This window comes from Zea mays, chromosome 3 (assembly GCF_902167145.1).
Source record: "Zea mays cultivar B73 chromosome 3, Zm-B73-REFERENCE-NAM-5.0, whole genome shotgun sequence".
NCBI lineage: Eukaryota > Viridiplantae > Streptophyta > Magnoliopsida > Poales > Poaceae > Zea > Zea mays.
In genome coordinates this window covers 221,004-291,764 of record NC_050098.1, presented here as the reverse complement: position 1 = coordinate 291,764, position 70,761 = coordinate 221,004, and the positions used below count along the sequence as shown (strand labels likewise).

General features: G+C 47.9%; 2 protein-coding genes and 1 pseudogene across 6 annotated transcripts; 1 reads left to right on the top strand and 2 right to left on the bottom strand.

Annotated features, from left to right (window-relative positions):
- Nucleotides 1-23,739: 23,739 nt before the first annotated feature.
- Nucleotides 23,740-55,186, bottom strand: LOC103649511 (calcium permeable stress-gated cation channel 1). Of its 3 annotated transcripts, XM_020546180.2 has the most exons (16): nt 51,685-55,186; nt 50,389-50,509; nt 50,174-50,294; nt 49,539-49,769; nt 49,059-49,430; nt 47,490-47,847; nt 46,774-46,920; nt 46,224-46,359; nt 45,925-46,026; nt 45,413-45,532; nt 45,212-45,292; nt 26,645-26,985; nt 25,691-25,936; nt 24,675-24,999; nt 24,257-24,490; nt 23,740-24,111 (listed from the first exon to the last, which is right to left on the bottom strand). In XM_020546180.2, the coding sequence occupies exons 6-16, from the start codon at nt 47,801-47,803 to the stop codon at nt 23,851-23,853; spliced, it is 2,307 nt and encodes a 768-aa protein (XP_020401769.1). In that variant the 5' UTR covers nt 47,804-47,847; nt 49,059-49,430; nt 49,539-49,769; nt 50,174-50,294; nt 50,389-50,509; nt 51,685-55,186; the 3' UTR covers nt 23,740-23,850. The 3 variants fall into 3 exon arrangements, with proteins under 3 accessions (XP_020401769.1, XP_035822007.1, XP_035822005.1); XM_035966114.1 differs by lacking the exons at nt 49,059-49,430; nt 49,539-49,769; nt 50,174-50,294; nt 50,389-50,509; nt 51,685-55,186 and adding an exon at nt 48,311-48,426; XM_035966112.1 differs by lacking the exons at nt 49,059-49,430; nt 49,539-49,769; nt 50,174-50,294; nt 50,389-50,509; nt 51,685-55,186 and adding an exon at nt 47,946-47,983.
- Nucleotides 39,125-42,726, top strand: LOC109943273 (uncharacterized). 3 transcript variants are annotated; one of them, XM_035966111.1, is made up of 4 exons: nt 39,125-39,663; nt 39,754-41,696; nt 41,778-41,896; nt 42,007-42,726. In XM_035966111.1, exons 2-4 carry the CDS (start codon nt 39,821-39,823, stop codon nt 42,493-42,495), a joined length of 2,484 nt encoding a protein of 827 aa, XP_035822004.1. In that variant the 5' UTR covers nt 39,125-39,663; nt 39,754-39,820; the 3' UTR covers nt 42,496-42,726. The 3 variants fall into 3 exon arrangements, with proteins under 3 accessions (XP_035822004.1, XP_020401771.1, XP_035822003.1); XM_020546182.2 differs by having other exon boundaries at nt 39,130-39,663; nt 39,754-41,896; XM_035966110.1 differs by lacking the exon at nt 39,125-39,663 and having other exon boundaries at nt 39,672-41,896.
- On the bottom strand, nt 48,088-50,509 carry LOC118476618 (rho GTPase-activating protein 1-like; annotated as a pseudogene).
- Nucleotides 55,187-70,761: the final 15,575 nt, after the last annotated feature.

The following is a 70,761-nucleotide window of genomic DNA, read 5'->3' as shown; positions in this document are numbered from 1 at the left end:
TTCATGACCTTCGTCTGAAGATCATTATATCCCAAGGGATATAATGCTATGAAGGACGAAGGGCATTAATCATTAACCTTTTTTGTGTTGCCTTGTTCTTAATTCATAGCACTTGAGAACAAGTCCCCAACAGCAATCCTACCCGAGGCCTCTCGGCACTGGATGATCTCTCCCAGGGGGAAGGATGACACCACAGTTACCGGATGAGACTCGAAGTAGTGTCGCAGCTTCCGTCGCGTTAGGATCACCGCGTACAGCAGCTTCTGGACTTGTGGGTAGCGGATCTTGGTTTTGGACAGTACCTCGCTGACGAAGTAGATTGGCCTCTGAACGGGCAATGCATGCCCCTCTTCTTGCCTCTCGACCACAATCGCGGCGCTAACCACCTGGGTGGTCGCGGCGACGTAGACCAGGAGGGCTTCTCCGGCAGCTGGGGGCACCAAGATAGGCGCCTTTGTGAGGAGCGCCTTCAGGTTCCCGAGGGCTTCCTCAGCCTCAGGGGTCCAAGTGAAGCACTCGGCCTTCCTTAAGAGGCGGTACAGAGGTAGACCTCTTTCGCCGAGGCGTGAGATGAAACGTCTCAGAGCCGCGAGGCATCCCATGACCCTCTGTACGCCTTTCAAGTCCTTGATGGGCCCCATGCTGGTAATGGCTGCGATCTTTTCCGGGTTGGCTTCGGTGCCCCACTCGGAGATGATGAACCCCAAGAGCATGCCTCGGGGCACCCCGAAGACACACTTTTCGGGATTGAGCTTGACGCCTTTCGCCTTGAGACATCGGAATGTCGTTTCAAGGTTGGAAAGGAGGTCGGAGGCTTTCCTCGTCTTGACTACGATGTCATCGATGTAGGCCTCGACCTTGCGGCCAATGTGTTCGCCGAACACATGGTTCATGCACCGCTGGTACGTCGCGCCCGCATTCCTCAAACCGAACGGCATGGTGACATAGCAGTACATGCCGAAGGGTGTGATGAAAGAATTCGCGAGCTGGTCGGACTCTTTCATCTTGATTTGATGATACCCTGAGTAGGCATCGAGGAAAGACAGGGTTTCGCACCCAGCAGTGGAATCCACGATCTGGTCGATGCGAGGCAGAGGGTAGGGAACCTTCGGACATGCTTTGTTGAGACCAGTGTAGTCTACACACATCCGCCATTTCCCCCCTTTCTTTCTCACAAGCATAGGGTTGGCAAGCCATTCGGGATAGAATACCTCTTTGATGAACCCTGCCGCCATTAGCTTGTGAATCTCCTCGCCAATAGCTCTGCGCTTCTCCTCGTCGAATCGGCGCAGCGGCTGCTTGACGGGTCGGGCTCCGGCTCGGATGTCCAGCGAGTGCTCGGCGACATTCCTCGGTACGCCGGGCATGTCCGAGGGACTCCACGCAAAGACGTCGGCGTTCGCGCGGAGAAAGTCGACGAGCACTGCTTCCTATTTGGGATCGAACCCGGAGCCGATCCGGATCTGCTTGGAGGTGTCGCCGCTGGGGTCGAGGGGGACGGACTTAACCGTCTCTGCTGGCTCAAAGTTGCCGGCATGACGCTTCACGTCTGGCACCTCCTTAGAGAGGCCCTCTAGGTCGGCGATGAGGGTCTCGGACTCGGCGAGGGCCTCGGCGTACTCCACGCACTCCACGTCGCATTCGAACGCGTGTTTGTACGTAGGGCCGACGGTGATGACCCCGTTGGGGCCCGGCATCTTGAGCTTCAGGTAGGTGTAGTTGGGGACGGCCATGAACTTAGCGTAGCATGGCCTCCCTAGTACCGCGTGGTAGGTTCCTCGGAACCCGACCACCTCGAACGTCAGGGTCTCCCTTCGGAAGTTGGAGGGTGTTCCGAAGCAGACGGGAAGGTCGAGCTGTCCGAGGGGTTGGACGCGCTTCCCGGGGATGATCCCATGGAAGGGCGCAGCGCCCGCCCGGACAGAGGACAGATCCACACGCAGGAGCCCGAGGGTCTCGGCGTAGATGATGTTGAGGCTGCTGCCTCCGTCCATGAGGACCTTGGTGAGCCTGACGTCGCCGATGACGGGGTCGACGACGAGCGGGTATTTCCCCGGGCTCGGCACATGGTCGGGGTGATCGTCTCGGTCGAAGGTGATGGGCTTGTCGGACCAGTCTAGATAGACTGGCGCCACCACCTTGACCGAGCAGACCTCTCGGCGCTCTTGCTTGCGGTGCCGAGCCGAGGCGTTCGCCGCTTGCCCACCATAGATCATGAAGCAGTCGCGGACCTCGGGGAACTCTCCTGCCTGGTGATCTTCCTTCTTGTCGTCGTCGCGGGCCTTGCCACCCTCCGTGGGTGGCCCGGCCCTATGGAAGTGGTGCCGAAGCATGACGCACTCCTCAAGGGTGTGCTTGACCGGTCCCTAGTGATAGGGGCACGGCTCCTTGAGCATCTTGTCGAAGAGGTTGGCACCTCCGGGGGGCTTCCGAGGGTTCTTGTACTCGGCGGCGGCGACAAGGTCCGCGTCGGTGGCGTCGCGTTTCGCTTGCGACTTCTTCTTGCCCTTCTTCTTGGCGCTGCGCTGAGTTGACGCCTCGGGAGTACCTTCCGATGGGCGGCCCTGGGGCTGCTTGTCCTTTCGGAAGATAGCCTCGACCGCCTCCTGGCCGGAGGCGAACTTGGTGGCGATGTCCATCAGCTCGCTCGCCCTGGTTGGGGTCTTGCGGCCCAGCTTGCTCACCAGGTCGCGGTAGGTGGTGCCAGCGAGGAACGCGCCGATGACATCTGAGTCGGTGATGTTGAGCAGCTCAGTGCGCTGCTTCGAGAATCACCGGATGTAGTCTCAGAGAGACTCTCCCGGCTGCTGTCGGCAGCTTCGGAGGTCCCAGGAATTCCCGGGGCGCACATACGTGCCCTGGAAATTGCCGGCGAAAGCTTGGACTAGGTCGTCCTAGTTGGAGATCTACCCCGGAGGCAGGTGCTCCAACCAGGCGCGAGCGGAGTCGGAGAGGAACAGGGGGAGGTTGCGGATGATGAGGTTGTCATCGTCCGTTCCACCCAGCTGGCAGGCCAGACGGTAGTCCGCGAGCCACAGTTCCGGTCTCGTCTCCCCCGAATACTTTGTGATAGTAGCCGGGGGTCGGAACCGGGTCGGGAACGGCGCCCGTCGGATGGCTCGGCTGAAGGCTTGTGGACCGGGTGGTTCGGGCGAGGGACTCCGATCCTCCCCGCTGTCGTAGCGTCCCCCACGCCTGGGGTGGTAGCCTCGGCACACCCTCTCGTCGAGGTGGGCCCGTCGGTCGCGGTGGTGGTGCTCGTTGCCGAGGCGACCCGGGGCCGCAGGCACGGTGTTGCGCGTGCGCCCGGTGTAGACCGAGGCTTCCCGCATGAATCGGGAAGTCGCGGCATGAGGTTCTGAGGGGTACCCCTGCCTTCAGGAGGCAGAGCTCTCGGCCCGTCGGACCGCGGCGCCTTCCAGGAGATTCTTGAGTTCTCCCTGGATTCGCCGCCCCTCGGTGGTTCATGGCTCTGGCATCGCGCGAAGAAGCATTGCTGCTGCCGCCAGGTTCTGGCCGACTCCACTGGATGCGGGTGGTGGCCTGAGCCTGACGTCGTCGGCGATGCGGTGCTGGAAGCCCTGGGGTAGATGACGTATTTCTCCGGCCAGAGGTTGGCCCGCCCATGCCTGCCCGACGTCCCGACGGATCGGCTCCAGCGCTCCTGCTCCCTCGTCGAGCCTGGCCTGCACCCCGCAGATTTGCTCGAGCTGTGGGTCATGACCCCCCGCCTGAACGGGGACCACAGCTAGCTCCCGTGGGATGTCAACGCGAGGCACCGGCCTAGGGAGGTCACCGTCCTCCGGCATGCCGAGATGGCTGCCTTCGGGGGGACCCCCTAGATCGACGTGGAAGCATTCGCGACTTGGGCCGCGATCCTCGTCGCCGAGGCTTCGGCTACCGTTGGAACAGTCGGAAAGGCAGTAGTCGCATGCGGTCATGAAGTCCCGCATGGCACTGGGGTTACCAAGTCCAGAGAAATCCCAACAGATGCTGGGTTCATCGTCTTCCTCGGACCCAGAGGGCCCGTAGGTCGAGACGTCCATCAGCCGGTCCCAAGGTGACCGCACACGAAACCCTAGAGGGTCTGGATTTGCCTCTACGAGAGCGCCCACCAAAGCGAAGTCGCTAGACAGGTTGAGGTTGAACCCGAAAGACGCGGGATAGGAATCGATCGGTACCTTTTGGTCGACGGGCGGTGATAAGGTCGCGTCGGGGACTGACTACGCCGTCGTCTCAGGTACGAGGGTGACGTCCAGCAAGCTTTTCGCGAGCGTGCTGGCGTCGTCCGCTTGCTCGGGATTGGCGTGTCGCGGGGAGACGGCGCTCGCCTTCGTCTCAAACGCGAGGTCGACGCCCGGTGCGCCCCCCGTTGGGGTGCCGGGACCATCGACTCGCTCGACAGCCGACGAGGCGCTGCCTCCTGCTTGGCCTTGGTTGCCCCGCCTCCTCCTCCGTCGACGGGGGAGAGGACGGGGTGAGCTCGAAGGTTGCTCTTCCACCATGCGGGGAAGACGTCGCCGATTCCGCCGCTGGCAGGCGGGTTGTCGGCCGCCACTATTGTTGTCGCACGGCGGTGGAGGGAGTATCATGTTGTAGCTGCCGTCGAGGGATATGAACTCGAGACTCCCGAAACGGAGCACCGTCCCGGGTTGGAGAGGTTGCTGGAGACTGCCCATCTGGAGCTTGACGGGAAGCTGTTCGTCAACACGCAGCAGGCCCCTACCTGGCGCGCCAACTGTCGGCGTTCCGAGACCGGGGGGTCCCTAGGCCGACGAGTGAATGTCGTCGCGTGCCCCAGCCCAGATGGGTCGAGCGCGAGGGCGAGCGTGAAGGGGGGAGAGCGAGGCGGCCGGAGACCGACGTGAGAGAGGTGGGAATCCCGCGGCCTTCGTGTTCGTCCCACGCCCAGGTTGGGTGCGCTTGCAGTAGGGGGTTACAAGCGTCCACGCGGGAGAGGGAGCGAGCGGCTCCAGGCGAACGCCTGTTCTCGTCCTCGTCCCTACGCGGCCTACCTTCTCTAAGGAGGCCCTGGTCCTCCCTTTTATAGGCGTAAGGAGAGGATCCAGGTGTACAATGGGGGTGTAGCAGGATGCTACGTGTCTAGCGGAGGTGAGCTAGCGCCCTAGGTACATGCCGTTGTGGCAGCCGGAGAGATCTTGGCACCCAGCTGGTGTGATGTCGTGGCCGTCGAAGGAGCGATGGAGCTTGGCGGAGGGACAGCTGTCGGAGCGGTTGGGTCCTTGCTGACGTCCTCTTGCTTCCGTAAGGGGGCTGAGAGCCGCCGTCGTCACCGAGCATGCGGGGCGCCATCATTGCCTATCTGGCGGTGCGAGCCAGATGGGACGCCGGTCTTGTTCCCTGCGGCCCGAGTCAGCTCGGGGTAGGGTGATGATGGCGCCTCCTGTTGACGTGGCTGGTCTATGCCCTAGGTTGGGCGATGTGGAGATCGTCGTCTTCTGGGACTTAGCCCGAGTCTGAGCCCTGGGTCGGGCGAGGCGGAGATCGTCGTCTTCTGGGGCCGAGCCCAAGTCCGAGCCCTGGGTCGGGTGAGGCGGAGATCGTCGTCTTCTGGGGCCGAGCCCAAGTCCGAGCCCTGGGTCGGACGGGGCGGAGTTCGCCGTCTTCCGGGACTTAGCCCGAGTCCGAGCCCTGGGTCGGGCGGAGTTCGTCGTCTTCCGGGACTTGGCCCGAGTCCGAGCCCTTGGTCAGGCGAAGCGGAGCTTCCTATGGTGCCTCCGGCAGGGCCTGACTGCTTGTCAGTCTTACTCTGTCCAGTGGCACTGCAGTCGGTGTGGCGTATGCGGCGCTGTCCTTCTGTCAGGCCGGTCAGTGGAGCGGCGAAGTGACGGTGGTCACTTCGGCTTTGTCGGCGGGGGGTGCGCACCAGGATAAGGGTGTCAGGCCACCTTTGCACTAAATGCTCCTGCGACTTGGTCGGTCGGTGCGGCGATTTGGTCAGGGTTGCTTCTTAGCGAAGGCAGGGCCTCGGGCGAGCCGGGAATATGTTCGCCGCTGAAGGGGGGCCTCGGGCGAGACGGAAATCCTCTAGGGTCGGCTGCCCTTGTCCGAGGCTAGGCTCGGGTGAGGCGTGATCGTGTCCCTCGAATGGACTGATCCCTGACTTAATCGCACCCATCAGGCCTTTGCAGCTTTATGCTGATGGGGGTTACCAGCTGAGAATTAGGAGCCTTGAGGGTACCCCTAATTATGGTCCCCGACAATTCTATATGTCTAAATGAATATTTATGAGTGCAAATGACATGATGTAATGTATCGTGCAGATGAATATCGGGACACATATTCAAAAACCATAATCATAGACCTTCATCACCTTGGGAATGATTCAAATCTTTCTGCCGTTTACTTTTCGGCTTCACCGTTTATTTTTCGGTGTATCAGCGTTGACTTTTCGTTGTAAGCCTCCCTTAGGAGCTTCTTCGCCTTTTACTTTCAGCGGAATCAGCGTTGACTTTTCGTTGTAAGCGTCCCTTAGGAGCTTCTTCGCCTTCTACTTTCGGCGGAATCAGCGTTGACTTTTCACTGTAAGCTCTGCATTCCCTTAGGAACGACTTTTGAGCTTCTCCTTGTTTTCTTTTCTTTTTCCTTTGCATTTACATTTTTGGGGGATATCATTCTTATATAATTGAAATAAGGAAAATTACATGTTGTGGCCCCATTAAAAACCTTTCTCCCCCATTGGAAAGGAAAAGGGTGCCACAAAAAAGAATAGAAAAAATTACATCAAGCTAAACATAATATCGTCGAAGCTCATCCGCATTCCACGATCTAGGGATATCGTTGCCATCCATATCCTTTAATCTGTAGGAACCGGGTCTTGACGAAGATACTACTAAAAAAGGGCCTTCCCACTTCAGCTGTAGTTTGCCTACTGTGTCTGGGTTGGCCACTCTTCGAAGCACCAAATGTCCTGGCTTAATGTTCTTCAACCGAACCTTTCTATCACGCCATTTTATTGTTTTGGCTTGGTATTTATTGATGTTTTCCACAGCCTGAAGCCTGATCCCCTCTATAGCATCTTTTTCCACAGAGCAGTCAGCTTCATCTTCGCCTTTTGCCGAAGCTATTGTTCTTATTGATCCTGCTTTGGCTTCTTCCGGGGTTATTGCTTCGTCACCAAACAATAGTTTGAATGGCGTAAAGCCTGTTGATCTTGACGCTGTTGTGTTATGGCTCCACACCACTTTGATTAATTCTTCTAGCCACTTTCCCCTGGGCTGATTGAAGATTGACTTCATTATTCCTGTCATGATGATCCCATTAGCTCTTTCGACTAGTCCATTTGATTCTGGATGTCGAACTGACGCAAAATGGATCTTCGTGCCAATTAGGTCACAAAACTCTTTAAAAGCTTCGGAGTCAAACTGCGTTCCATTGTCCACAGTAATGGCCTTCGGCACTCCGAAGCGACAAACAATGTTTTGCCAGAAAAACTTTTGGACAGTGACCGAAGTTATTGTGACTAAAGGCTTTGCCTCAATCCATTTAGAAAAATATTCCACTGCCACTACAACATATCTTAAATTTCCTTGTGCTGGTGGTAGCGGACCTAACAAATCAAGGCCCCACCTTTGCAACGGCCAACTGGGTTGTATTAACTGAGTTAGAGACGAAGGTTGTTTTTTATCTCTTGCACATTTCTGACAACCTTCGCACTTTTGCACTAGTTCCGCTGCATCCGAATCTGCTTTTGGCCAATAAAATCCTTGGCGAAAAACTTTTCCCAACAAAGGCCTAGGTCCAATATGAGATCCACACAGGCCTGCATGTATTTCCTTCATCAATTCTATGCCTTCAGCTCTGGATAAACACTTGAGCAACAGGGAACAGACCCCACGCTTGTATAATTCCCCTTCTATAATGACATATGGTCGAGCTCTTGCTTCTATCCTCCTGTTATAAGCTTCGTCATCTGAAAGAAAATTACCCTGAAGGAAAGAGATGATTTCAGTTCTCCAATCTTCACTATAGACAGGGGATATGTTGAGGACCGCTCTTTCAAGAAGCTCGACCGAAGGTGCTTTTATTGTTTCGAAAAATACTTCCGAAGGTAAAGGCAGCCCCTGTGCTGCTGACTTGGCTAATAGATCAGCATATTCATTTTCTCCACGAGGAATGTTTTTAACAGAGAATCCTTCAAAGGAAGCCTCAATCCTTCGGACTGTATCTAAATATTTTTCAAGCTTCGGATCTCTTGCCTTATAGCTCTTGTCAATATGACCAGAAATAACTTGGGAATCAGTTTTAAGAATGCCCCTTCTGATTCCCATTGCCTTTAACTTCCGAAGACCCAAGAGCAGACCTTCGTACTCAGCAATATTGTTTGTGCAACTGAAATCAAGTCTTGCCGCATAACAAGTTTTAACTTTGGAAGGTGAAACCAACACAGCAGCTGCTCCTGCTCCGAAGGTTCCCCAAGACCCATCGCAAAACACTGTCCATGCTTCGGCATCTTTATTCGTTTCTTCCTCCTGAGCCCCTGGCGTCTAGTCAGCAATGAAGTCTGCCAACGCCTGGGACTGAATCGAAGATCTATGAACATAATCAATACAAAATTCATTGAGCTCTGCAGCCCATTTTCCAATCCTTCCAGTAGCTTCTCGGTTTCTCATAATATCCTTCAACGGTTGTGAAGAAGGAACAATTATATTATAAGCTTGAAAATAATGCCGAAGCTTCCTGGAGGCCATCAAAACAGCATACAGTACCTTCTCCAATTCTGTATAATTTTTCTTTGATAAACTAAGAACTTCGGATACAAAGTATATTGGGGCCTGCTTTTTGACTTGGCCTTCAAGCTTCTCCTGAACAAGTGCTGCACTTACCGCTGAGTGCGAAGCTGCCACATATAATAACAAAGGAGCCCCTGGCGTTGGTGGAGTTAGTGTTGTTAGATCTATTAAATATTGCTTCAGCTCTTCGAAGGCTTTCTGCTGGACTGGTCCCCATTGGAAAACTTCGGCTGACTTCAGCACTTCGAAAAATGGCAAATTTCTCTCTGCTGATCTAGATATGAATCTGTTGAGAGATGCCAGTCTTCCTGTCAATCTTTGAGCCCCCTTCTTTGTACTTGGTGGTTCCATTCGAAGGATAGCTTCGATTTTGTTTGGATTAGCCTCAATTCCTTTTGTTGAAACTAGACAACCAAGAAATTTCCCCTTCTTCACTCCGAAGACACATTTTTCTGGATTCAGCTTTAAACCAGCCTATCTAAAATTAGCGAAGGTCTCCTGCAGATCAGCAATGTGATTATCTTGCTTCGTGCTTTTCACAATGATATCATCAACATAAGTTAGCACATTCCTGCCTATCTGAGAATGGAGAACCTTCGCTGTCATTATGCTGAAGCTTCCTCCAACATTTTTAAGCCCTTCAGGCATCCGAAGGTAACAATATGTTCCACTAGGGGTTATGAAGCTGGTCTTCGGCTCATCCTCCTTCTTCATCCAGATTTGATGATAGCCTGAATAACAATCCAACAGACTCATGAGCTCTGATGAAGCTGCTGCATCAACTAAGGAATCTATCCTCGACAATGGAAACTCGTCCTTCGGACAGGCCTTATTGAGATCAGTAAAGTCGATACACATCCTCCATTTACCATTGGCCTTCTTTACCATAACAGTGTTAGCCAGCCATTCTGGGTATTTTACCTCTCTGATAACTCCGGCACTGAGGAGTCTTTTCACTTCATTCCGAGCACCTTCAGCCTTATCATCAGACATCTTCCGAAGCCTCTGCTTCCTGGGTCTGAATGATGGATCAACATTAAGCGAGTGTTCAATAACATCCCTGTTAACTCCGCAAAGATCATTAGCTGACCAAGCAAAGACATCTTTATTGTTGAACAAAAACCTTATCAAGGTTTCCTCCTGTTCTTCGGACAATTGAGATCCCAATAGTACCTTCTGCTCTGCTATATCTTCACATAAGAGCATGGGCTTCGGCTGATCAGCCGAAGCAGCTTTTTCCCTTCTGAACTTGTACTGCTCACAAGCTTCAGCTCCATCTATGTTATGGATTGCTTTTGAATCTGTCCAATTTCCTTCGGCCCTTCTGGTAGCTTCCTGACTTCCATGAATAGCAATGGGCCCTTGGTCCGAAGGTATCTTCATGCAAAGGTAAGCTGGATGAAGAATTGCTTCGAAGGCATTGAGAGTACCACGACCAATGATAGCATTGTAAGGATACTCCATATCAACAATGTCAAACACAATTTGCTCAGTCCTTGTGTTGTTGACAAATCTGAAGGTTACTGGCATGGTAATCTTCCCAAGTGCTACAATTTGCCGCCCTCCGAAGCCACAAAGAGGGTGCGTAGCATCATGGATCTTGTCTTCGGGCTCTTGCATTTGTCTAAAAGCCTTAGCAAATATGATATCTGCTGCACTGCCTGTATCGACCAAAACATTATGGACCAGAAATCCTTTGATCACACAAGACATAACCATAGCATCTTTGTGTGGGTAGTCCTTGAGTTGAAGATCTTCTTGAGAGAAGGTAATTGGAATGTGAGACCATCTTGACTTGATGAAGGGTCCTTGCACCTCGACATGCTGTACCCTTCTCTGTGCCTCCTTCTTCTGCTTCTTGTTAGCTGGCTCTGAGCATGAACCGCCTGTTATGGGGAATACCAGCTTCGGAGCCGAAGCAGCTCCAACTTGATCGTTGAACGAAGCCATTATCTCAAAAAAAAGTGGAAGTGAGTTGACCGGAGGTGGGCGCCAATGTTGGGGACTTGTTCTCAAATGCTATGAATCAAGAACAAGGCAACACAAAGATGTTAAATATCAAATGCCCTTCGTCCGCTGAAGCATTATCTCCTCAAGGGTTTAATGAACTTCGAACGAAGGCCACAAACATAATATTACGAAGGTGACAAAGATAATATAAAACGATGTAAAATGTAGAACATTAAAGATAAATATGTTGGAGATAAATGGCATCATTCACATATTTTATTATCTGAATCTAAAATGCTTGAATACAATGTTTAAGGTATGCTTATACCTTCGCCTTGACAAGTAATAATTCCCGAGTGATGCACTTGCAATTATAGGAATGCGTGAACAGTAAAGGAATACTGTTCACTATTTATAGGCACAGGACACAGCCTGTGAGGAATTACAATCATGCCCTTCATAAAAGTTTACAACAATGACTCAGACCCCTACAGGCTAAAAGGTTATTTTATCTTTAAGTCGGTTCGACCCTTCATCTTCGGATATGTTATAATTCCGAAGCTTCATGAATGATACCTTCGTCGTCACGTACGAGCAGCTTCAGCCGCAGCTGTTTCTTTCTGCAGGACCTTCGGCAACGAAGCATGGTCCCAACAGACAGCATGATGGATGAGTAGTTGAAATTTGGGGTGATCGGATGATCGATAAATAGTAACGATGAATAGCGACGACAGAAAAAGTTACCATAAATATCATTGATGAATAGTAACGGTAAATAGTGATAATGAATAGTAACGGTGAATAGTAATGGTGAATAGTTTGTATGAATGAACGATGAACGATGAATAGGAACTATGAACGAACGGACGAACGAACGATCGGAATTTCGGCAGCATAACGGTGGGACAAAGATTATCTGGAAGAACGCTGAATAGGGACTATGAACGAACGATGAACGATGAATAGGAACTATGAATGAACGAACGAACGATCAAATGATCGAACGAACGATCGGAATTTCGGCAGCATAACGGCAGGAAAAAGATTATTTGGACGAACGAACGATCGGACGAACGAACAAACAAACTAAGAACAGGGGGACGAACGATCGAAGAACGACCGAACGATCCTTGTGCTAGTGGGTGCTTGTGTGGGAGGTGGAGTGGCGTGTGGGGGGAGTGGACAGAGTTGCCATGAAATGGCTTGGGGTGGGATGAGAGGAGGCCCTTGCCCCTCTATTTATAGCCATGGTGGGGGGATTAGGGGGAGGGATGAGAGGATTAGTGGGAGGATGAGAGGATTAGTGGGAGATTAGCATGGATTTATCTTATATGAGTGTAATTAGCTTGTAGAGCTCACCATATGACACTTGTTGGGGACTTGTTCTCAAATGCTATGAATTAAGAACAAGGCAACATAAAATGTTAAATGATACTGTCCTTCGTCCGTGAAGCATTATTCCTTTGAGGATAATGGGTCTAGGACGAAGGTTGATAAGAGTCTTATTACGAAGTTGAACCTTCGTAATGAACTTTCAAGAAACATTGTAAGATAATACAAAATAAAAGGTATAAAACGGATAAATGTTTCACAGATACATTATATCATATTCACTTAATACATTGAATCATTAAATACAATAATACCTATGCCTTGACAAAGGTTGTATTCCGAGAGATGCGATTGCGAAAATCAGAATGCGTGAACAGTAACGGAATACTGTTCACTATTTATAGGCACAGGTCACAGCCTGTGAGGAATTACAAGTATGCCCCTTATAAAAACTTACAACATTGACTCAGACATTTATGGACTAAAAGGTCATTCTATCTTTAAGTCGGTTTGCAATGCCGAAGCTTTACGAAGAGGGACCTTCGGCTATCTTATACAAACAGCTTCATCCGGGGATAGCTTCTCCCTATAAGACCTTCGGCGACGAAGCATGGACCCAACAGTAGCCCCTTTCGCGGTGCTAGATCGTTTTTCGTAACGAGCTTGATCCGTGAAAAAAGTTTCTTAAGCTTCGGAGCGCCGAAGGTCTCAAAAACACCTTCCCTGAGCTCGTTGTCGAGAAACGATTCAATTTCCCTGCGCGTGGCGGCCCCACCGTGCAGAATTACTGTTCAGTCTTTGCGGCCCACCGTACAGCGAGTGCGAGCGGGTGTCCGCCTGGTGTAAAACTTCTGGCGCTTCGCCTTCTTACCTGCGGCACTATATAAACAGACGAGTAGGTGTGAAGTTACCACAGCATTTACTGCTATTTGCACTGTTTTGCTGCCAAAATTTTTAACCATCGCCGAAGCTTGTTTGTCAGAATTGAACGAAGCTCGATCTTGAAGCCTGCTTCGGAGAAAAAAGTATTAAAGTTTCACAAGTTCATAGCTAAATGGCCAGAGTCCGCTCTACCGCCAGAGTTGAACGTGAGGGGGACGAAACGGAAGCTTCGGAGACTGTCCCTATCTCCGAAGCCATGCAACGATCCGGGTTAGTGACTTCGGAAAGGGCTCCTATTGATGATGCAGAACAAACAATTGCTGAAGCAGAAGGAGAAGATGCTGAGGAAACTGACCCCGAAGATGATTATCACCTTGCTACGCCAAGCAAACCCAGCCATTTGGACTTCGGGAAATCTACTGTTTCGAAGGCTGATTTGTCCAAGATGGTAAAGTCAGGCTATTTCACTGAAAATCAAAAGAAGCTACTACGCTTCGGGGGAGAAGAGACTACCCCAAAGCCGGAGAAAGATGAAATTGTTATTTTTAAAAGCTTCTTAAAGGCTGGGTTGAGATTCCCCCTTCATGGGATTGTTGCAGAGATATTGAAGAATTTTGGAATCTATTTTCACCACCTGACCCCCAACGCTATCGTTAGGCTCAATGTTTATATCTGGGCACTCCGAAGCCAGGCGATGGAACCGTTTGCGGACAGCTTCTGCCGGGTTCACGAATTGCACTATCAGACAAAGGCTAGAAAAGATGGATTACATGAGAATTTTGGTTGCTATAATTTTGCTTATCGGAAAACTACGAAGTATCCTGTGATCAGCTACCGAAGCAAATGGGCAGCAGGGTGGAAATCGGAATGGTTCTACGTCAAGGTTGATGACGATAAGGAAAAGCTTGTACAGAGTCCACTTGAATTGACCTTCGGAGAAACCCGCCCCCAGTGCCACATGTTACCAGAGGGTCCGACTCAAAAAGCAATGTATGAATTCAAAATAATTGCAGAGAATATCAGTACAAGGGACCTGGTCCAGGAATTCTTGGCTTTCAAGGTTTTCCCTAGTGTAAAAGAGTGGGAAATGCCGAAGCTGGAGGGGGAAAAGAAAAAAGGTGAACTTGTACGTTTGCCTTACTACTTCAAATTTAAGAAATACTTTAAAGCTCCTTGCCAAGAGTGGCTGGACACGATTGAAGTGATGTGCAACGAAATACTTGGTAATTATTCCAAGAAAGAAGATCAATTGATGACTGCAGCCTTCGGCACCCGTCCAAAACGAAGGTTGAATCGAGTGTTGGACGCCTTGGGCTTCGAATACCCAGACTACGAAGATCTGAACAAAGGTGCCGGGGGCCAAAAAAGGAAAAGGGCAACTGAAGCCTTAGATGAAGGTGAAAAGAGCCAATAAAGAAGAAAATTCAAAAGAAAAGGAAAGCTTCCTCTCCGAAGCAACAAATATCCGAAGTAGAAGAAACCCCCGCATCGCCTTCTGCTGCTGTTGTTGAGGAAATTCTGAAGGTAATGACTGAATCCTTACCTGCAAAGCTAAGTCCACTGGGTCATCAACTGACAAAATTTTTTCAGAAGGACAAGGAGCCCGAGAAATCAAGGAAAACAATCAAGGCAAAGAAACAAAGAATCATTACCGTGACAGAGGTAATTGACAAGACACCGCCGAGAGCTTCGGCCCAAAAAACACAAACAGCTGCAGAGGGAGCAGATACTGAAATTGTACCTTCGGAGGCCACAGCTGCCGAAGTTGCCTCAGCTGAGGATGTGAATTTGGAGAGCACGATTGAACATATTGACCAAATGCTGCTAGACATGGCTGCAGAAGAAGCTGCCACCGTTGCCGAAGAGACTGTGACCGTAGCGTCAAAGAAAGGAAAAGAAATTGCTGACGAAGCTTCAGAAAACGAAGCCTTCGCGTTCCAAAACTTAATTGGAGAACATCTAACAAAAGCTGAAATAGAAGAGCTTAAAGAGTATGCCCAATCCTGTGGATACAAACCTGGGGCACTCCTCTTTGGAGGCGTTGATGATGAGAAATTAGAGTGTATTCGAGACCAAACAGGGGCCAAAGTTATCAGTACTCTGTCCAAAAGTATTGGATTCCCGAAGCTAGAAGCAGATATCAGCCGCTACCGACGACAGCATGTCGTTGGTAGTTTGTTTTATTCCAACTTCAAGGTGAATGACGTCTATTAACCTTTATTGCTTCTAATAAAAACATGTCTAACGAAGGTTGTGTTTGTGTAGAGTATGTTATTGAGCAAAGCCTTGCAAATGCAGCAAGATCTTGAAGATAAAAAGCATGAAATTATAATCGAAAATTTGGAAAACAAAATAAAGGAGCAATCAGATGCTTTTGAGAAAAAGAACTTTGAGCTCCAGGCAGCCGAAGGCTTACTGGCGGAAGCTGAAGCAAAAATATCAGAACTAAACTCGAAGCTTCTCCGCCAGTCTGAGCAGTTCGAACGAGAAAAACAAGATCTCAATGAAAAACTTGAAGCCGAAGCTCAGCAGAATTCGGATTTGAGAAAACTACTGACAAATCTTCAAGAAAAATGCCTGGAATTTAGCAACAAGTGCATTCAACGATTAAGAAAGATTTTTTACTCGGTTGGAGCTAGCAGCGAAAAATTTACCCCCTCAGCTGAAGACCTACCAAAAACCTTCGAACACATTGAGGGGGAGATTGACGAGCTCGACGAAGTCATAGCTGGGCATGGTGACTTCTGTGCCTGGGTGGCTTCTCGAGGGACTGCTGCAGCCTTCATGAAGGCTGGCTGTGATCATGGGAAAATTGTCAATAGGCCAAATTTTACTTTGTCACCATCAATCCTGGATGACATCCCTGATCTCGCCCGAAGCATCTCGAATCGATTTGTAAAAATGATATGGACAAAAGGTGGTCGAGAGAAAGCTGGAGACGAAGCTCGTAGCCACCTTGATCCAGTAAGAAATCATACCTTGTGCTTACCTTTTCCTATGAACTTGATTCTGACTTCCAATGACCTTATTCATGTAGGATGACGAAGCCGAAGCTGATGATCAAAAATAACGCCGAAGCCGAAGCTCTTTGGTGGTTTAGATAGTAGACTGCAGACAGTACTTGAAAAACTTTTGAGATAACTTTTGTAAATGTAAACAAAACTTCCATGTATACTATCCATACCTTGTAATATATCCTTAACCTTTTGACTGATGTATGAGAAATGCTTTGATGTGGACGAAATCTCCTTTTTTGAGCCGAAGGCGAAAAAACACCTTCCCTTCTTTTCGTACGCAACGAAGCATAGAAAACAACATTTTCCTTTTTGCCGAAGCTCTCCTTCATAAAAACAACAGTTTCCCTTCTTTTTTGTGTACGAAGCTCTTTTTCCCTTTCTTTTTCCTTTTCTTGCCGAAGTAACCATTTTATGTGATGAAGATGATTATCCTACATATGCCTAGATGAATGTTTATGAATGCAAATGCTATGATGTAATGTGTTGTGCAAATGAATGGCCAAACACGTATCCGAAGCTAAATTCATAGCCGTTATTTTCTTAAAAACAATCACACCTCAGCTCTGCATTCCCTTAGGAACGACTTTGGAGCTTCTTCGCCTTTACTTTTGGCGGAATCAGCGTTGACTTTTCGCTGTAAGCTCTGCATTCCCTTAGGAACGTCTTTGGAGCTTCTTCGCCTTTTACTTAGGCGGTATAAGCTCTGCATTCCCTTAGGAACGTCTTTGGAGCTTCTTCGTTTTTACTTTTCGGCACTCGATGGTGCGCTCTCAGCTTTTACATTTACATTCTTTGGGGGATTTTGCTCTTATAAGACTAAAAAAGGAAATTACATATGCTGGCCCCATTAAAAACCTTTCTCCCCCTTTGGAAAGGAAAAGGGTGCCATGAAAGAAAAAGTAAAAATGTGAAAAATTACATCGAATTATACATAATATCGCCGAAGCTCATCCGCATTCCAAGACCTAGGAATGTCATTGCCGTCCATATCTTTCAATCTGTATGAACCGGGCCTTGACGAAGATGCTACTAAGAAAGGCCCGTCCCATTTCAACTGCAATTTGCCCACTGTTTCCGGGTTGGCCACCCTCCGAAGTACCAAGTGCCCTGGCTCAATATTTTTTAGCCGAACCTTTCTATCCCGCCATTTGACTGTTTCAGCTTGATATTTATTAATATTCTCCACGGCTTGCAGTCTGATCCCTTCTAAAGCATCTTTTTCTATAGAATAAGCAGCTTCGGAATCTGATTCTGCCGAAGCTACTATCCTTATTGATCCGGCTTTAGCCTCCTCTGGAGTTATTGCTTCGTCACCGAATAATAACTTAAATGGAGTGAAGCCTGTAGACCTTGATGTTGTCGTGTTGTGGCTCCACACCACTTTGGTTAGCTGATCTGGCCATTTTCCTCTAGGTTGATTGAAGATTAGCTTCATTATTCCTGTCATTATAATGTCGTTGGCTCTTTCAACGAGTCCATTTGACTCCGGGTGCCTGACTGATGCAAAATGGATCTTCGTACCAATTTGGTCACAGAAATCCTTGAAAGCTTCGGAGTCAAACTGTGTTCCATTGTCCACAGTGATAGCCTTTGGCACCCCGAAACGACAAACAATATTCTGCCAGAAAAACTTTTGGACGGTAGCCGAAGTTATTGTGGCTAAAGGCTTCGCCTCAATCCATTTAGAAAAATATTCCACAGCTACCACAACATATCTCAAGTTCCCTTGGGCCGGTGGCAACGGACCTAACAAGTCAATGCCCCACCTTTGTAATGGCCAAGTGGGTTGTATGAGCTGTGTCAAGGACGAAGGTTGTTTTTGATCTCTTGCACATTTCTGACAACCTTCGCACTTTTGAACCAATTCTGCTGCATCCGAAGCTGCCTTCGGCCAATAAAATCCTTGACGGAAAATTTTTCCAAGTAACGGCCTAGATCCGATGTGAGATCCACACAGGCCTGCATGTATTTCTTTCATTAACTCTATACCTTCGGTTCTGGATAAGCATTTGAGCAACGGAGCACAAACTCCATGTTTGTACAACTCCCCTTCTATCATGACATATGGACGAGCTCTTGCCTCTATTCTCTTGTTATAAGCTTCGTCATCTGAAAGAAATTTACCCTGAAGGTAAGAGATGATCTCAGTTCTCCAATCTTCACTAAAAACAGGAGATATATTAAGAACTGCTCTTTCAAGGAGTTCCACCGAAGGTGCTTTTATTGTTTCAAAGAACACATCCGAAGGTAAAGGCAGCCCCTGTGCTGCTGACTTAGCTAGCAGATCAGCATGCTCATTTTGTCCTCGAGGGATATTCTTGACAGAAAACCCTTCGAAGGAAGCTTCGATTCTTCGAACCATATCCAGATATTTTTCAAGCTTCGGATCCTTAGCCTTACAACTTTTGTCAATATGACCCGAAACAACCTGGGAATCAGTTTTAAGTATGGCCCTTCTGATTCCCATTGCTTTTAACTTCCGAAGACCTAAAATCAATGCTTCGTACTCAGCAATGTTATTTGTGCAATTAAAATCAAGTTTTGCCGCATAACAGGTTTTGACTTTGGAAGGTGAAACCAACACAGCAGCCGCTCCTGCTCCGAAGGTTCCCCAAGATCCATCACAAAACACTATCCAGGCTTCGTTGTCTTTATTTGTTTCCTCCTCCTCAGCCCCTGGTGTCCAATCAGCAATAAAGTCTGCCAGTGCCTGCGACTGAATCGAAGATCTATGAACATATTCAATACAAAATTCATTGAGCTCTGCAGCCCATTTTCCAATCCTTCCAGTAGCTTCTCTGTTCCTCATAATATCCTTCAGAGGTTGTGATGAAGGAACAATTATGTTGTAAGCTTGGAAATAGTGCCGAAGCTTCCTGGAGGCCATCAAGACAGCATACAGTATCTTCTCCAACTCTGTATAATTTTTCTTTGATAAACTAAGGACCTCGGAAACAAAATATATTGGGGCCTGCCTTTTGACTTGACCATCAAGCTTCTCCTGAACAAGTGCTGCACTTACCGCCGAGTGCGAAGCTGCCACATATAACAATAAAGGAGCCCCTGGCATTGGTGGAGTCAATGTTGTTAGATCTATCAAATACTGTTTCAGTTCTTCGAAAGCCTTCTGCTGGATTGGTCCCCATTGAAAGACTTCGGCCGATTTCAGCACTTCGAAGAATGGTAAATTTCTCTCTGCCGATCTGGATATGAATCTATTGAGAGATGCCAACCTTCCTGTCAATCTTTGAGCCCCCTTCTTTGTAGTTGGTGGCTCCATCCGAAGTATAGCTTCAATTTTACTTGGATTGGCTTCAATTCCCTTTGTTGAAACCAAGCATCCAAGAAATTTCCCCTTCTTCACTCCGAAGACACATTTTTCTGGATTTAACTTTAAGCCAGCTTGCCTGAAACTGGCGAAGGTCTCCTGCAGATCAGCAATATGATTCTCCTGCTTCGTGCTTTTGACAATGATGCCATCAACATAAGTTAACACATTTCTGCCTATTTGAGATTGAAGAACCTTCGCAGTCATTCGGCTGAAACTTCCTCCAGCGTTTTTGAGCCCCTCAGGCATCCGAAGATAGCAATATGTGCCACTTGGAGTGATGAAGCTAGTCTTCGGCTCATCTTCCTTCTTCATCCAAATTTGGTGATAGCCTGAATAGCAGTCTAACAGACTCATGAGCTCTGACGAAGCTGCTGCATCAACTAAAGAGTCTATCCTTGGTAGTGGGAATTCATCCTTCGGACAAGCCTTGTTAAGATCTGTAAAATCGATGCACATTCGCCACTTGCCATTGGCCTTTTTTACCATAACAGTGTTAGCCAGCCATTCTGGGTACTTCACTTCTCTAATAACTCCTGCACTGAGGAGTCTTTTGACTTCGTTGCGAGCACCTTCGGCCTTATCATCTGACATTTTCCGAAGCCTTTGCTTTCTGGGTCTGAAGGATGGATCGACATTGAGCGAGTGCTCAATAACATCCCTATTAACTCCGCATAGATCATTGGCTGACCATGCAAAAACATCTTTGTTATTGAACAAAAACCTTATCAAGGTTTTTTCCTGCTCTTCAGATAATTGAGAGCCTAACAGCACCTTCTGCTCTGCTATGTCCTCACATAATAGCATAGGCTTCGGCTGATCTGCTGAAGCTGCTTTCTCCCTTCTGAATTTGTACTGTTCACAAGCTTCGGCTCCATCTATATTATGGATTGCTTTGGAGTCAGTCCAGTTACCTTCGGCCCTTCTTGCGGCTTCCTGACTTCCATGGATAGCAATGGGTCCCTGTTCCGAAGGTATCTTCATGCAAAGATAAGCAGGATGAAGGATTGCTTCGAAGGCATTAAGAGTACCACGACCAACAATTGCATTGTAAGGATATTCCATGTCAACAATGTCAAACACAACTTGCTCAGTTCTAGTGTTGTTGATGAATCCGAAGGTCACTGACATGGTGATCTTGCCCAGTGCTACAATCTGTCTTCCTCCGAAGCCACAGAGAGGATGTGTAGCATCATGAATCTTATCTTCTGGCTCTTGCATTTGTCTGAAGGCTTTAGCAAATATGATGTCAGCTGCACTGCCTGTGTCAACCAAGACATTGTGGACCAGAAATCCTTTGATAACACAAGAGATAACCATGGCATCGTTGTGTGGGTAATCTTTGAGCTGAAGGTCCTCTTGGGAGAAGGTAATAGGAATGTGAGACCATCTTGTCTTGATGAAGGGTCCTTGCACCCCAACATGCTGTACCCTTCTGTGTGCTTCCTTCTTCTGTTTCTTGTTAGCTGGCTCTGAGGACGAGCCACCTGTGATCGGTAGCACCAGCTTCGGGTCCGAAGCAGCTCCAGCTTGGTCGTTGAACGAAGCCATCAGCTCAAAAAGTGGAAGTGAGTTCACCGGAGGTGGGCGCCAATGTTGGGGACTTGTTCTCAAATGCTATGAATTAAGAACAAGGCAACATAAAATGTTAAATGATACTGTCCTTCGTCCGTGAAGCATTATTCCTTTGAGGATAATGGGTCTAGGACGAAGGTTGATAAGAGTCTTATTACGAAGTTGAACCTTCGTAATGAACTTTCAAGAAACATTGTAAGATAATACAAAATAAAAGGTATAAAACGGATAAATGTTTCACAGATACATTATATCATATTCACTTAATACATTGAATCATTAAATACAATAATACCTATGCCTTGACAAAGGTTGTATTCCGAGAGATGCGATTGCGAAAATCAGAATGCGTGAACAGTAACGGAATACTGTTCACTATTTATAGGCACAGGTCACAGCCTGTGAGGAATTACAAGTATGCCCCTTATAAAAACTTACAACATTGACTCAGACATTTATGGACTAAAAGGTCATTCTATCTTTAAGTCGGTTTGCAATGCCGAAGCTTTACGAAGAGGGACCTTCGGCTATCTTATACAAACAGCTTCATCCGGGGATAGCTTCTCCCTATAAGACCTTCGGCGACGAAGCATGGACCCAACAACACTGGAGGCATACGTATAAGTATGAGCATGAGGAAAGTTATGAAGAAAATATTTATAGGGACTTGAAAAATGATTCTGAAGGTATTTCTCAAGAGGAAAAATACTTGGAGATATATTGGTGGAATATTTGGATAGTATTTCTGGAAAGAACTTGAAGGGGATTACTCGGGAAATATCTGGGCAGTATCTCTGAAAAGAATTTGAGGGTGGTCACTGGGGAAATGTTTGTAGGATATTTTGAGGAGGATTTTGGAGAGAATATAGACCACTATAATTTATTTGTTGATATCAACTTGCAAACAAACATTTTGAAATGAAATTTGAAATTCATTTTGAATTTAGAGCGATTTTAAGAAAATTTCAAGATTTGAATTTTTGGGATGCTACACGTGATGATAGAAGCATCAGGGATGCGAGGTATAGTACCTCACACCTTGGTGAAGCGAGAGATAAATGTACGGAGAGTTTCTCTGGGCTCTTGTCTCACTGCGTGGAGGTGGGCCTCCACGCCGTGTTGTTGGTAAGCACTGGTGATGTTTGTTGTGAACCGTGCGCGGAGCTCTTCCCAGAAGTAGATTGATCCTGGAGCAAGGTTCATGAGCCAAGTCCGGGCTGGCCCAGACAAGGCGACATGAAAATATGTCGCCATCACAGCGGTGTTTCCACCTGCTGCTGTGATAGCGGTGACGTATACCTGCAGAAATTCCGACGGTTTTGACGTACCGTCGTACTTTTCCGGCAAGTGCGGTCGGAACTTGGATGGCCAAGATGCCGCGCGAAGATGATCCAAGAGAGCGACGCAGCCTACGCCAGCCAATGGGACACCGGCCTGGATCCGAGCACCCGCCGGCGTTTGCGGTGTTACCGCTGCAAAGTCTTGATCGAGGTTACGCCCCTCGATGTTTTGTCGGCGCTCTTGCGCCCTCTCCAGGGAGACGCGGGCATCCTCGCCCGCACGTCTGCGGTTGAGTTCTACTCGTAGGTCATTAGACTTCTCCAGAGAGACCGGAGCGCCCTCCGCCGCGCGTCGGCGGTTGAGCTTCGCCCTCAGGTCCTCAATTGGTGCTGCCCTCACCGAGGGTGAGCGCACAGACGCCGACGCCTCATGCTGACGCCGGGATGACCGAGGCCTGGGCCTGGTTGAGGCAGAGTGCGCCATGCCAAGAAGGCGATCCACGTCGTCGCGCCACTGCTTCATGGCACTTGGAGAGGTCGTGGAGCTTGGAGGGTGGCGCAGCAACTCCCTTGCTGCTGACAGCGCCCCAGGCGCTGCCCTAGACGCCCTGGACGCCTGCGTGGGAGTGTGCTGTCGTGCAGAGTGCACAGCTGCCGCCGCACCAGGCGCCGGGAGGTTGGTGGCCCGCGGAGCGGAAGAGGCAGCTTCCTCCTCCAGCATATAGTCCTCGGGCATGAAATCTTGGTGCTCGACGATATGGACCATGGCGTCGAGCAGGAAAACAAGCAAAAACTTCAAGCCTACCCCCTACCTGGCGCGCCAAATGTCGGAAAGGAAATTCTCCGGCCGGGTGGCGGAGTGCACCCGCCCTAAGTCCTAAGATGTGTAGGGGGCTTAAGCGTTTTGTCTGTTGCGAGATGTAGGAATGAACACAAGAACACGCAAGAGTTTAGAGTGGTTCGGGCCACCGGAGCGTAATACCCTACTCCACTGTGTGTTGTATTGCTTGAGAGAGCCTAAGTCTATCCTTCTTGGATGACCTCCCCTTGTAACGTTGCATGCTCCCCTTTTATACCTCAACTGCTCACGAGGTATCTTTGGGGCTGTTCTCCGCGCGGCTAGGGGTAGCCACACAGGCATCGTGTCTTCATACCGTAGTAAGGGGTACCCCTGATCCAAAGTGCCGACAGTACTGATAAGTGATAAGTAAGCAAGTTACTGTAATGATTTAAACTAGATTGTTTTGAAAGAAAATGGAAAGGATAAAGCAAATTAAACTTTGTATTAAGTTACCTGATTCATGAAAAATGGTACTAACCTTCTTCCAACGTTTTCTATGTTTCTCATTTCACTCGCTGCATTTTCAGTTACAACTACACTGCATATGCTGGCAGATTTATTCATATATTACTCCTGCTGACATTTTCACTATCGCAGCAGTATCTCTATTACTATTTTTTTTATATAAATATTTTTTATCATATTGATTTCGTAGCAACACATAGACATGTTCCTAGTTCAATATATAAACAATACAGTCTACCGTGCAAAACAGTATTCTGCATGACCATATATCGCAAGTGCGAAAGAAATAATCCAAGACAATTGGCACAAGAGGACAAAGAACCACACGCATGAATATATTGGCCATCACTGCTTTTACTAGTATTAACTGGAGGCATTCGAAAGCATTATTGTATCCTTAATATACATAGGAAAACTGTAGACATCTTTATAGCCGTTGGTCATTTACAATTTCAGGAAGCGAAGGTGATTCCGACCCATTGTATTTACTGGGCACGGGGGTGTTCCGCCTGGACTGCCGCTTGGTTGCCACCAGGACTTGCTCGGCTTCTGGTTGATCAACGACTGAGAACTTGTCGTCGTCCCCATCACCTTTGAACACCGGGTGGATGTAGGCATTCATTAGGTATCCTTTGAGGTCAAATCCTGGCTCTCTGGCACGTTCCAGGGTATCCTTCTTCATCGCCTCCTGGTAACGAAATGGAAATGTGTTGGTAGTCATGCTCCATGGTGCAACCGTTTTAAACATGGTTTGAATTTATGCCATTTTTAATGATCTAACTGTATTTAGGTCACACATTTATTCACCTCCCAGAGTTTTGAAGGAAACATACCTGCAATGGGCATTTCACAAAAGTCGGCTTGTAGCGGTTGTTGCAGTACTTGTGGAAATAGAAGGTCACTACAGGAAGAACAAGGAGCACAGGTGTTGACTGGCCAGCGCCTTTTGTGCTAAGTAACCCAAGGAGAAGCAGCTGTGATACAATCAACGCTGTGATTATGCGTCCATGAACACTTGGCCAAAATGCTGCTGCACTCTCGTATTCTTGATTATACACATTTATTATCTGAAACAGTTAAGCTGTGTAAGTTATGCATCAGGGTAAGTCAATTTCTAACCAAACAAATGCAACACACTAACTAATATGTATAATTATGCGCATGCAAATGTAGCACAGCACGATAAACAACACAATGCCAGATGCAATGCTAAAGAAAACACATGAGGACATTTATGATATGCTTGCTTACCTGGTGGCGGTATACAACGTACGCAAACCCAAAGAATATCAATACAAAAGGGAGCAAAAATGGTGTCACTGCCGCATAGACAAGACCAAGTAAGAAATACAGCTGAATTTGAGGTTCGCTTGAGTCAAAACCAATACTTCCAGGGTCCATTGCCTCTTCCCTGTCTTTCTCAGTCTTGACCAAGAAAAAGTTTTTCAGGTGGAAGATCACTAGTGGCTTCAATCTCAATATCTCACCAGCTACCCCAGCCCAACCATCAACCATTGTATATGTTATAAAAAAGGTTGCCTTCATTGGAATTGCTTCACCAATCGTCCTTGGTATTCTGTAAACGAGGAAAAATAGACAATATAAATAAATTCATACACGCAAAAGGAGAAACGAAAGGGCTTAAATATACCTTCAAATTAGTGACATACCAGAAAACAAAGGAGAATACACTGAGAATTAGCATGCCTAAGATAATTTCAAAACCAAGGATATCCGAATATTGTTACCCCTTATACAGTAAGTAAATATATGAACAATTTTAGGGATATTTTCTGCATCCATATTATGTACATACTGTGAGCATTTAAAGTACAGTTACATCATGGCAAACTTATAAAATCCTAGGTTCTGCAACACTGTGCAACATTCAGAGTACTGGTAGATCCAATGTACCCAGTCAGACAATAGCAAAATTTTGTTGCTACAGCTCCAGAAAAATACTTCCACCTATGTGCTATATCCAAACACCAACATATCAACTGCTCTAATAGCTACTTCTACTAATGGTTGGTCACTGTTCATATGTTATCGATGATAAATATTTCTATCTTAAATATATTTATCTCAAAGCATTATGTTAATGCATCTCTATGATTATCCCAAATCTTTTCATCAAGCCAGATGGGATACATGATGAATAATTCCCCAAGTTGTAATTATTTAATGCATCTCTATAATGTATCAGTACACAATACAAGGATTAGAATGATGAATGGCATGACATAAAAGGCTAGCCAAAGACATACTCATTTGCTGACTGATGAATATAGCTTTTTAGCTGCTCTAAAGCAGATCCTGCAATAATGCTTGCCAGAAATACATTGAAGAATATGAAAATATAATACTTTGATGCAGATCTTCTCTCCAGTGAAGATATTGAGGTCAATCCTTCAACCTTAGACATAAACATTAATATGCTTGGGAGCAATATAAGGAAGATCTTCAGAGCAATTCCCGGAAGGAAACCTTGGATGAATGATTTAATAGTATGCCTGAAGAAAAGAAAAATACAATTCAACTAAAAGGTTTCAGAGATAAGAAACATGCCCATTATAACAGAGTAAAAAGAAAAAATTCCAATTTGGGGCTTGGTCAATTTAGTGCCATCATAATCAATGTGTCTTCGTTGGAGTTGTCCTAGTCTGATTGGTATTTTTATCACTTGCTACAGAGGAGTTACAGTTATGGGGTTTGGCTGGGGTTCGAGGTGGCTCACATCTTCTCACACTCCAGAAAAAAAGGTTTTTTGTTTTTTGGGTTGAGGTTGGTTTTCTAATCAAGCACTGGCGAGTATGATTCTGCAAGTCATATAATGATAAACAGCTTCCTGCATGTCCAAAAAAAAGTATGCCAGTTTGGTACTTGTTAACTTTCTTCCAGTAACTTGTTTTCTCCCAGACCCAGTTAAATCAAAGTCAGTTAGATGACATCATATGCAGAAGCAGTGACCTAAAGGGGCAATCATGCAATTTTTTTAGTTATACCTAATTGATGGTTCGAGATGACATCATATGCAGAAGCAGTGACCTAAAGGGATAATCATGCAATTTTTTTAGTTATACCTAATTGATGGTACGAGCAAAGTGGCACCAATATGTGTCCAACATAAGGGAAGTTTAAACCAACAATATAACTACTATCGGTAGAACTGAAATGAAAATAAATTGTGCAGAAGGTATAGCATGTTAAAGTAGACGTACTCTTCAATCAGAGGCTTCAGAAACGGCGCTGCCTTCTCAATCCCTTCAAGATTTGCAAGAGACTGAACAAATGCTATTGGGAACACATAAAAGAAGTTCAGGAAGAAGAATGCCACTGCAATTATCAGCCTTCGAACTGTAAGGGAGACAAATGGAATAGACAAATTATCCCAGTACACATCACGAGGTTCTGGAGCCCATTCTGTCAACCAAACAGTTGGGTTACTGGTTTGCTGTGTCTGAGCACAAACTGCTGCACCCCAACGTGATCGGAAGGAAACAAATGCTGCTGGTACAATGGATTTGGGATCCTTTACAATTTTTTCACGCTCTTCTGCTTCCTGAATATCATTTAGATGAGGGTTTAAATCTGATAATTCATGATAGGTATTCTTTGTTTGAAAACAAAAGGAAATGTAATATTGTGAAAGACAAATTTATTACTGTCCTATCAATGTTTGGTTTTATGCAGCATACATAAGTAAACAAAGGCTCCTTCAGTAACATATTTTATGAAGAAGGGCAGGCCTGGTGCAGTAGTGAGAATTGTCTCACTACTCACTAGGTCACCAGCATGGGCGGAGGACCCAATATTGCTCGGCCTTGCTCAAGCAATACCTTGATTCAACCCAATAAAATACCAATAGTAAAATAAATCTCTATCCCACGCTCTATTCTTCCTAGCCGACTAGGACTGCCTTCGCTTAGCTCCACGAGCCTTCAGGCCTGTTTGGTTCAATTTTTTTGCTGACCAGCTTTTCTGAGAATCTGGCTGTAGAGAGATTCTGGACGTGGGAAGAATCTGAGTATCGTGAGGATTAATGCGGAGGAAGATGAAGTGGTCCAAAGGGTTTAGGATCTAGAAAGCGATAGATTCCTACTATCGTGACGACTCGACCGATTTTGTGTTCATGTTGATTTGGATGTTTTTTACCAAAACGATTCTTATACAGGTGGGCTGAAAAGCTAGGGGCGTTTGGCAGTCCGCAACAGCTTTTGGTGTCAGAAGCTAAAAAAACCCAAACAAACGGGGCCTTCATCGTCTGCCCAATCGCCAGCTCCGCGTGTGGCGTGCCTCAGCGGCCCAGCCAGCTCCGCGTGTCTCCATCCAAGCTTAGCTTCGCACTTCGTCGTTTGCCCTCGCTTCGCCCATCGCCTAGCTCCACCTGTCCGGCGCGATTCTACCTGACCTAGCTCTGCGATTCACCCCTGACCCCTATTCCGCCTATCGTCCAGCTTCAGTTCCTATTGTATTGCAGCCCCTATCGCCATTCACTCGTCCCTGTTCTTAGAACGTCGAGGAGCTCAAAGCAAATCAACACAACAACCTCCGCCTAGCTCCACGCAACAAGATGACCAATGATTAGTTAAATGATTTGATGATGTGCTATATCAAAAGAGAAATCTTAAAAGGACTTGATCTTCATAAAATTAAAAAGACATCTTAAAGTAAGAAAAATATATAAATGCAATTGTCTAGGTCTTCTAGACCTAGATTAAACTAGAGGTATATTCTTATATCGTTTTTACTTCAATTTACCATCATTATCTTGTTCTCTTTTTTTCAGATTTTACTTGCTTTATAATATTTGGTTGTAGATGGATTATCGACACAATGACTCTTGAATAATTTTTTTCACATTTATTGCTTATTTTATAGCTATAAATTACTTATGAAATATTATAGATTGTGTTGTGAATTTTTCTTTCGTTGTTACATTAGCAATACCTCAATTTTAGTGCATCCTCCGCCACTGGGACTCACCAGGTCGCAAGATCAAAACAGCCTGCCTCCCTTATGTGGGAGCCTCCACATTTTATATCACTAAAAAACTGAAAATCCACTTCAGAAAAAGCTTAATTTACTTTTCTTAATGTGTGTATATTTGAAATATAATGTGTACTTGTGTCAAAAGTTTGGCTATGATCCAACTCTATCAAAACAAATGATTTAAATCATTACATTTGTGCAATGACATAATTAGGCTATCTCCAGCAGCGTCCTTTATATTCATCCTTTATACCCGTCATTTACAGTCTGTACGCAGCGCGTGTGGCGAGCTGCCCCCTCCCCTTGCACAGTGCACGTGTAGGGTAGTTTTTTAGGTGCAGCAGTCAGCACTAAAGTCCCCTCTACAGGAAACAGTGTGTTGGAACTTGCTCTCTGCTGCAAGTAGGCCAACTAGGGTGAACAGCGGTGACAACAGGGTTACGTGCACGGGGGCAATAGCTCTGTTAATCTAGCCTCTCACGGGCACTGTGCGGGGGTATTTATAGGTATCTGAGTGCCCAGCGTCTTGTGTTAAGGACGCATGTGCCCTCAGACGCCTGGTTTATCCCCGGAATATTCCCATAAAGCAGGGTTACAAGCTGTAATTACAAGTATGCCTTTACAAGTTAGGCCCGTAATACAGAGGCGGCCACGCGGGGCCCGTTACGATGGGCCAGATCACACGTGGGCCTTGGGGCTGAACGAGGCCGCGCCGTGGGAGGACGTCGCCGCAGGCCTTCGTCAAAGTGCCGAGTCCTGCGAAGGGTGTCCCTGCCCGCTTTGTCTCCGTCGGACCAGCGGCTGCAGCGAAGACTTCGAGCGAAGGGTGGCGTCTTTGCCTTCGCCCCAACATTTGCCCTCCGAGGGACCAGTTCGACAAAGTCACCTGGTGCCGAAGACGTCGCTAGATGGCGGAGACGCTGCCCTCGCTCGAAGTGGTTCCGCGGGGGTTTTTGATGTGACCGTTGATGGACGGCGTACTGTTGGATTGCGGGTTTCCCGAAGCGTCGCGGCCTGTCGGATTGCGGGTTTCCCGAAGAGTCGCGCCCTGCCTATAAAAGGGGGGCGGGGGCGGCGCTGTTTGAATTCTGCTTTCCGCGCTCCGTAAAACCCTAGCCGCCCGCCGTCTTGCTGCTCCTTTTCCTCCGCTGCTCCCTTTGCTCGCCGGCGTTCTGGCTCGAGTGAAGCAGACCGCCCGCCGCCGACGACGGTACGTAGCAATGCCATCCTCTTCTTCTTCCGCCACCGCCACGCCGCCGGCCGCCGCCTCGTCTGAGGAGACGTTGAGTAACGTGATGGTGGAGGAGTTGCGCGCCGGCGACTCTGTTGAATTTGGTGTGTCACGGATGACGTCAGCCCGTATTGAAGATATGCAGCGGTTGGGCTACTTTGGCGGCGGAGTCGCTCGTGCTCCGGGGACGGAGGAAGTCCCCGAGCCGGAGGGCGAGTTGGTTGTTTTCGAGGCGTTCTTCGCCGCCGGACTCCGCTTGCCTGCGCATCGGTTTGTCGGCGAAGTCCTGCGCAGATTCAGCGTTCAAATACATCAGTTGACACCGAACGCCATAGTGGCGCTGGCGAAGTATGTCTGGGCGACGACTTCGTACGGCGGGCAGCCGTCGGTTGAAGTTTTTGCGAAGAATTATTGCTTGCATTGGCAGAAAAGGGTGGTTGAGGGCGGAGTTGCCCAGTTCGGGTCATGCACTTTCACGCCGAAGACCGGCAAGACCACAATGCCAGTAGTGGAGTTGGTCCCGTGCGCCCGCAACAAGTGGGGCAATTGGAATGAATTTTGGTTTTATGTTGCTGAGGCTACTGTCGAAGGCCGTCAAGGGCTCCCCGTGTCCGAAATGTGCTCTCACTATTACTCTGCGTATCCGCCTTTCGAAGTGGCAGAAGAGGATGCAGACGAAGGGGCCCTTCGGTACGCCGCCGGCCAGAGCAGCGGTCGTGATTTAGTTGAAGAGTTTGCGGCATACGGGGTCTGGCCCTTGGCGCACGGCTGGGCGCTGGGCGAAGTATGCCCTCGCCAGATGCCCTTTCACGGAGGAAGGGAGGTGCGAAGTCCTGCCTTCGCACTGAGTTTGCGGAACCGTGACCCGGCCGCCTTTGTGCGTGATGCAGAGGACTTGGCGGTGCGACTCGTGGGGCGCTACGTGCCGAGGACGGAAGGCCAGCGCAGTTTTGATATCCGCGGGTCAAACGATCGTTTGAACAGGGTCTTCGAATTAAATCAACTGTCGTACGACGGCTACCCTGGTCAGGACGAAGCAGACCGCCGCGGGAAGAAACCGGCGGTGGAGACCGGAGGCGACCCTGCGCTGGCGGCCGCCACCTCTTCGAAAAAGAGAAAATTAGGTACTGCGATGGGAAGGCTTGGGGTATCTGATAGTTTCGCTAGAGAGTTAATGAGGACGTGTGCGGCCCCGGGGGAGAGGATGTCTTCGCCCGAGCTCCGGGAGTCTTCGGCTCGGATGATGAGGGTTACCGGGGGTTGTTGGCCTAAAGGCATTTCTATCCCCTGGGCGGATGAGGAGGACTGTTTTACATCTCGTATGGTTCATCGGTGGAAAGTTTTTCCTTATGGGCGAAATATCGGTCATGTTGTGTGGGCAGTGATGGACAAGGATCGCCAAGGCGCGGCGCGAAAACGCCAGTCGACTGTGAGGGTTCACGAGGCCCGGCCGAAAAGGCAGCGGGGAACGGCGAAGGCTGAGGCCTCCGGCGGAGGCAAGCCGCCGCTGCCGGCGAAGGTGGGCGCCTCCGCGCCTGGCAAGGCGCCGGAGGCGACGGTGGGCGCCGGAGGCCCCAAGCTGTCGAAGGTGGCGCCGTCCGTCAGCGGAGTGGCGGAGGCTGCGAAGGCGGCCCGATCGTTACCGCCGTCTGGCAAACGCGTTGCCGACTTCGGCACCGAGATTAATGTGGAGGATTATCTTGGGGGTAAGTCTATATAAATATGTGTACGCATTTTTTTTTTAATTTGTTGACGCATTGCAGGGTCGGACGAGGGCCCGCTTGCTCTAGTTGTGCCTGGCGCGGCGATCGCGACGGCTGCGCCAGCGCCGAAGGCGGGGGTAGAGACCCTTGGCGTTGGAGGCGAGGTGTCTGCCCTCGCGCTGGTCAGAGACGAGGCGGGCGTGGCGACCCGCCGGCTGAAGGGAGCGACGGAGGCGCTGAGTCGTGCGACGGAGGCGCTGAGTCAGGTCCGCCGAGCTATACATTTTTTTTTTGCACGGGCCTTACGTGTGTTCTGCAGGTGGCTGACTTCACCAGCCGCACTGCGTCGGGGGCCCTTACGGCGGCGTTGTCTGCCGAGGTCGAGAGACTTCGGACGCAACATGCGGACGCTGTCCGTGAGAAGTCGGCCTCCGACAGCAAGTGCCGCAAACTGGCGGAGAAGGTGGCCGCCCTTGAGAAGGAGAAGGCAGACCTCCGGCGCCAGCTGACGGAGGAGAGGAGGGAGGCCAACGAAGCCATCGCCAAAGAGCAGGCTGCGCAGGCGGAGGCCAGGCTGGCGCGGGCGGAAGGCAATATCGCTAAAGAGCTCGCCGGAGAGCTGCAGCGGCGGCTTGCCGCCTTCGAGAGCCGCGCGGAGGGGGCCGAGGCCGCGGCGCGAGCGGAGGCCGAACGGACGCGCACGCAGCTCATGACTTCATATCGCGAGCTGGGTGTGCGGACGGGTGACTTCGAGGTGCCGGAGCGAGAGGCCGAACTTCGCTGTCTGGAGTGGGTGCAGGAGGAACTGCAGGAGCTCCCCACTGTCTTGGCGGGGTTGATGTCGTTCACCTCCCTGGTCACCTGCGAGGCAGCGATGAACGCGCTCTCTCGCGAAGGCTGCCGGCACTATGAGGCCCTCGACCAGGTGGATGAGGATTTTGGGCGAGATATCTTTGAGGTCGAAGACCCCGTGGTGAAGGAGTCCGCCGGGGCCCTCTATGACCGGATGTGGGGTTCATACGGTCGTGAGGTGGTCCGGGCGCGGGCCGAGGCTGCGAGGGCTCAGGTAACGTTGTCGTTTACTCGGCGTTTGCTGGATGCGGTCTGTGCGTGTGTTTGCTGAATTTTTGTGCGTTTTGTCTTAGGCGGAGCGCGGCGAGCGGGTGGACGACCTTGGGGCGCTGAACAGCGCGCTGCCTGAGCCGGAGACGACCCCTGCGGAGGCCGCGACTGGAGTCGCCCCGGGACTGACCCCGGTGACCGCGGAAGATGCACCAGGCGCCCCTGCACCTGCTGCGGCCGGCGAAGGCCTTCCCCCAAGGGTGGCCGAAGGCGCACCTGATGCCCCCGCAGCTGCTGTGCCGAGCGCTGAAGATCCAGCGGAGGTGGGGGCGGGGGCAGCGACGGAGGCGGCGGCGGAGGCTCCCGCAGCGGCAGGGCCTTCGCAGGTGGCATAGGTGGTGTTTAGGGTTGAGGGATTTTTGGATGTTGTACTGAATTTTGGTTGCTGCGCAGGTTCAAGATTTTGGGCCTGCGCACGCAACCGCTACTACTGAGTTTTTGGCGGCTTCGACCGCGGAAGATGGAAATGAATGTGGTGGGTCTGTTTCTGAGTTTTTTGATTTTACTGACTCTGGGAGCTCGGTTGAGTGGACCGAGGAGTCGTCGGAGGAGGACTTGGACTATTTTGCGGCCTTGGACGTGGCTGCGGCGGAGGCTGCGCCACATGCTGCGGACGCGCCAGGCGTGCCCGGTCCTAGCACCGGGCAACGACGACGAAGGGCGGTTGCGAAGCGTAGGATTAGTGCGGAGGAAGGGGCTCGGCTTCGCGTTAGTAGGGTTGGTCGGCAGGAGCTGCTGTCTTTGCCGGCCGTCTCGGGTGTAGGGGAAGGGGAGCTGCGAAGCCTTTTTGCGGGTGAGGAGCTTAGGATAATGTTATTTAATTATAGAGAGATGGGGATTATTCCTAAGGTTGAGCCGATGTAGGGCGTGGTGCCCTCGCTTGTGTGTGTGTAAGGGCTTGTAAAATGGAGTAGTGTGCCCTCGCGTGCCTGTGCCTGCGAGGGCGCTGTGTACTTTGACTGGTGTGATTGATTGTGCTGTGTCAGTGTGATTATAATTGGTCTTGCTGTCGTTTCTGCTTTTGTTATACTGGGTCGGCTGCGCCCTTAGGCGGTTCTTGCGATAGACTTCGGTTTTTTGCGCGCTTGTGCCTAGTCCGGCTGCACCTTTTAGGCGACTTCTGCGCGGGTAGTCTTCGCGATAGACTTTGGTTTTTGCGCACTTGTTGTGCTAAGTCCGGCTGCACCCTTAGACGACTTCTGCGCGGATAGTCTTCGCGATAGACTTCGGTTTTTGCGCACTTGTTGTGCTAAGTCCGGCTGCACCCTTAGGCGACTTCTGCGCGGATAGTCTTCGCGATAGACTTCGGTTTTTGCGCACTTGTTGTGCTAAGTCCGGCTGCACCCTTAGGCGACTTCTGCGCGGATAGTCTTCGCGGTAGACTTCGGTTTTTGCGCACTTGTTGTGCTAAGTCCGGCTGCACCCTTAGGCGACTTCTGCGCGGATAGTCTTCGCGATAGACTTCGGTTTTTGCGCACTTGTTGTGCTAAGTCCGGCTGCACCCTTAGGCGACTTCTGCGCGGATTGGTCGCACGCGAGGGTGTCTAGCGCTTAGCCTCGCGGTGACTTCGAATTGGTCGAATGCCGAAGACCGTTGTCGCGGTCTTTTTCGACACATGCTTTTGCGGGGGATTTTTCTCACATATATTACATGGCTCCGCCTCGTTAAAAACCTCACCCCCCGGGAGGAAAAGAGTGCGGGCCGGTACAAGATTGTTTGCGGTGAATTACAAGGGCGAACTCAGCCCTAAGGATTAAACAAAAAATTTACGAAGGTTGTCGATGTTCCAGGAGTGCTCCAGGTCCTCGCCATCTGGCGTTGTGAGCCTGTAAGCGCTGGGGGAAGCTTTTGTTTTGACTATGAAGGGGCCCTCCCACTTGGGCTCCAACTTGCCCTTGGACTCCGTCCGAGCTGTTCGGACGAGTACGAGGTCCCCCGCGCTGAACTCCTTTGGGATGACTGCGCGGTCGCGCCATGCTTTGGTCTGGGCTTGGTATTTGTTTAAGGCCTGCAGGGCGAAGACCCGGTCTCCGTCAATGAGATCTTTGGAGGTTGGCTCATCCACGTCAGGGGTGGCTGACGGAGCTGTGCGCGGAGACCCATGCTTTATTTCTTGCGGGGTCATTGCCTCCGATCCGTATAGAAGGCGGAAAGGAGTGAACCCGGTCGCCCTGCACTCGGTTGTGTTTAGCGCCCAGACTGCCTCCGGTAACAAGTCGGTCCATCTGCCTTTTTTCTCATCGAGGAGCATCTTCTTGACAGCTGTGAAGATTTTCCCATTGGCACGCTCCACGACTCCGTTGGACTGCGGATGATAGACTGAAGCGAAGGCAAGCTTGGTGCCGATGGAAAAACAAAAATCCTTGAAATCTTGATTGTCAAACTGCTTGCCGTTGTCAACTGTTAGCTCGGACGGTACTCCGAAGCGGCAAACAATGTTCTGCCAAAAGAATTTTTGGGCAGTCTTTGATGTGATTGTGGACACGGCCCTCGCTTCAATCCACTTGGTGAAGTATTCGACGGCTACGAAGGCGAACTTAAGGTTCCCCTGAGCGGTGGGCAGGGGCCCGACAATGTCCAGGCCCCAGCGCTGAAGAGGCCATGTATGGGCGATCAGCTTTGTATATTGCGAGGGGTTGCCTGACCGAGGAGAGAACTTCTGGCAGGCTTCGCAGGACCTCGTGACTCGATTTGCGGCGCAGATCATTGCAGGCCAGTAAAACCCTTGTCGGATCACCTTAGCAGCCAGGGCCCTTGGCCCCGCGTGCGAGCCGCACGTGCCACTGTGGACCTCGCGCAAGATTTGGATGCCTTCGGTCTCGGTGACACATTTAAGCATTGGCTGACTGACCCCTTTCTTGTATAATTGGCCCTCGATCAGTGCGAAGTCCCGGCTTCGATGTCCGAGGCGCTTCGCCTCACTGACGTCGGTTGGGTGATAGTATCCCTGTAGGAACAGGGTTATTGGGGCCCGCCAGTCTTCGGTCATGATTAGGTTGACTATACGGTGGCCCTCGCTATCATTAGTTATTTGGAGCCCTTCGGGGCTCCGGACGGCTGGCGTGCCGATGGTGTGAAAGAATACGTCGGAGGGCAGGGGCTCGCCCCTGGCGGCGGCCTTGGCTAATGCATCGGCCTCCTCATTCTTGGCCCTGTCCACATGCTGTAGGGTGAATCCCTTGAACTGCCTCTCGAGACTTCGGATAGCCGCGAGGTATTGCATGAGCGCAGGGTCTTTTGCTGCATAGTCTTTTTCGACCTGACCGGCGACTATCTTGGAGTCTGTTTTGATGATACATGTGGTGACTCCGAGGGCCCTTAGCTTGCGGAGGCCGAGGATGACTGCCTCATACTCTGCTATGTTGTTTGTACATTTGTCGGATTCCAGAGCGAAGCTGAGGCGTGCTGCATATCTGTGTTTGACTCCGGCTGGTGAGGTGATGACTGCGGCGACGCCTGCCCCCGCATGACACCATGCACCGTCGCAATGGATAGTCCAGACCTTTTCTGTGGATGGGTCCGGCTGTGTTACTGGCCCAGTCCAGTCGACGACGAAGTCTGCCAGGACTTGCGATTTGATGGCTGTCCTGGGCTCGAAGCTGATGTGGTAGCCGGAGAGCTCGGCTGCCCACTTGGCAATTCTCACTGATGCCTCCGGGTTCCTGAATAGTTCGCCGAGTCCCCTGTCCGAGGTGACTCGGACCTTGAATGCTTCAAAATAATGGCGCAGCTTGCGCGAGGACATAACAACTGCGTAAGCAATCTTTTCCAGCTCTGTCATGTTGCATTTGGATGGTGTTAGGACTTCGGAGACATAGTAGACAGGGCACTGTCTGACTGCGCCCTCGACTGTCTGCTCTTGTACCAGTGCCGCGCTGACCGCGTGCGGCGAAGCCGCGACATAGAGCAATAAGGGGAGCGAGGAGTCTTGCTTGTGAGGATGGCCAGCTCCGCCAGGTACTGTTTTAATGAGGCGAAGGCCGCTGCTTGCTCCGGTCCCCAAGCGAAGTCCTTCGCGCCGCGGAGTGTTTTGAGGAAGGGGAGACTTCGCTCGGCGGACCTGGAGATGAATCTATTGAGGGCGGCCATCCTGCCTGTCAGGCGCTGGACGTCCCTGGCGGACTGCGGAGGCGACATATCGACGATGGCCTGGATCTTGGTTGGGTTGGCCTCGATGCCGCGGCGGGACACCAGGTAGCCCAATATCTTGCCCTGGCGAACACCGAAAACACACTTTTCCGGGTTTAGGCGGAGTCGTGCATCTCGCATGTTCGCGAATGTTTCCGCCAGGTCGGCGAGGTGGTCCTCCTTATTCTTGCTGGCAACGACGATGTCGTCCACATATGTGAATATATTTCTGCCGACCTGCCCTTCGAGCACTGTTTTGGTGAGTCTGGAGAAGGTGGATCCGGCATTCTTGAGACCCTCCGGCATTCTGACAAAGCAATAAGTGCCGAAGGGTGTTATAAAGCTGGTGCTAGCCTTGTCTTCCTCCTTCATGTATATCTGGTGATAGCCGGAGAAGCAGTCGAGGAGGGACATGACCTCGCATCCGGCCGCGCTATCGACTATTTTGTCGATTCGTGGCAACGGGAAATTGTCCTTTGGGCAGGACTTATTGAGACTGGTGAAGTCTATGCACATGCGCCATTTTCCGCTTTTCTTCTGCACCATCACAACATTGGAGAGCCACGTGGGGTAAGCCACTGGCTCGATGAATTTAGCCTCCAGGAGGCGATGCACCTCCGCCTTGGCGGCTTCTGTCTTTTCGTCTGACATCTTGCGAAGCTTCTGCTTTTTGGGTCGCACCGAAGGGTCAATCCCCAAGCTGTGCTCAATTATGGCTCGGCTGACTCCGACCAGATCGAGGGCAGACCAGGCGAAGACATCTTTATTCTTGGCCAGGCAGCAGAGAAGTTTCTCTTCTTCAGGTGAGGTGAGGTCTTCGCTGATAGTTACTGTCTGCTTGGGCGTGGCCTGATCGAGGGGGACAGTCTTGGTCCCGTCTTGGCACTGCAACTGTGCCTTGTCGTGCTGCTTGTCGGTTGGGCTGGCCGGCGCAGGGACTTCGCGCTGGGTCGTGAGACAGTGTACATTTCTCTGACCGGGCACGAAGTCCCGCTCTATGTTGCGCGCCGTCTGCTGGTTGCCGTAGATTGTGATGGCGCCTAGCGGGCCTGGTATCTTCATACATAGGTACAACCCGTGGATGGCAGCTTCGAATTTGTTGATGGAGCCCCGGCCCATGATGGCGTTGTATGGATATACCATGTCGACAATGTCGAAGGTTACTTGCTCACTTCGGGCATTGGGTGCTACACCGAAGGAGAGGGGCAACTCTATCTTGCCAACTGGAAAGGTGCCCTTGCCGCCGAAACCATACAACGGGTTGTCCGAAGGCTTCAGCAAGCTGTGGCTTATACCCATGCGGTCGAAGGCGTGGAGGAAGATGATGTCCGCCTGACTGCCGTTGTCGACTAGGACTTTGTGTAAGTCCCAGCCTGCCACGCTGCAATTGATGACCATTGCGTCGATGTGGGGGGCGCTGCGCAGGTCGACGTCTCGCGCGTCGAAGGTTAGCGGTATGTGGGACCACTTCGTCTGCACGACTGGGCCAGTGACGGCGACATGGTTGATGCTGCGGTAGTGGTCCCGTTTCTGCCGCTTGGTGTCGAAGTCGGTGCTCGACCCCCCTGTTATCATGTGAATGACTCCGCGATATGGTTGATCGGCGAAGTCTTCTTGCTTTGGGGCATGGGGGATGTTTTGGTGTTGCTGGTGTGGTGGTGGTTGTGGAGGAGGTACGATTTGTACTTCCTGATGGTGTTGGTAAGCGTGGTGCGGTGGATGCGGAGCGGGAGCGTGGATATATGGTGGAGGGGGTGGCTGGTAATTGTGCGCGACAATTCTGGGATTGTCAGCTGGCTGCGCCCGCGCCATTCTGTCTCTGGTGGCCTTCGTCTCGGGGCAGTCTTTGGTCTGGTGGGCGCAGTCTTCGCCGTGGAAAAGGCAATAGAACCGGCGCGGCGGCTGCTGCGCCCGCCCTCGACCCCTGCCGCGAGTTCCATTTCCGCGGCCCTGGGGGGGATATTCCTGGCGGCGAGGGGGGTCAGCAGCAGGCTGTTGGTTGACGATGTTGTGGACTTGCTGCTGACTGCGGCCGTCTCGACTGGAGTCTGGCTGCGGAGTCCTTGTCCACGTGCGGCTGGACTGCGGAGTCTGACTGTTGGGTTTCCGTTGTGACTCGACCTTGCGCTGGTGGAGCTCTTCGGATTTGGCATATTTTTCGAAGAGCTGATATAGCTCCTGCAAGCTCTTGGGTGGATCTCTGATACAATGGCTGTAGAGGACGCCGGCCCGAAGGCCACTGATGGCGTAGTGGATAGCGATCTGATCGTCGACAGAGGGCAGCTGCGACTTGAGTGTTAAGAACTTGCGGTAATACTCCCGCAGAGTCTCCTTTTCCAGCTGTTTGCAAAGCGAGAGCTCGGCCAAAGCGTCGGTGTATGGACGGTACCCTTGAAAGTTGAGGAGGAACTTGTCCCTGAGACTTCGCCACGAATCAATGGACAGCGGAGGCAATCTGGTGAACCAGGTGAGTGCTGGGCCCTCTAGGGCGATGATGAAAGACTTCGCCATTGTGGCGTCCATGGTTTAAAAGTCGTCGCCTAGGCGTCGCCTAGGCGACGCCTAGGCGTCCAGGCGGGGAAATCTTCTAGGCGTCGGCGCCGCCCAGAGGAAACCGTGTATGGCGTCCGCCTTGGCGAGGTAGGCGTCCGCCTTGGCGTCGTAGGCGTCTGGGCGACGCCTTTTCCTCCCTGGGCGACGCCTTATCTCGTTTTGGGCTTTAGGGTTTTGGCGGCTAGGCGCGCGTTTTGTTTTGGGCCTGTTCCACTGTGCGCGCGCGGCAAAAATACATTGTGCGTGCGCGGCGCCGCGGCTGCTCCTTCGCGCGCAAATCTCTCTGCGCTCTCTCCCTGCTGCTCCTCTCTCCCTGCGCGCGGCGGCTGCTCCTCTCTCCCTGCGCGCGGCGGCTGCTCTGCGCGCGGCGGCTGCTGCGTTCTCCCTGCGCGCGCGCGGCTGCTGCGTGCTCCAAGCGCGCGGCTCCCTGCTACCAGCGCGCGGCTGCTGCTCTCTGTGCGTGGTCTTGCGGCTCCCTGCTCCTTGCCGCAGTGCTAGCTGCTGCTGCTGGTAAGTCCTAGTGTCCTACTCCCTGCTTACTCCTCCCCTCCTCAAAATGATGTTTCTCATCCCCTCCTCCCCTGCTTCCCCTGGTTTCAGACTGCGCAACGAGTAGGTTTCTGTCAAGTGTCAAGACTGCAGCGACTAGCGACAAGCCGACAACATAATGTCTTCTCGAAATGAAGCTCCATCTTCTGTGGCTGGTGAGTACGATCCGAAGAGCGATCCTACCCGGAAGCCACGGAAGTCTACTGATCCAGGGTGGAAGTATGGATTTTGGCCAGATCTTCAAAATAAAGATAAGGTGGAATGCACCCTATGTGGCCAGGTTGTTAGTGGAGGGATAAAGAGGTTAAAGCAACATTTGGCAGGGGCATATGGAGATGCAAAGTTATGTCCCAAGGCTACCAGTGGAATAAGGAAGGAGATGACAAGTTATTTGGAGGCAAACAAGAGAAAAAGACCAATGTTTCTAGATGAAGATGAAGAAGATGATGAAGTGGTGGAGGTGGCAGCAGCAGATGGGACGAATGATACATCTGCTGTGGAGTCTCAAGCATCCAAGGTGCAGCCTAGTTCTGGTACAGCAGCCAAAAAAAGACAATCGACCTTGCAATTTAAGGCAAACAGTAAAGCACAGCAAAAGACAGCCAAGTCCGTAGTTGAGATGTTGCGGAAAACACCAGAGGAGGTGGTGGATGAGAGACTTTCAGGCTCTTATCAGCCCACAATCTTGGCTAGTGCAAAAAGCAAGGAGGACAAACACTATGTGGACATGCAGTGGGCTTTGTTCTTCTATGAGTGCGGTGTACCTTTCAATGCCGCAGCAGCTAGGCAGTTTCAGATTGCAATTGAGGCCACAGCACAGTTTGGTTCAGGGTATAAGCCCCCAACACCTTACCAACTAGGCGAGCCATTGCTACAAGAGGCTGTGAAGACAACAAATACAATGAGGGAGGAACATGAGCGTGCATGGAAACACTATGGTTGCACACTCATGTCTGATGGATGGTCTGATAGGAGGGGACGCCATCTCATTAACTTCTTAGTGAACAGCCCAGAGGGCACTTATTTTTTAGAGTCCGTTGATGCATCTAGTGAAGTACATGATGCATACATGCTTGCTGATTTGCTTGAGAAAAAAGTTGATGAGATTGGGAGAGACAAGGTTGTACAAGTTGTTACTGATAATGGTGCCAATTACAAAGCTGCAGGCAAGCTTCTAATGGAGAGGATTCCTACTTTATTTTGGAGTCCATGTGCTGCACATTGCTTGGACCTAATGTTGGAGGACATAGGAAACTTGAAGGAATTCAAGAAACCAATTGCACGTGCAAGGCGTGTGACAACTTTCATATACCGACACGGGAGAATTCTTGCTGCCATGAGAGAGAAAACTGGTGGGGCTGATCTTGTGAGGCCTGCAGCCACTCGTTTTGCTACTTCCTTTCTCACATTGAAGAGCTTGTACAAGCACAAGGATGCTTTGAAGGCTTTATTTGCAAGCACAGCTTGGACTGATAACAGATTGTCAAAGACTAGTGCTGGATTGGATGTGTATAACATTGTCTTCTCCACACAGTTTTGGAATTCAGTAGAAGATTGCCTTAGAGCTTCGGGGCCACTACTTATTGTACTTAGGGTGGTAGATGGAGATGAGAGGCCAGCTATGCCAGAGGTCCAAGCATTGATGAAATGTGCAAAGGAAAAGATCAATCAAAGCTTTGCTGTCCAAAGCAAGAAGACTTTACTCAAGAAAATCATAACTATAATTGAACGGCGTTGGGAGAAACAAATGGATCACCCATTGTATGGGGCTGCAATGTATTTGAACCCAGGAAAGTTGCATCCTCTCATAAGAAATGATGATGATGCTACTGTTGGTCAGCTAAGAGGTTGCTTTCTTGATGTGCTTGCAAGAATGGTAGATGATGAGGAAACTAGAGACAAGATCAATTCTCAAGCAATGGATTACGAGTTTCTTAGAGGAGCAGCTTTTTCAAATAAGATGGCCAAAGATAACCTACAAACTATGACCCCACGTAAGTGTTTGTGGCTGTTACTAGTTTACTACTTACTAGTTGTTGCTAGTAGCTTGCTAAATTGTTGTGATGTTATTGCAGTTGAGTGGTGGCGTTCGTATGGTGGTCGTGCTATTGAGTTACAGAGATTTGCTAGACGTTTGGTGAGTCTTTGTGCGTCTTCATCAGGTTGTGAACGCAATTGGAGTACCTTTGAATTTGTAAGTTATTATGTGTGCCTCCTCAAGTCCTCATCCACCTACTTGGCTACTTTTGTATCCAATATTTCGGGATTAAATGACCAAGTGTTTTCTCTTTTCTTATTTTGTAGATCCATACAAAGAAAAGAAACCGATTGTTGCATAAGAGGTTGAATTCTATTGTCTTCATTTCCTACAACAGAAAGATGAAAGCTAGGTTCCAAAAACTACGCCAGAAGAAGGGGAAAAACTTTGATCCATTGGTTCATGAGGACTTCAACTGGGACAATGAGTGGGCTGATTCTTTGCATGTAGTCCCTGAAGGTGGGCGTGGGTGTGAGTGTGACCTTACATGGGACCTTGTGGATAATGCCATTGGAGCATCGCAAGCACTTCGTGGCCGAAACTTACCAAGAAGGGCCCATAATGTGTATTCAAGAAGAAATTCTGTTGCTGCACAAAACATGTCAGAGGCTGAAGAGGAAGATGAAGATGAAGATGAAGATGTTCCACATGACGATGCAGAAATCACAGATTGTGAAGATGAATCTAATGGTGGCAATGCTGGTGAAGAAGGGGAGGCACCCAATATCCCAGGAGAGTTTGATGATGATTTTTGAGCGACGAGAGACAGGGAGAGTAGCTATTGCTAGATTGCATTAGCAATTTAGCATATTTGCTGCATTACTAACTGCAGCTAGTTACTATTAATTATGCCATTACAAACTATCTATGTGGCTATTTCAGATTTGGACATTTGGTATTGTGTTGTTTTAAATTTTGTGACTTGTTGTTGTTCCTTTAGAAACTACTTTGTGGCTATTTCATATCCATTATTATGCTATTGTGAATTTGTGATGATTTCTAGTTTATGAGCTGTAACAGCTGTTTGGTTGCTTGGTATTTTGTAACAGCTCACAGCTGTTTGTAACATCTACTAAGGCGTCGCCTAGGCGCCCGCCTAAGTCGCCTAGGCGGTCAGGCGGTGGCTGGGCGCCTAGTTCCGCCTAGCCGCCTTTTAAACCATGGTGGCGTCGTCCCCTCCGGCTGATGCAACGGCGACTTGGTAACTCATGATGTATTGCGCCGGGTCGGTGCTGCCGTTGTACTTGGGGTATGCCCCCGCTCGAAAGTTGGCTGGCCAAGGCGTCACTTGCAGGTGTGGCGCCAGGGGACTTCGCTCGTCGAGGTAGTTGACCCCTTGGAATGGCGCGCCGTGCTGAGGGGCGTAGTCATGCTGGGGGAAGCGCGGGTTCTCCGGCTGCGCCCGGTGCTGCAGGGGTTGGCCATGCTGCCGGCCGAGGTAGCCTTCGCGCGTGTCCTCCGGTTGTGTGCGTTGTTGGAGGGGTGGCTCTTGCTGTAAACCGAGGTGGCCTTCGCGCTGCATCAGCGCGATCTCGCGCTCGAGGTCTTGGGCTTTCTGCTCCTCGTCGCGTATCATTTGCCGCACTTTGGCTAATGCGGAAACACGCTGGCGCTTGGCCTCCAGTATCTCTTTCTGCCTCTGGAGATTGCGGTTCCTGAGGCGCAGGGCGCGCAGCTGCAGCTGTTCTTCTGTTGAGACGCCGAGGACCTCACCGTCCTCGGTGAGGTCCGCGCCTTCCAGTGGGGCGAAGCCTGGGGGCGGCTGCGACTGTCCTTCGGTTCCGCAGGTGCGGAAGGTGTCGTCTTCGCCGGTGTGGGGAACATTGTCTTCAATGGGCTCTTGGTGGGTGGATTGGGTGAGGACGAGGGCCTTGCCCTTTCTTGCGGCCAGCAGTGCTGCCTTCGCAGCCTCGTCAGCCTTGGGGTTAGCTCTCTTGGGTGCCATCGCGGGTGGTTTTGTCGTAGCACGAACGGTGGGCACCAAATGTTGGAACTTGCTCTCTGCTGCAAGTAGGCCAACTAGGGTGAACAGCGGTGACAACAGGGTTACGTGCACGGGGGCAATAGCTCTGTTAATCTAGCCTCTCACGGGCACTGTGCGGGGGTATTTATAGGTATCTGAGTGCCCAGCGTCTTGTGTTAAGGACGCATGTGCCCTCAGACGCCTGGTTTATCCCCGGAATATTCCCATAAAGCAGGGTTACAAGCTGTAATTACAAGTATGCCTTTACAAGTTAGGCCCGTAATACAGAGGCGGCCACGCGGGGCCCGTTACGATGGGCCAGATCACACGTGGGCCTTGGGGCTGAACGAGGCCGCGCCGTGGGAGGACGTCGCCGCAGGCCTTCGTCAAAGTGCCGAGTCCTGCGAAGGGTGTCCCTGCCCGCTTTGTCTCCGTCGGACCAGCGGCTGCAGCGAAGACTTCGAGCGAAGGGTGGCGTCTTTGCCTTCGCCCCAACACAGTGTTAGCGTGAAGCAGAGTAGTCCGGTGGATCCAGGGGTATATTGTAGCGCCCTCTTAACATGAGTTTGGTGCTGGTTAGTATTTAATAGTTGAAGAAAAAATTGTAATAGAAGATGAATGTGGTTGGATAATAATATTTTATGGTTGTAGTGGGGTATAAGGGGAGAATATAGGGGGAACCGCTGCGGAAGATGAAAAAGTACGGAGTGAAATCTAGATGAGGTGGCACAAAAGTAAGATATAGGGGGAGAAATTTAGAGAAAACCGTTGTAGATAGCCTCTGTTAGAATCTGCGCCGGAGAGACAACCCTGCAGGTTGCCGGCGAGCTCCTGCCTCCCATGTAAGTTTCTTCGGGTATGAGAAAACCTCACTGGTTCTCACACGCACGCGAACACTTTAGAGAGAAACACAGCAGATTTGGTGGCGTCCTATTGACTGCCTTTTCTTAGCCTCTAAGGCCATATATTTATAGACTATCATAAGGAAACAAACTAGCTATTACAAGGGAATAATCCGGACTGCTATCAGTCCTGATCTTGCTGATTGGATCCGTCCATATAAGACTAATCCACTACCATACTAGCTATTTCCTAAAACAGAATAAGTAAACTAGCACCAATCAAGGATTACTTTCCTAACAGCCTCGTCTCCCTCCTCTCCAGCAGCGTCCTCTACACGTAAATACCAACATTAGAGACATATTTTACTTTTGATTTTTGTACGTACGTATTTGTCATAGTCTCAAATATATTGTACAAATTTTAATTTTGCTAAATTTGTTGTTCAAGGTATTATAATGATAGAGGAGAGCAAAGAGAAACTCTATATATAGTGGATCCAACAGCGTACTCTATATTTAGAGGGCACTGTTGGAGGGATAAAGGACGGGAATCTACCCTAAATATAGGGTACAGAACCCTTTAGCGATTATTGCTGGAGAGAGCCTTATAACTTAAGATTAATGTAGTTCATTAAATGACAAACACTGAGCAGTAAATTAACTCACTTCACTTTCTATCCTCTCAATTTCTGATGTGTAGTATTCAATGGCATCCACCTTCGTACCAAAACAACCAAGAAAACCAGTCTGCACCACAAGAGAGTTCCAAAAAAATACAATAAATTTTTTAAAAGGGTTCATATTTGATTCAAATATAACAAAACCATATGAAGGGAAAGAGCAGCTATTTTTTGTGTGTGGAATAACCTTAGTAGTAGGCCGTTTAGATGCATTCCTTTCAAATCTCAGCTGATAGTAGTCAAGCCAATTATGCATCTTTGCTTTCTCTTTCACCAATTTAGCAAGTTTATTTGCATTGTAAACCACCTACAAAACAAGTGCATGCAATAAATCAAACATAGCTCAGCAACATCTCCTTTTTGTAAGGTTTTTATTCCTCTCTAATATATAAGATGCGCAGTTCTCCTGCACGTTCGATAAAAAAATCAAACATAGCATGTCTGATTCTGTTTTACAGAAAAACAATTTAAAAAATAACTTACAAGGAATCAAACAAAAATCCATCTAAATAGGAATCATATGTACCAAACTTAAATGAAGAAAACAAGGATCTACCCAAAATTGTGAAACATGCATCTGTACAAACATAGAAACACCAAAACCATACTACACGGCGGAGAATCCATAGATAAACTCCTAGAATAAAATAAGGGATCATAACATGAATATTCATGAATTATGTTATAAATTATTATTACCTGATGTGTCAGATAGTGACCAGGATGATTCACAAGAAAGAAATGTTCCACAAGCTCACTAATTGATTCATCTGGATCAGGCGGTATATTCCGCACAAGGACCTAAAATATAATCATTGAGTAAGCGCATACAACAAGTCATACCCATAACAAAATCCACTTGATCAGTTTAGGGGAAAAAAGAAACGTGTTCTCGCCTCAAAATCTATGTGAAATGCAGTAACAGTACAAATTTCAACTTTAAGTGTCTGGATAGCACTATGTGTTCAAGGCATAACTCAATCATAGGTTAGTCATACCGTGAACTGATCTGGTCTGCGTTTCTCTGATGAAAGAAATCGCAGTCTCATCTTTGCAACTACTTCATACTCACGTAATAGTACATAGCAGGTCCAAAATGTGAAAACATACGCCATTGCCAAGTGGGCTATAAACCTTCACAAAGAGAAATTGGTTAGGACTCATGAGCAGTCAATATGAACTCAAAACTGCAATCCCTAATTTGAATGACAAGGTGTATTGATTGTAAAATCTGAAACTATTATAGAATCTGAACCCATTTCCCTAAATCTAATGAATGAACTTGAAATATTTTTAAGTGCAAATTTGTACTATGTACTCTACATTATGAACTTTGGTTCCTAAGTTTTCTCCCATGTGCAAACTACCACATTTTTGCTATCCAAAATCAGTTTCTGTCAGAGGCTGGATAGCAGTTCATATTGCGCAGTCCCATCCATATAACTTCTTTACATCAATTTTACAACTTTCCTGAACCTATCAATAGAAAAGGATACAAGGGAATGGCCCAAAGAATCATGGTTCCAAAAACAAAGAACAAGTGCTAACCTTTTTGATCCAACTGGTATGTTTGATATTGAAAGCTTATCAACATTGCTGTGCTCTAACTTTGAGAATTGCAGAGTATCATTGGTCCAATTAACAGGGACAAGAACAATGAAAGCTAGAACTGAGATTGGAGCAAATATTTTAAGTCTGTAACAAGTGAAACAAAGTAAATAAGTACATGTAAAGAAAAAATAAGATGGGTGTCAATCAGTGAACCAAAGGGAATAAAGTACAAATATTTTGATTCCACGAAACATTTGGTGGGTAGGTATAAAACGACTGATAAACCGTAGACATATCAAAGTGAGTAAATTCCCTTATCTGAAAATCCTAGAGACTAGATGCAACTGGCAAACTAGTGACCTAATATAGAGTAGCTGACATAATAAAATAGAGCAAAGACCTAGAATTGAATTAGCCAATGTAACTAGGAATAAAATTGGCAGCACCAGTTCATTCTTTTGCCTAGCTTGTCATGTTGTCTGGAGTGTAGCAGGGTAATATAATAACCAATGCTCATTATGAGGTTGATTCCCCATTTGTAAACCGAGGCTCTATTTACAACTATGCCTAGACCAATGGAGACCTAATTATCCATTGATGGAAACTGGTAGTAATAACTAATAACGCCCCCACCTATGGTACAATTGGAGAAACTGATATGACAAACAAAAGCTTAAAACATGCCTACAGTACATGGTGTACAAGTCACATACCCGACCAAGTAAATCCTCAGATACACAGCTGAATCCAGACCAGCATGGCTAATCAACTCATCCTCAGGCATTTTGAGAGCAGCAGGCACCCAACTTAAAAATTTCAAGTATGAACGCATGTCCAAATTGACAAACTTCCGGACAAATGTACCCCCATGACTTGGACTCTCTCTTGCACCTTTGAGGTACCATTTTGGGAAGTAAACCCTATCATTGATTGGCTGCAGTCGAAGGAAAGCAAATGCAACTAGGAACACTACAGCACCCATTATGTTGATAGCCGCAGAGAGTCCTATATCTTGAATTGTAGCCATAGTTGTCCTTTAAATAGCTTAGGAGAAAATTCTATTGAATTTATCTACAAGATGTCAGGAAAGAACAGAGTCATTACCCAATAGATAGTATGATGTCACAAAATTACAATTCTAAACAAAACCAAATGTAAGAATAGATGACCGTATCGAGAGACAAACACCGCATGTGGTGACTCAGTCGCAACTGCAAAAGAGTAACATAAAATCACTCTGAAGAAACAAAACAACACAACCATTTCTAAGTAAACACAAGTAGAATCAAACTTTGTCTGCAATCAGTATTGAATTCTTGAGCACCCAGAATGATGGCATAAACTACCATAAAAAGGTTGCACATATGCTGTTCCATACTTCCATTAGAAAACCATGCAACCTATGAGCAGTGTATATGAACTGAGTCATTGCCATGCCATCTGTATGGAACATTGAGCAAAAATCTTGACTAATAGGCACAAAAATGAGTCAACAAAAAACGGTGAATAGAAATAAGAAGAAGGCATAACCAACCCTTTAAGCAATATTCATGATTGAGCATCACAGAAGAACAGTGAAAAAATGAGTCAACAAAAGCCGGTGAATAGAAGTAGGCATAACCAACCCTTCAAGCAATATTCATGATTGAGGCTGTGCGCAGCGGTTACCGCTGCCTCTCCCCCTCCCCTTGCATGCGGCGCGTAGGGGGCACCCTACGGCCGCAGCGGTGCCCCCTACAGCGCCCCCTACGCGTCGGTCCCCTTCTCTCTCCCCCCAGATCTAGCGTGTCACTGTTCATCACCCTAAACACTGTGCTGTGGGTCCACGAGTAATTGTTAGTAGATAAAAAATTGATAGTTGGTATAGAAAATGATATTTTATAGTGGTAGTGGGGTATAGGGGGAGTATTTAGGGGGAACCGCTGCTGGAGATGAAAAAATAGGGGGGAAAATAGGGGGAAAAAGTGATATAGGGGGAAAAATTTAGGGGTAACGGTTGCGGATAGCCTAAGCAATGAATAGGAATAGGGAAGAGGAGGGCTAGAGTGCGGCGCTGCAGACAGTCTAAAGTAGCGGACTACTAGCACGCATGCTATAGCTGGTGGGTCACTCGGTGTCCGCTATCCCAACTGTGGCGCGCGAGGCAGAAGCACCGTACAAGAAGGCAAGCAGTTCGTGCGGCGATGAAATAATTTATTCTGTTAATTAAGTTGGTATATTAAAGAAGATGACATATAGAGGATGAAATAATTTATTCTGTTAAGAAGGCAAGCAGTTCGTGCCTTAAAGTGATAGCAGCTGAAGGTTGTAAGCCACTAGTGGAGTCGTCCACACTCGTTGCCTGGGCAGCGAAAGCAGCAGTGACTCCTAAAGTGGTTTTTACTTTCATTAGACTTGTCATCAGTGCTGTGGGCAGGACTGTTCAGAAGGGGCTCTTCCTTGGCAAATGAAGGGCGCCTGGATCCATCCTCAAGGAGAGAATCAAGTGTCACGCTGGGTTTCTGATGCCCATTTTCATCAGATGGGTCCTTCTGTGGCAGCAAAACATCCTCTGGAGTGGACTCCTCTCTATCCTTGAGGGTCTTTTGTACCAGCATCTTGAGAAAATTCATCACTTGGACTGCATACATCAGTGCAGTCAAAGGATCTGCCATCTGCATTGTAAGTTTGCTAATAGTTAGCACGCATAACCGTTCCACTGCTCGGGGTGAGGTATATATTGCTAGTTCGCTAATTGCTACAATATTAGCACAATGCAATACCTGAGTCGTATTTGGCACAAAAACCATAGCAATATTGCGATCATTCATCTTGTTTATCTGTTCTTCCTGGACTACATCATCCATCAGATTAACAGCCCAGTCAAGCAAAGCTGCTTCAGCTAGTGGAAGACATTTCGATACCCAAGCACAGTCCTCTTCAGATTGGCATTGCATCACCTGTTCAGGTGGGATAGAGTCCAGTACCCCCCTCGGCATTTCTCTGAACCAGGCCTGAAAAGAGATGAAAACTTAAATTGGACGAGAACATGCTTTTGTCTTGCCGAATAAAAGTTACTAGCTTGTGAGCATAAACAGTTAATGTCAAATAAGTTGACCAAACTCCTTGGCATCTCCAAAAGCAAAATTATAATCTACAACAAATATTGCTAAACGGCACGATCACAGAACCACAATCACAACTTTGTATGCAATGGGAAAAAGTTAGAGGCAATATCATTGTACAAGAAAAAAAAAAGAGATGGTCAAATGTGAAGTCTGGATTCTCTGGCAGGTGTTGACATGAAATTTCACCAACAAAGGTAAGCACGATCTTTAATAAAACAGGTGATCAAGAAATAGACGCTTCCCATAGAATGATTATCATTGTATAAGCTACATGAAAGAAATTAGCTTACTTTGATTAGACCTGCCAAACAGTGGACATCAACACCATCAGGAACAATTCCATTATTTAATTGGTCTCTCACAAAATTCTTCCTGGCTATTTTCTGCGTTTATTCGGAAGATACCTTCTGCCTGACAGTACAAAATAAGGAAACACTTATTTGATCAGAAATAAGGCTTCCAAACACTGAGGGCAAAGAATCATAGAAGATCCTAAAACACACACCTGAAGACCTCCATGTTCATAAAGGCATCTCTGCATCATCAAGAGGATTGTTAGGACACTGTTTCCTCGGGAATCATAGGAACACTGCATTGATTCTGACGAAACTCCAAAGACACTTGCACTGCATATCAGGTTTAAATCAGCCAATGCATAGGACTAGCCAAAGTAAACTTGTAATGGAAATAACAATTTATGTTATCATAAAATGCATATTAGCACTAAAAATCAAGCAAAACATATGTGACTTTGAAGGTTAAGGATATGCCACATGAACACGAGCACGATCCTTCACTAATTCAAATTTTAAATGTATATGGTGCTGCAAAGAATATCTCCAATTATCAGGTGTTTTTTATTGATCATATACTAGCAACCCTCGAGTTGGTTGTGCCACTTTATCTTCTTTTGGAGCACTAGGCACCCATCCTTCTATAAAGCAGAACTAATATAGAACCCTTTTGTTTATTCTTTTTAGCCTAATGCTGAAAACCGACAACTTGGAACTCCCAATAAGAAACATGATACATGACACCTATGCACTTTTCTTATAGTTTGCGTCCTGTTCCTATAATAAGTCAGATAGTATAGCAAAACACAAAAAATAATATACCAAGTATTTGAAGCCAAGGTCTACTGTACGAACAATAGATGAAGGATAGAAAAAGGTAAAAACCAAAGTAATTTGCAAGTCTAGAGAAAAAATAGTGAATAATCTAATCAATACAAAATATGCCATACATAAATCATGGAATCCCTAGCAACTTTCCAATCTTACTAATGACAGATGATGTAACAATCAACTTTATGTACCTAGTACAATTGGAATAATTCTTAGATGAGGTAAGCAAGTACAGAAAAATCATGGATGCTACAAGATTGCATCAGAGAAATGATTGACCAATTGTTTGATGGAACATGGGAAAAAACACAGAAATTATTTCTATGAACAGTTGCGGTCCAAAGCATATCCACTATCAGAAGACATGCCCATTTCATCAACCGTAGTTCAGATTCTGCTAAGGCCGCCAACACGAAAACCAACTTCATACTTCATAACACAATTCAAATGAAACTCAAATTCCACTTAAAATTTTGCTTTTTCAATGATATTTCAGATCAAGGGAGCATGGAGGCTGTAACACAAACAAAAGGGACTACTTTTCAAGGATCAAAACTATATTACGGAAACGAGCATGCCATCAGATGACTCAGATGAAATGGATGCTTTCGAAATGTCGAGCCTGACACACAGAAAAAAATTGTGCACAGTAGGAAATGATAGAAAATGAAATTTACCATCGGTCAGGCAGCTTCTCCTCTGAGTTCGCTGACCACACTGCCAGAAGCCTCACGAATGCTATCAGTCAACATTGAATATGACTCAGAGTCAATCCGACAGTGTCTATTATCCATAGCAGCCAGCAACTGTGAACAAAAATCCACATGGCCAGCTTTGAGCAAACCATCATTCAAAATTTTCCATGCAACTTCATTATGATTATAGTCCATCCCAAGTAAGTCACAGAACAGTGATTTAGCCCTGTCATAGTCCCCCTCATCACAGAGGCCTACAATAAGGTAGTGGTAGGACTCAAGCTGAGGCTGAAACCCAAATTCTATCATGTCGGTAACAAATGACACAGCCTTTCCAAAGAGCTTGATATCACAACAACACTTGATAAGCATTGTGTATATCTCTTCATTGGGAGATATAGCTTTTCCAAGCATATGATCAAGAAGCACACATGCTTCTTCTAGTCGTGTTGCTTTGCAGAATCCTGCAATGATAGAACTGTATGTCACTACTGTAGGATTTAAACCATGCTTCATCATCCTTTCAAGAAGCTGCCAAACTGTGTTCAGTTCAATCCAGTTCCACATGCCAGATGTGTCTACATAGTGAGCATTGATCAAACTCATTTTTAGAAAATGTTTGAGCAAAAGCCAATAAGTCCAGCAATTTGGCTCACATGATGCATCCACCATGCGCTTCAGAGTAGAAAATGCACGATCCATGTATCCCATATGACCACAACCATTAATGAATATATTATAGGTTACCACATCAGGTGTGACACCGTCTCTTTCCATTTCCCCAATTAGATGCTCAGCCTCCTCTATTTGACCTATCTTGCAGTACGAGCTAATGAATACAGTATATGTGGTTGCACTAGGCTTATGTCCTGATGAAATCATTTCATTGAACAAGCTTTTAGCATGGTCATGCTTCCCTTCTTTGATCATTTCACTGATAATTATTGTATAAGCAACAATGTTACACTTGACTCCACTTACGGTCATCTGATCCAGTATAGACAAAGCTTCATTCAGTTTTTTTTGTTTACATAAAGCCTGCAACAATACACTATATGTGTACAAATCTGCCTTACAACCCTCATTGACCATCTTCTCTATAAGGACGGCAGCAAAGTCAGTATTGCCTGCCTTGCTAAAACCATCAACTAAAGATGTATATGTTACCTTTGTGAGGACGACTCCCTTCCTGACAAGAAATGAATAAGCTTCTTCAGCTCTTCCAGACTTGCATAGTGCATCAGTTAGGACATTGTACGCTTGCTCATCAGGTGTCAAGCCATTCTTTTCCATCATTTCAAATAACCTGAAAGCATTATCAAATTCATGTTTTTTGCACTGGCCTTGAATCAGAGTAGTATAAGCGATAACACCAGGAGTTATCCCATCCTCTTGCATTTTAGTTATTAAAGCCATTGCCTTATGAAGCTTTTTATCCTGAATTAACCCATATATCAAAGAACCATAAGTCCAGGCATTTGGATGGCAGCCTTCATGTTCCATCAATTTGAAGACCTCTAGTGCAGCACCAACCATCCCAACCTTGCAATACCCATCAATTATAGAAGTGTAAATGACAACATTAGGAGCTAAACCATTTGCAAACATCTCATTCAGCGTCTCTTTAGCCTCTTTTAATCTACACTTCTTGATGAGGACATTAATCAACACTCCATATGCCTGTAAATCAAGCTTGCAATTGCTTGATATCATATTACTCTTTACCCTGAGTGCATCATCAATCCTTTCAGCCTTGCAATACCCATTAATCAGGTTAGTGAATGTGATAACTGTAGGTGTGAAGCCCCTTGCAATAGCGCCATTCAGCAATTCTTCGGCTTCGTCTAGCTTCCCACCACATAGGCCATAAATCAGACTGTTGTATGTCCAGTCATCTGGATTACACCCATTTTGTTCCATCAGTGCTTTAATCCCCAATGCATCCTTCATCCTTCCTGACTTACAATACCCATCAATCATTGCATTATAAGTCCAAACACTTGGTACCACCCCTCTCAAAGGCATTTCATCAAGCAACCCCCTGGCATCATGAATCCTGCCCTCCTTACAAAGACCTTTTATCAAGAGTGTATACGTGTGCAGATTCAGGGAGCACCCATCTTGTACCATCATGAACACAAGCACAAGTGCCTCCCTTACACACCGTGCTTCACAGAGCCCCTGAATCAAAATGGTGTAGGAGTACTCGTTCCTCCTGCAACCCGTCAGCGGCATCATCATGAGTAGCCAGCAAGCCTTTCTCAAGTCACTTGTTCGGCAGTACCCCAACAACAGTGCATTACATGTGTATGTATCCATCTGCATCCCAGACTCCCTCAACAAGCAGAAATACCGGTGTGCTATGGCGAGACTACCCTTCTTGCAGTATGCCATGATCATAGTGTTGTAAGTCACCGTGTCTGGCAACAACCCCTCCTGCACGAGGTGCGAGTACAGCTTCCCCATATACTCCGTCATGTCGAATCGCAGCAGCGACCTGAGCGCCAAGTTGTAGCACTTTGGGGACAGCACGAGTCGCTTACCACCCACTCGACGGATTGCCTGAATTGCGTCGACGGCCTCACGCACGTCCTCTGCGGTGCCGGAGCAGCTAATCATGGAGAGGACGAGCTTGTCGTAGTTGGCGGGCGCGCGGCGGCGGGCGAGGAGCTGGAGCAGCGCGGCGTGGGAGGCGGCGGTGTGGCGGAACCCGGGGCGGCGCGCGACCCACTCGAAGAAGGCCAGAGCGGTGGCCGGGTCGAGAGGGGACACCGGGGCGCGGAAGAGGTCGGCCACGTGCGCGGCCGTCACGGAGGGGGACAGCCGCTTGTAGGCGCTGCCCTTGTTCCAGCGGCGCGTGGAGAGGACGCGGCCGAGCTCCGCGACGATGTCCGGGGTGGATGTCGAGGCGACGGCGGCCGCGGGCCGGGGGAGGGGCGGGAGGCGGCGCATGGTGGCGGCGGCCTTTAGGGTTCTGCGGGGCGGCGGCGACACGGAGGCGGAGGCGGCGGCGGCGGCCGCGGCGAAGCGGAACGAGATGCCCGACTCTAATTCCGCTCACAGCTGCTACCGTTGGATGCGATATAAATGTCCCAGGTTTAAAATATGCGTACCCTTTAAGCACAAGGATACGTTGCCAAAAAGTATGCTCAATCCCGTCGACTCGTAGGATTCGGTCTGGCAGCCGACGACCGGCGGCCCTCCCTCCCTCACGCAGCACGCTGCGCCGTCGCCTCCACCCCACCCTCCTCTCGCCTGCCGTCCTCCCCTGCCGCTGCGGCGCCGTCGTCGCCTCTTCCTGCAACGCCGGGAATCGATCTGTTGCGGCCGCTTCCCTGACGTCGAGAGGAGGACGGCTGCGCCATCTTCTCCACCACACCGCGCCCGTCTTCACCTTCGCGTTCACGCAATGAGGATGCCCAGCGGCGGGCCGGTGTGGATCTGAGGCCACCACCGCCTAAGCATCGCCCGATCCTGTTTGTACCGTGTCAACGGCCACTAGCCCACCACCGTTATAGACCCGCTCGGTGAGCACTCTATTCTCCCTGACGAGCCTCATCCTTTCTTGCGTATTATTATCACTTTGGTGCCAAACTTTGAAGCGTAATTATCTAATTATGCGAATAGCTGGAGCTACTTATTAATGCATACACATAGCTTCAAAGATGACTAATCGGACATATGTTTATCTAATGTCAAATATGCAACTAGCTGCAGCTTACTTAGTCATGCATACAGCATACAAATACCTTCATAGATGACTAAAATGTAAATAGAGTTGAAATTACCAGTTTACGAACTGATGTGACTAGTATATTCGACGATTAGATACTACTCCCTCCCTCCGTTCTTTTTATTTATCGTGTTTTAGTTCAAAAATAACTAGCGAACGACAAATATTCGAGAACAAAGATGATGCTCGCCTGTTCCTCTTTCTAACTACGAATGTCAATTATTATCATGTTTGATCCTGGCCTTATCAAAAAAAAGCAACGCTAGTTGCCCTGTCACTGCAAATTCACATTATGTTATGTTCTACAATTTATACTGCTTGCCTCACTCACATTGATCTTGTATGTTCTATAGTTTGCCTATGATAGAGAATAAACATATCAGAAAAAATGTAGCTTTCATTGACAAACATGATTTTCATTCTCATGCCATTTATTACGATGAGAATGAATTATCTAGAGGATTATTACTCACACCATGCTAGTCTACTTTGTAATAACACTGCTCGCTCCACGGTCCATTGTGCCGAGCAGTGGGACTCGCTAGCGCGGACGTGCTAACGTGGCACCGAGCTCGGCGCAACAGATCTTGGAGCCGAGCTCGGTACTAAAGGGCCGCACTGGCCCTTCTTTTCCCCGCGCTTCGCTTTTGTTTGAAGTTTCCGTCGCCGCCCCTGACCCGCCTCACCGCTGATCATGCGCCGCCCGCTCACCTCCGTGGCACCGACTGTCCATCTCTGGCGCACCATCGAGGTCGCGCGCTGTCGCCGCCCCTGAGCCGCCCCGCCATCGAGTGCGCGGCCAACCGTCGGCCGTGCGTTGTTAGGATTTATGGGCTAAGGCCCAAATTAAGAAATTCAATTAAATCCCAGGAAAATCTCAAAAGCCCATATAAGTGTATAGCTAGGGAATAAGTGGAACCAATAGCACCACATTGCTAGTTTTAGTGGAGTAGAGCTAGCTTAAATATGGAAGCCACACTCACTCACCAAGTCATGGATGAGAGGAGAGAGTGTGGAGAGCCACACGCGCGCGCGCTCGCTCGCCTGGCCTGGCCTTGGCGGGGCGAAGGGCGCGGGCGCACGACATGCGCGTGAATGGTCCACCGAAATCCGGCACCTCGCCTTGCGGGGGCGCGCCTACCTTTCTTGGCTGTTACGTTTATCCTAATCGACCGCTATAAAATCTCAACTGAACGTGAGATTTTCGTGGGCGGATAAGATCGGAGGTCGCGGACTCGGCCCTATAAAAGGAGCTCGGCATCCAAATCAATCCAGTTTTTGCTTTCGCCTCTCTTCACAGCTAAGCCGCCTTCTAGTTCTCTTCATCCCGACCGCAGACGTGCATCTGCGATCAGGAGAGCAGGTCTCTGGAACCCTTCGTCTTCTAGGTCCTGCACCGGGAGAGGGCGAATAAGGTTTTTGGGAAGCGTCTTCACGCGACTGCTCGTGATCTTCTGACCTCGTCGACCCTGCTGATTTCGCTGCTTCGACGTCGTCGACCCTGCTGATTCCGGCGTGCGCCATCTATCAGTATGTCTAATCAGTACGCATCATCTGATTTGGCTTTTTACTTCAGTTCTTCTGATTTGGTCATGATTTATATTCGGAATTTAATCTGGAATTTGTCTAATTATTCAACAATCCAAAAACCTTATTGTAGACAATTTCCTAGTTTTTCTATGGCTGCTTTTGCCGACGCGCTGAAGCCAGAAAAGTTCAATGGTATGCACTTTAAGAGATGGCAAGTCAAGGCCACGCTCTGGCTGACTGCTATGGATGTCTTCCATGTTAGTAAAGGCAAACCTGAGGGTCCACTAACTCCTGAACAGGAGAAAGAGTACGACCATGCCAATACTATCTTTACGGGAGCAGTTCTTAGCGCCCTTGTTGACCGTCTGGTTGATGCGAATATTCAACACACAGACGGGAAAGAGTTATGGGATGCACTTACTACCAAGTATGGTGCATCGGATGCTGGCAGTGACCTGTATATCATGGAGAGCTTTCATGATTATAAGATGGTTGATAATCGCTCTATTGTAGAGCAAGCTCATGAAATACAATGTATAGCCAAGGAGCTCGACCACCTTAAGATAGTCCTTCCTGACCGATTTGTGGCTGGGTGCATTATTGCAAAGTTGCCTTCTACATGGAGGAACTTCACCACATCTCTGAAACATAAGAGACAGGAGATATCAGTTGAAAATCTGATAGCGTCTCTGGATGTTGAGGAGAAAGCTCGGGCTAAGGACACGGGATCTAAAGGAGGCGAGGGCCACTCCAGCGCCAACATGGTTCAAAGGAACCACAACAAGGGCAAAGGAAAGCCAAAATCTAACAAGCCCAACAAAACTACCAACTTCAAGAAGAAGAAGAACAAGGCTGAACTGACATGTTTCGCATGTGGCGAGACGGGTCATTTTGCCAAGGATTGTCCTGATCGAGCGGATCGCCGTGGCAAAAAGGGCAATGTCAACACAGTGATCGCTAGCAATGAGGAAAACAAAGGGTATGGTAATCTACCTTTCATCTTCTCAGTATTTCAATCACCTAGCTGGTGGCTTGATACTGGTGCTAATGTTCATGTGTGTTCTGACATTAACTTGTTCTCTTCTTATCAGGGCGCCCGGGATTCTTCCGTCCTAATGGGGAATGGGTCACATGCTTCTGTTCATGGCACTGGCACGGTGGATCTGAAGTTTACTTCGGGAAAGATCGTGCAACTGAAGAACGTGCATCATGTCCCTTCTATACACAAGAATCTCGTTAGCGGAACCCTTCTATGTAGAGATGGGTTCAAGGTAGTTTTGGAGTCCAATAAATTAGTTGTGTCTAAGTCTGGACAATTTATTGGTAAAGGCTATGATTGCGGAGGCTTGTTCCGCTTTTCTCTGTTAGATTTCAATAATAAGTCTGTGAACCATATTTGCGCTAATGTTGATGATCTTACGAGTATTTGGCATTCTCGTTTGTGTCATATTAATTTTGGCTCTATGTCTCGGCTTGCAACCATGAGTTTAATTCCGAATATCACCATAGTCAAAGGTTCTAAGTGCCATAGTTGTGTGCAGTCGAAGCAACCTCGAAAGCCTCACAAGGCTGCTGAGGAGAGACACCTGGCACCTCTAGAACTCATACATTCTGATATTTGTGAGATGAATGGTGTGTTGACAAAGGGTGGTAAGAGATACTTCATGACATTGATTGATGATGCGTCTAGATTTTGCTATGTATACTTGCTAAAAACTAAAGATGAGGCTTTAGACTACTTTAAAATCTATAAGGCTAAAGTTGAAAACCAACTAGAGAGAAAGATCAAACGTCTTAGATCAGATCGTGGTGGCGAATTCTTTCCCAAAGTCTTCGATGATTTCTGTGCAGAACATGGCATTATTCATGAGAGGACTCCTCCCTATTCACCTGAGTCAAACGGGATTGCTGAAAGGAAAAACCATACGTTGACTGACCTGGTGAATGCCATGTTAGACACTTGTGGTTTATCTAAGGCATGGTGGGGGGAGGTAGTCCTGACTTCATGTCATGTTCTGAATAGAATTCCTATGGCCAAAGAAGAGAAAACCCCTTATGACCCCTTATGAGAAGTGGGTTGCGAGAAAACCATCACTTTCATACTTGCGCACTTGGGAGTGCATGGCGAAAGTCAATGTACCTGAAAGTCGCCTAGAGGGGGGGTGAATAGGGCGAAACTGAAATTCTCAAAAATAATCACAACTACAAGTCGGGTTAGCGTTAGAAATATAATTGAGTCCGCGAGAGAGGGCGCAAAACAAATCGCAAGTGAATAATGAAGTGAGACACGCGGATTTGTTTTACCGAGGTTCGGTTCTCTCAAACCTACTCCCCGTTGAGGAGGCCACAAAGGCCGGGTCTCTTTCAACCCTTACCCTCTCTCAAATGGTCCCTCGGACCGAGTGAGCTTTCTCTTCTCAATCACTTGGAACACAAAGTTCCCACAAGGACCACCACAAGATTGGTGTCTCTTGCCTCAATTACAAGTGAGTTTGATCGCAATGAAAGAATCAAGAAAGAAGAAAGCAATCCAAGCGCAAGAGCTCGAAAGAACACAAGCAAATCACTCTCTCTAATCACTAGGGCGTTGTGTGGAATTTGGAGAGGATTTGATCTCTTTGGTGTGTCTAGAATTGAATGCTAGAGCTCTTGTAAGTAGTTGAGAAGTGGAAAACTTGGATGCAATGAATGGGGGGTGGTTGGGGGTATTTATAGCCCCAACCACCAAACTAGCCGTTTGGTGAGGCTGTCTGTTCGATGGCGCACCGGACAGTCTGGTGCACACCGGACATGTCTAGTGCGACAGCCATGTCACCAAAGCTGTTGCAATTTGTCCGTTGGAGTTCTGACTTCTGGGCCCTCCTGGATGTCCGGTGCACACCGGACATGTACTGTTCAATGTCCGGTGCACCAGAATGGGCGTGCCTGACTTCTGCGCGCTTCTGGTGCGCATTGAATGCGCCTGCAGGTGACCGTTGGCGCGAAGTAGCCGTTGCCCCGCTGTTACACCGGACAGTCCGGTGTACACCGGACATGTCCGGTGAATTATAGCGAAGCGCCCACTGCAAAATCCCGAGGCTGCCAAGTTCCAGAGTCGCATCCCTTTGGAGCACCGGACACTGTCCGGTGTACACCGGACAGTCCGGTGAATTATAGCGCGCCGGCTCCTAGAAATTCCCGAGGCTGAGGAGTTCTGTGCGCGGTTCCCTGGTGCACCGGACACTGTCCGGTGCGCCACCGGACAGTCCGGTGCGCCAGACCAGGGGACCTTTCGGGATGCCTTTAGCTTTCTAATTTGAACCCAACTTTGGTCTTTTTAATTGGCTTGTTGTGAACCTTTGACACCTGTATAACTTATACACTGGAGCAAACTAGTTAGTCCAATTGTTTGTGTTGGGCAATTCAACCACCAAAATTAATTAGGGACTAGGTGTAAGCCTAATTCCCTTTCAATCTCCCCCCTTTTTGGTGATTGATGCCAACACAAACCAAAGCAAAGATAAATGTGCATAAATTGAACTAGTTTGCATAATGTAAGTGCAAAGGTTGCTTGGAATTGAGCCAATATAAATACTTACATGATGTGCATGGATTGTTTCTTTGTTTTTAACATATTGGACCACGTTTGCACCACATGTTTTGTTTTTGCAAATTCTTTTGTAAATTCTTTTCAAAGTCCTTTTGCAAGATAGTCAAAGGAGAATGAATAGGATTTTGAAAAGCATTTTCAAGATTTGAAATTTTCTTCTTTTGTTTGAGATGCTTTTCCTTTGACTAAACAAAACTCCCCCTCAAATAAATTCTCCTCTTAGTGTTCAAGAGGGTTTTAAGACATCAATTTTGAAAATACTACTTGCTCCCCCTTTAGTTTTCAAATTTTGAAATTTACCAATTGAAAATCATCAATTTTAAAATTAGGGTGGTGGTGCGGTCCTTTTGCTTTGGGCTCATACTTTCTCCCCCTTTGGCATGAATCGCCAAAAACGGATACTTTGAGTGAGATATAAGCCCTTCTTTGTTAACTATTTTCTCCCCTTTGGCAGATAAAACATATGAGTGAAGATTATACCAAAGACGGAGAGTGGAGCGGAGCGACGACGAAGGATGAGTAGTAGAGTGGAGTGGAAGCCTTGTCTTCGCCGAAGACTCCAATTCCCTTTCAATATACCTATGACTTGGTTTGAAATACACTTGAAAACACATTAGTCATAGCATATATAAAAGAGACATGATCAAAGGTATATTTATGAGCTATGTGTGCAAATTAGCAAAAGAAATTCCTAGAATCAAGAATATTGAGCTCATGCCTAAGTTTGGTAAAAGTTTGTTCATCAAGAGGCTTGGTAAAGATATCGGCTAATTGATCTTTAGTGTTAATGTATGAAATCTCGATATCCCCCTTTTGTTGGTGATCCCTAAGAAAATGATACCGAATGGCTATGTGTTTAGTGCGGCTATTCTCAACGGGATTATCCGCCATGCGGATCGCACTCTCATTATCACATAGAAGGGGAACTTTGGTTAGTTTGTAACCGTAGTCCCGCAGGGTTTGCCTCATCCAAAGCAATTGCGCGCAACAATGGCCTGCGACAATGTACTCGGCTTCGGCGGTAGAAAGAGCAACCGAATTTTGCTTCTTTGAAGCCCAAGACACCAAGGATCTTCCCAAGAACTGGCAAGTCCCCGATGTGCTCTTCCTATTAATCTTACACCCTGCCCAATCGGCATCCGAATAACCAATCAAATCAAATGTGGATCCCCGAGGGTACCAAAGCCCAAACTTAGGTGTATAAGCCAAATATCTCAAGATTCGTTTTACGGCCGTAAGGTGTGATTCCTTAGGGTCGGCTTGGAATCTTGCACACATGCATACGGAAAGCATAATGTCCGGTCGAGATGCACATAAATAGAGTAATGAACCAATCATCGACCGGTATACCTTTTGATCCACGGACTTACCTCCCGTGTCGAGGTCGAGATGCCCATTTGTTCCCATGGGTGTCTTGATGGGCTTGGCATCCTTCATTCCAAACTTGGTTAGGATGTCTTGAGTGTACTTTGTTTGGCTAATGAAGGTGCCCTCTTGGAGTTGCTTAACTTGGAACCCTAGAAAATACTTCAACTCCCCCATCATCGACATCTCGAATTTCTGTGTCATGATCCTACTAAATTCTTCATATGTAGATTCGTTAGTAGACCCAAATATGATATCATCAACATAAAATTTCTGTGTCATCTCGAATTTCTTTGTTCCTAGTCACCACACCATGCTCATCTTGCTTGTTGCGGAAGACCCACTTGGTTCCTACAACATTTTGGTTAGGACGTGGAACTAAGTGCCATACCTCGTTCCTTGTGAAATTGTTGAGCTCCTCTTGCATCGCCATCACCCAATCCGAATCTTGTAGTGCTTCCTCTACCCTGTGTGGCTCAATAGAGGAAACAAAAGAGTAATGCTCACAAAAATGTGCAACACGAGATCGAGTGGTTACCCCCTTATGAATGTCGCCGAGGATGGTGTCGACGGGGTGATCTCGTTGTATTGCTTGGTGGACTCTTGGGTGTGGCGGCCTTGGTTGTTCATCCTCCTTGTCTTCATCATTTGCGTCTCCCCCTTGATCATTGCCGTCGTCTTGAGGTGGCTCATCATTGTCTTCTTCATCTTTATCAACTTGAGCCTCGTCCTCATTTTGGATTGGTGGAGATGCTTGCGTGGAGGAGGATGGTTGATCTTGTGCATGTGGAGGCTCTTCGGATTCCTTAGGACACACATCCCCAATGGACATGTTCCTTAACGCTATGCATGGAGCCTGTTCTTCACCTATCTCATCAAGATCAACTTGCTCTACTTGAGAGCCGTTAGTCTCATCAAACACAACGTCACAAGAAACTTCAACAAGTCCTGAGGACTTGTTAAAGACTCTATATGCCCTTGTGTTTGAGTCATATCCTAGTAAAAAGCCTTCTACAGTTTTAGGAGCAAATTTAGATTTTCTACCTCTCTTAACAAGAATAAAGCATTTGCTACCAAAAACTCTAAAATATGAAATATTGGGCTTTTTACCGGTTAGGAGTTCATAGGATGTCTTCTTGAGGATTCGGTGTAGATATAACCGGTTGATGGCGTAGCAGGCGGTGTTGACCGCCTCGACCCAAAACCGATCCGGTGTCTTGTACTCATCAAGCATGGTTCTTGCCATGTCCAATAGAGTTCGATTCTTCCTCTCCACTACACCATTTTGTTGTGGAGTGTAGGGAGAAGAGAACTCATGCTTGATGCCCTCCTCCTCAAGGAAGCCTTCTATTTGTGAGTTCTTGAACTCCGTCCCGTTGTCGCTTCTAATTTTCTTGATCCTTGAGCCGAACTCATTTTGAGCCCGTCTCAAGAATCCCTTTAAGGTCTCTTGGGTATGAGATTTTTCCTGCAAAAAGAACACCCAAGTGAAGCGAGAATAATCATCCACAATAACTAGACAGTACTTACTCCCGCCGATGCTTATGTAAGCAATCGGGCCGAATAAATCCATGTGTAGGAGCTCCAGTGGCCTGACACTAGTCATGATGTTCTTGTGTGGATGATGAGTGCCAACTTGCTTCCCGGCTTGGCATGCGCTACAAATCCTGTCTTTCTCAAAATGAACATTGGTTAGTCCTAAAATGTGTTCCCCCTTTAGAAGCTTATGAAGATTCTTCATTCCAACATGGGCTAGTCGGCGGTGCCAGAGCCAACCCAAGTTAGTCTTAGCAACCAAGCAAGTGTCGAGTTCAGCTCTATCAAAATCTACCAAGTATAGCTGACCCTCTAACACTCCCTTAAATGCTATTGAATCATCACTTCTTCTAAAGACAGTAACACCTACATCAGTAAATAGACAGTTGTAGCCCATTTGACATAATTGGGATACGGAAAGCAAATTGTAATCTAAAGAATCTACAAGAAAAACATTGAAAATAGTATGGTCAGGTGATATAGCAATTTTACCCAATCCTTTGACCAAACCTTGATTTCCATCCCCGAATGTGATAGCTCGTTGGGGATCTTGGTTTTTCTCATATGAGGAGAACATCTTCTTCTCCCCTGTCATGTGGTTTGTGCACCCGCTGTCGAGTATCCAACTTGAGCCCCCGGATGCATAAACCTACAAAACAATTTTAGTTCTTGACTTTAGGTACCCAAACGGTTTTGGGTCCTTGGGCATTAGAAACAAGAACTTTGGGTACCCAAACACAAGTCTTGGAGCCCTTGTGTTTGCCCCCAACAAACTTGGCAACTACCTTGCCAGATTTGTTAGTAAGCACATATGATGCATCAAAAGTTTTGAATGAAATAGCATGATCATTTGATGCATTAGGAGTTTTCTTTCTAGGCAACTTGGCACGGGTTGGTTGCCTAGAGCTAGATGTCTCACCCTTATACATAAAAGCATGGTTAGAGCCAGAGTGGGACTTCCTAGAATGAGTTCTCCTAATTTTGCTCTCAGGATAGCCGGCAGGGTACAAAATGTAACCCTCGTTATCCTGAGGCATGCGAGCCTTGCCCTTAACAAAGTTAGATAAATTCTTTGGAGGGGCATTAAGTTTGACATTGTCTCCCCTTTGGAAGCCAATGCCATCCTTGATGCCAGGGTGTCTCCCATTATAGAGCATACTTCTAGCAAATTTAAACTTTTCATTTTCTAAGTTATGCTCGGCAATCTTAGCATCTAATATTGCTATGTGATCATTTTGTTGTTTAATTAAAGCCATGTGATCATGAATAGCATTGATATCAACATCTCTACATCTAGTACAAATAGAAATATGCTCAACATTAGATGTAGAGGGTTTGCAAGATTTTAGTTCTACAACCTTAGCATGTAACATATCATTCTTAGTTCTAAGGTCGGAAATAGTAGTATTGCAAATATCAAAATCTTTAGCCTTAGCAATCAAATTATCATTTTCTACTCTAAGGCTAGCAAGAGAATCATTCAATTCCTTAATCTTAGCAAGCAAATCATCATTATCATTTCTAAGATCGGGAATTGAAGTATCACAAACATGAGAATCAACCTTAGCAATTAATTTAGCATTTTCATCCCTAAGGTTGGCAATAGTGTCATGGCATGTGCTTAGCTCACTAGATAATTTCGCACATTTTTCTATCTCAAGAGCATAAGCATTTTTAACCTTAACATGCTTTTTGTTCTCCTTAATAAGGAAGTCCTCTTGAGAATCCAAGAGATCATCCTTCTCATGAATAGCACTAATCAATTCATTTAATTTTTCTTTTTGTTGCATGTTAAGGTCGGCAAAAAGGGTATGCAAATTATTTTCCTCATCACTAGCATTATCATCACTAGAGGACTCATATCTAGTGGAGGATTTGGATTTAACCTTCTTCCTTTTGCCGTCCTTCGCCATGAGGCACTTGTGGCCGACGTTGGGGAAGAGGAGTCCCTTGGTGACGACGATGTTGGCGGCGTCCTCATCGTCAGAGGAGGAGTCGGTGGAGCTCTCGTCGGAGTTCCACTCGCGGCACACGTGGGCATCGCCGCCCTTCTTCTTGTGGTACCTCTTCTTTTCTTTCCTCTTGCCCTTCTTGTCGTTATCCCTGTCACTGTCACTTGATAATGGACATTTAGCGATAAAGTGACCGGGCTTACCACACTTGTAGCAAACCTTCTTGGAACGGGATTTGTAATCCTTCCCTTTCCGTTGCTTGAGGATTTGCCGAAAGCTTTTGATGATTAAGGCCATCTCCTCATTGTCGAGCTTGGAGGCGTCAATTGGTTGTCTACTTGGTGTAGACTCCTTCTTCTCCTCTGTCGCCTTAAATGCCACCGGTTGCGCCTCGGACGTGGAGGGTTCATCAAGCTCGTTGATCTTCTTTGAACCTTTAATCATACATTCAAAGCTCACAAAATTCCCGATAACTTCCTCGGGGGTCATTAGTGGGTATCTAGGATTACCACGAATTAATTGAACTTGAGTGGGGTTAAGAAAAATGAGAGCTCTTAGAATAACCTTAACCACCTCGTGGTCGTCCCACTTTTTGCTCCCGAGGTTGCGCACTTGATTTACCAAGGTTTTGAGCCGGTTGTACATATCTTGTGGCTCCTCCCCTTGGCGAAGACGGAAGCGACCGAGCTCCCCCTCGATCGTTTCCCTCTTGGTGATCTTGGTGAGTTCATCACCCTCGTGCGCGGTCTTGAGTAGGTCCCAAATCTCCTTTGCATTCTTCAACCCTTACACTTTGTTGTATTCCTCCTTGCTTAAAGAGGCGAGGAGTATGGTTGTGGCTTGGGAGTTGAAGTGCTCGATTTGGGCCACTTCGTCCGTATCATAATCCTCATCCCCTATGGATGGTACCTGTGCTCCAAACTCAACAACATTCCATATACTTTTGTGGAGTGAGGTTAGATGAAATTTCATTAAATCACTCCACCTAGCATAATCCTCACCATCAAAGGTTGGCAGTTTGCCTAATGGAACGGAAAGTAATGGAGTATGTCTAGATGTACGGGGATAGTGTAAAGGGATCTTACTAAACTTCTTGCGCTCTTGGCGCTTAGAAGTTACGGACGGCGCATCGGAGTCGGAGGTCGATGTTGATGAAGTGTCGGTCTCGTAGTAGACCACCTTCCTCATCCTCTTGTTCTTGTCGCCTTTCCGATGTGACTTGTGAGAAGAAGATTTTTCCTTCTTCTCTTTGTGGTGAGAAGAGGAAGATCTTTTCTCCTTCCGTTTGGAGGAGTCCTTCTTCTTCTCCCTCCTCTTGGTGCGGGACTCTTCCGATGAGGTGCTCCCTTGGCTCGTAGTGGGCTTGTCGCCGGTCTCCATCTCCCTCTTGGTGTGATCTCCCGACATCACTTCGAGCGGTTAGGCTCTAATGAAGCACCGGGCTCTGATACCAATTGAAAGTCGCCTAGAGGGGGGGGGGGGTGAATAGGGCGAAACTGAAATTCTCAAAAATAATCACAACTACAAGCCGGGTTAGCGTTAGAAATATAATTGAGTCCGCGAGAGAGGGCGCAAAACAAATCGCAAGTGAATAATGAAGTGAGACACGCGGATTTGTTTTACCGAGGTTCGGTTCTCTCAAACCTACTCCCCGTTGAGGAGGCCACAAAGGCCGGGTCTCTTTCAACCCTTACCCTCTCTCAAACGGTCCCTCGGACCGAGTGAGCTTTCTCTTCTCAATCACTTGGAACACAAAGTTCCCACAAGGACCACCACAAGATTGGTGTCTCTTGCCTCAATTACAAGTGAGTTTGATCGCAATGAAAGAATCAAGAAAGAAGAAAGCAATCCAAGCGCAAGAGCTCGAAAGAACACAAGCAAATCACTCTCTCTAATCACTAGGGCGTTGTGTGGAATTTGGAGAGGATTTGATCTCTTTGGTGTGTCTAGAATTGAATGCTAGAGCTCTTGTAAGTAGTTGAGAAGTGGAAAACTTGGATGCAATGAATGGGGGGTGGTTGGGGGTATTTATAGCCCCAACCACCAAACTAGCCGTTTGGTGAGGCTGTCTGTTCGATGGCGCACCGGACAATCCGGTGCACACTGGACATGTCCGGTGCGACAGCCATGTCACCAAAGCCGTTGCAATTTGTCCGTTGGAGTTCTGACTTCTGGGCCCGCCTGGATGTCCGGTGCACACCGGACATGTACTGTTCAATGTCCGGTGCACCAGAATGGGCGTGCCTGACTTCTGCGCGCTTCTGGCGCGCATTGAATGCGCCTGCAGGTGACCGTTGGCGCGAAGTAGCCGTTGCCCCGCTGTTACACCGGACAGTCCGGTGTACACCGGACATGTCCGGTGAATTATAGCAAAGCGCCCACTGCAAAATCCCGAGGCTGCCAAGTTCCAGAGTCGCGTCCCTTTGGAGCACCGGACACTGTCCGGTGTACACCGGACAGTCCGGTGAATTATAGCGCGCCGGCTCCTAGAAATTCCCGAGGCTAAGGAGTTCTGTGCGCGGTTCCCTGGTGCACCGGACACTGTCCGGTGCGCCACCGGACAGTCCGGTGCGCCAGACCAGGGGGCCTTTCGGGATGCCTTTAGCTTTCTAATTTGAACCCAACTTTGGTCTTTTTAATTGGCTTGTTGTGAACCTTTGACACCTGTATAACTTATACACTGGAGCAAACTAGTTAGTCCAATTGTTTGTGTTGGGCAATTCAACCACCAAAATTAATTAGGGACTAGGTGTACGCCTAATTCCCTTTCAGTACCAATTAATAAAAAGCGCAAGCTTGGTCCAAGGACAGTGGATTGTGTCTTTCTTGGATATGCTTCGTGTAGCATAGCATATAGATTTTTAGTAGTTAAATCTGAAGTTCCTGATGTGTATGTTCATACTATTATGGAATCATGTGATGCTACTTTCTTTGAACATATATTTCCAATGAAAGACATTCATAGCAATTCTACATACTCTTCTGAGATAACTCCTGAACATAGTACACCTATTGAGAGTTTTGAACAGCCACATGAAATTGTCCTAGAGGAGGATGACAATGATGCTCCTAAAAGGAGCAAGAGACAAAGGGTTCAAAAATCCTTTGGTGATGATTTCATTGTGTACCTTGTGGACGATACTCCTACTACCATTGCAGAAGCATTTGCATCTCCAGATGCAGATGATTGGAAAGAAGCAGTTCATAATGAGATGGACTCCATTCTTTCAAATGGTACGTGGGAAGTCACTGATCGACCCTATGGATGCAAACCTGTGGGTTGTAAGTGGGTGTTTAAAAAGAAGCTCAAGCCTGATGGTACAATTGAAAAGTACAAGGCTAGGCTTGTGGCTAAAGGCTATACTCAGAAAGAAGGAGAAGACTTCTTTGATACTTACTCACCTGTTGCTAGAATGACCACTATTCGAGTACTACTTTCTTTGGCTGCCTCGTATGGTCTCCTTGTTCATCAGATGGATGTAAAGACAGCTTTTCTTAATGGAGAGCTGGACGAGGAAATCTATATGGAACAGCCTGATGAATTTGTAGTAAAGGGTCAAGAAAGCAAGGTGTGCAAGTTATTGAAATCTCTGTATGGTCTGAAGCAAGCACCAAAGCAGTGGCATGAGAAGTTTGACACGACTCTAACGTCTGCAGGCTTTGCCATTAATGAGGCAGACAGGTGTGTATATTATCGCTGTGGTGGGGGCGAAGGAGTTATATTGTGCTTATATGTCGATGATATATTGATATTTGGCACAAACATTGATGTGATCAATGAAGTCAAGTCTTTTCTATCAAAGAGTTTTGATATGAAAGATCTGGGAGAAGCTGATGTGATTCTAAACATCAAGGTGATTAAGGCAGATGGTGAGATTACTCTCTCGCAATCTCACTATGTTGAAAAGGTTTTGAAGCGATTTGGCTTCTCTGAGTGCAAACCTTCTCCAACACCTTATGATCCCAGTGTGACACTGCGAAAGAACAAGAGAATTGGTTTAGACCAATTGAGATACTCTCAGATTGTCGGTTCACTCATGTATCTTGCTGGTGCAACAAGGCCCGATATCTCGTTTGCTGTGAGCAAATTGAGTAGGTTCATGTCAAACCCCGGGACTGATCATTGGCATGCACTTGAGCGGGTTATGCGCTACCTGCAAGGTACAATGAGTTATGGAATTCACTATTCTGGTCAGCATGCAGTACTTGAAGGATATAGTGATTCGAACTGGATATCTGATGCAGACGAGCTTTATGCCACCAGTGGTTATGTCTTTACTATTGGTGGAGGTGAGGTATCATGGAGGTTGAAAGGGAATTAGGCTTACACCTTTTTCCTAATTAATTTTGGTGGTTGAATTGCCCAACACAAATAATTGGACTAACTAGTTTACTCTAGTCTATAAGTTTTACAGGTGTCAAAGGTTCACAATAAGCCAATAAAAAGACCAAGAAAAGGGTTCAAACAAGAGAGCAAAAGTCAACCCGAAAGGCACCCTGGTCTGGCGCACCGGACTGTCCGGTGTGCCACCGGACAGTGTCCGATGCACCAGGGCACTCGAGGCTGAACTCTTCACCTTTGGGAATTTTTAGAGGAGCTCCGCTATAATTCACCGGACTGGACAGTGTCCGGTGCACCACCGGACAGTGTCCGGTGCCCCAAGGGAGAGCAACTGTGAACTCGCCAGCTTCGGGAATCCGCTCCGCTATAATTCACCGGACTGTCCGGTGTGACAGCGGAGCAACGGCTACTTCGCGCGCAACGGTCGACTGCAACTCATTAAATGTGCGCCTGCACGCGCAGAAAAGCAGAGCACGCGCGGGTGGCACACCGAACAGCCTACAGGGCCTGTCCGGTGCACCACCGGACAGCTAGGCGGGCCCACAAGTCAGAGCTCCAACGGTCGGAACCCAACGGCCAGGTGACGTGGCTGGCGCACCGGACAGTGTCTGGTGGCGCACCGGACTGTCCGGTGCGCCCGTCGACAGCAGCCTCCACCAACGGTCAAGTTTGGTGGTTGGGGCTATAAATACCCCAACCACCCCCACATTCAAGTCATCCAAGTTTTCCACCTTCCAACTACTTACAAGAGCTCTAGCATTCAATTCTAGACACAACCAAATATATTAAATCCTCTCCCAACTCCACACAAGCTCTAGTGATTAAAGTGAGAGATTTGTTGTGTTCTTTTGAGCTCTTGCACTTGGATTGCTTCTTTCTCTCATTCTTTTTGCGATCAACTCAATTGTAACCGAGGCAAGAGACACCAATTGTGTGGTGGTCCTTGTGGGGAAGTTTGGTTCCCGTTTGATTGAGAAGAGAAGCTCACTCGGTCCGAGGGACCGTTTGAGAG

What these genes read in the sequence shown, in the direction of transcription:
- LOC109943273 (XM_020546182.2), top strand. Translation starts at nt 39,821, where the DNA reads ATGTCTTCTCGAAATGAAGCTCCATCTTCTGTGGCTGGTGAGTACGAT. An exon ending in ATTGGAGTACCTTTGAATTT is followed by an intron (nt 41,897 to 42,006) that starts GTAAGTTATTAT and finishes CTTATTTTGTAG; the next exon opens with ATCCATACAAAGAAAAGAAA.
- LOC103649511 (XM_020546180.2), bottom strand. Translation starts at nt 47,803, where the DNA reads ATGGCTACAATTCAAGATATAGGACTCTCTGCGGCTATCAACATAATG. An exon ending in CTGAGGATTTACTTGGTCGG is followed by an intron (nt 46,921 to 47,489) that starts GTATGTGACTTG and finishes CACTTGTTACAG; the next exon opens with ACTTAAAATATTTGCTCCAA. An exon ending in ATACCAGTTGGATCAAAAAG is followed by an intron (nt 46,360 to 46,773) that starts GTTAGCACTTGT and finishes CTCTTTGTGAAG; the next exon opens with GTTTATAGCCCACTTGGCAA.